A 72,089-nucleotide genomic window follows, 5' to 3' on the forward strand; every position below is an offset into this window, starting at 1 on the left:
GTTTTCCTTAGTCATGGAAGGAGTTTTCATAACTACTTTCTTGTATTCTTGACTCTAAAGCCAGAATTATGTGGCCATAGGTTGTTCATGCCTTTAATACCAACACTCAGGAGGCAGAGGCAGGTAGATCTCTGGGTTTGAGGCCAGCCTGGTCTGCAGATTGAGCTCTAGGGTAGTCAAGCTTAGACAGTGGGAGGAAACCCACCAAAACCACAAATGAAATGTGTGGTAAAATGCATTGAATAAGGAGGGCCATGTACCCTGGCCCAGCAAGCTGGGGTTTGTTGTTGTTGTTGTTGTTGTTGTTTTTATTTGTTTGTTTGCCTTCTGAGTTCTGGGATTAAAGAAATACACCACCATGCCCAGCCCTACACTTTTCTTTAATTCCTTTTCATAAGTTGGAAGCTTAGCTGGGGGGTGGGAGGGGGAACTTGGTCTGAGGTCACCACTCCCTGTTTACACGATCTGTCCCCCTTTTTCTCTCACAAAATATAGGTTGTGTATTTTCCTTGCTCAGCTTGCTCCCTTTCATTAGAGGTCTGCATAGGACTAACCACTAAAAGCACACAGCACAGTCAATACTAGGCTGCTTTGATTTCCTCTGCCAAAGATGTTAAATTTAGCTTCAGGCAGAATTTTTGGACAAGGGCACAAAACAGCCACATTCTTCACCAAAATATCACCAGAGCCATCTCTAGGGCACATACTAAAATTCTTCTGCTCTGGCCCCTCTTGAGCACAGGGGGCTCCCCAGTCTAAATCTCCCTCAGCAGCACTGTTTCCCACACCCCTTAGAGTACTCAACTGCTTTTCCAACCCACAGTCTCAGTGTGTTCCCATATTCCTCCAAACAAACACATGATCAGGCCTTTACTGAAATACCCCAGTCTTTGGTATCAACCTCTGTCTTAGGGTTTCTATTGCTGTGAAAGGATGCATGACCATGCAGACCAAGCATTCAAACCTATGAGCCACTGAAGGCCATTCCTATTCAAACCACTACAGCTGTTGCCAAGGCTGCTGGTGGCTGTCCACAAACTGATAAGGTTCTATTTCTGAAGACAATTGCACATGTCACTGAACACAGAGAAGTCAAATGGGGAGTGCCTAAAACAGAGCCTTCATCCCTACTGGCTAGTGTTCATGGTAAACACCAACCCAGTCCCCAAACCTCTAATAATCAGTGATGGGCTGCCTGTATGAAATGCTGGTGCAATAGTGGCACCAATGTTGCAGGATTTGAGGCCCATTACACAAGATTGAGCCCAGGTCTAACAATCTTCGGGTGAATAAAGCCTGAAACAAGATAGGCCATGAGCCTAGAAGAAAACCAAACACTATTGTTCTGCTGAAGGAACATTGGAAAAACTAGCTGCTAATTACATTCTGCAATAGCTGTAGATCTCTCTCAGCCACCATCTAGAGAAGCTTCCTCCTGTGGCAGATGGGTCTATTATAGAAACCCACAACAGGGGTTCAGAGAGTAAGAGACTTTGGAACACTGGGTCCTAAATGGGATGTCTTCATCAGTCCCCTCTCCCTCAGGGCTTCAAGGGAACTATGTGGAAGAGGAGACAGGAAGATGGATAAGGAGCCAGAGGAGATGGATAAGGAAAATGGCTTTCAGACCCAAAGTGGAGAATGCACATCTGAGCTGACAAAGACTGACAGCATGCACAGGGCCTGCATGGTCCAAGCCAGATGTCACCCTAGTACTAAGAGAGGGATGGGTAGACAGAAATCCCTATCCTTAACCCAGAAGCTATTCCCAGTTGATAATCACTTGCAGAAGAAACATTAGTTTTCTCTAGTGGAGTTTCATTGGGCATATAAACACACTTAAAGGCAAGCCCATGCCCAGCAGTAGATGTCCAACATAAAACAAATTCAGTGGTTTTATTAGAGTTCTCTAGAGTAACAGAACTTATAGAATGAATTACCCCCTCCGTGTGTGTGTGTGTGTGTGTGAGTGTGTGTGTGTGTGTTTTGTGGGTTTTTTTGTGCCTTTTAAATTTCTGGTTCATTTGTTTTTATTTGTCTTTTTAATTTTTAAATAAACAGAAAAAGAAAGCATGGAGGAAGATGGTGGGAAGGTGGAACATTTCTGTGAGGAAATAAGAGATGGGAACTGTGATCAGAATATGTTTTGAAAAAAAATCAGTAAAGAAAATGGAAGTGCCTTAATCGTTTTCTAGAAAAAATACAAATAAATTTAAAAGTGAGTGGAGATATTCTGTACATCACAAGGTCATAAAGTTTAAGGCCATGGCTCAGGCTGGCTGGAGGCTCAACAGGTCCTAGGACAGGCTGCTGGTCAGCCTGCTTCAAATCCTGATGGCCCTCTGGTTGAGCTGCCTTGTCCACTGTGGGCCAGGCTTGGGACAGTGCCTGACATGTCAGGACTTTAGGGTGGCCATCCCTGAGCAGTGTACATTCCCCAACAGAGTGACAGGAGGAGGTAGCCAGGCTGGCAGTGATCCACAAGTATTGTAAGGAACCTTCATCAGTGGAACACTGAGCTAGCAGGTTAGTCACAAAAAGAGGGGGAACTCAGCAACACAGGTGCACATTATCTGGGTTCAGTGAAGAAGACATTTGCAAGTTCCCAGTACTTGCCAACCTGGATTCAGAACAAGTTAAACCAGACCACTCAATGATAAGTGAAATCCCAAGCGCTATCACTAGAGCCCCCTCCTGGTCTCTGTGCCAGGCAGGACCTACTGTTTCTCCTGAGGACAATTAGCTGTGCATAGACTGAAGCCTCAACTGTGCTGTGTGGGTCCTCCAGACTCCCCCAGCAAGTTCAGTAAAGGTGAAGTGGCTGGATTCAGCTGCCTGAGTGACCTCTGAAGCTTCTATAATAAGCCCTAGGATCTTGGCAAAAGCTCTCTCTCTCTCTCTCTCCCTCTCTCTCTCGCCCTGTCCCCCCTCCCTCCCCTTTTAGATCCTCTCCTTGGCCTCCCCTCCCCTCTCCCTCTCGTTCCCCTCTTTCCCCCTCTCTTTCCCCATCTCTCCCTTTTCTCCCTCCCTCTCTCCTCCTCCCTTCCCCCTTTTCCTCTTCTCAGCCTCTCTCCTCTCTTGCCTATCCCATACTTCCCTGCTCTCTGCTTTCCCTTCCGGTTTTAATCCCCCTCCACCTCTCCCTTACCAGGCCCTTTCTGAAAGAAGAGGGGAGGAAAGGAGAATGACACATAATTCCCAACCCCTCATAATTACTCAGAATTAGACTCCATGAATCCTTAGAGACAGTTTATCTATAAAACATGGATGTACCTGGAAGCCTTTGACATTTTATGTGCCCCTCCTACCCTTTGTGCCTGGGGGTCTTTTAACCCAAGGCCTGCTAAGCACCTATGGTGGTTTGAATAAGAATAGCCCCCATTGGTCATAGATTTGAATGCTTGGTCTGTAGCAGTTCACACTCTTAGGAGGACTTGTGTCCCTGGGGATCCACTTTGGAGTTTCAAATACTTGAACCAAGGCGAGGCCCAGAGCCTGTCTGCCTGCTACCTGCAGATCTGGATGTAGCACTCTCAGCTAGCCACCAGCACCACATCTGCCTGGTGCTGCCATGCTCTCTGCCATGCCGATAATAGACTGGACCTCTGAACTGTGAGCCAGCCCCAGTTAAATGTTTTCTTTTTAAGAATTGCCGTGGTCATGGTGTCTCTTCCCAACAGTAAGATGACATCTTATCAGGAGAGTTGCACTTTTCCTCTTATTTATTTCCTTAGGGTCATGCATGAAGAAAGCATTCCAGGGACTCTGAAATTCTGACTTAAACACTAAAAATGCAGCTCACAGTGAATGGCATGAAAGTGGACACAAAGACAAGCATATCGATCTATCCTTACTGTGCCCCCTTAGTGGCGCCTCAGATCTCAGAAACATCATCAGGCCAGGAGCGAAGAGGAAGTATAGACACTGTGAGGCACAGCATCCAGGATGGGGAGCTCACCTGGGCCCTCCAGAGCAGCTGTCATTTCTGCAACTCCGTTTCCTTAATTCTGCCATGAGTTCTCCCTGTTCCCACTTCATACATGCTGCATTTGCGACTGAATTTCTCCATTTCTGCATTTCAGCCTGTCACTTGGGTACTTCTTGGGGCTTTTTCTAGGTGTAAGGTTCTATGGGCTGTGCAGATGCCTTGGACTCCATGTGTAATGCCCCCACAGCAGTGGCATGAATACAGCAGGGACTCTCAATGCCACATGCTTGTGGGTCTCTTCGTATTTAGGAAGTGGGCTTGCTCTTTCCCATCGTTTTTCTCATGCGTGAGGATTGCTACCTCTTTGGGGTCTAATGATCCTTTCACAAGGGTTGCCTAAGATCATGGAAGAACACAGATATTTACATTATAATATATAATAGTAGCAAAAATTACAGTTATGAAGTAGCAATGAAAATAATTTTATGGTGGGTTGCTGCAGTATGAGGAACTGTATTGAAGAGTCACAGCATTAGGAGGGTTGAGAACCACCATCTACACTATCTCTAGCAGCTGTGTAACGTTGTGTCCTCACCCTGCTTTCCTTTTCTCATTAACTCCTCCTGACATCACAAGCAGGTGGAGTGCACAGTGTTAATTTACCTAACCCACGATTCAATGCCCCAATTTAGAGGGAAGGACTCATGCTTATCCCTGTCACCCCTAAATTGGTGCTTCACATAGTTGACTCTTAGTAAATACTTGTTGAGTAAATTCACATAGAGAGGCTCTGAAGAACAGATGTGGAATTGAATTGGTCATTTCAAAATCCATTTATTAAAGCTTTAATACATTATTGCAGGAAGTCGGAAGCCAACAATCTGAGAAGAAGGGTGCTGCTTGCCCCACACATTTCCAACTCTCTATCCAAATAATCATTTCCATTCTGAGTCCTGCAGGCCGGAGTGGGAGGGAGGATGTGCTGAGCGCTTAGATGCTGAGCCTCTGTATGCCTTGTTGAGCTGCTGAAGGAATACAAAACGCCTCTTCCATGCTGGGACACTTGGCACATTGATTACCACCTCCCCCACTCCTTAGGTTCTGATGATTCTGCAAGGCCAGATAAATACCTGTGTGAAGCCCTTGTTCAAAACTGGTCCACATAGATAGCATGGGAGGGCCAGATGCATACCGAAGCAGCTGAAATTGCTTTTGTGCTATCTGATCTCACAGGTGACCACAGAGACATGAACCTCTCAGGCAGCCGAAATGAGCAGCAAGTGTCCCACTGTAAGGAGCAGACAGGTACCTGCTTCACTCTCTTGCTTTCAGCAGACACCTACTTTTTGACAGTTCTAAGACAGTTATTCTCTCTTCTGCCTATTTCATGTGAATAAATGGGTAAAAGGCTTAGAGCCCTCTCACGTGATCCCCCTTCATTTTCTAGGAACTCCCCTGGCGTAAAGAACAGACCAAGGACCTGCAGCAAGTACTAAGAGGCTGTTGACCAAGACATTCCACTGGTGCTGGTCAGTGGCAACCATGATATAGGCAATGTCCCCCCAGCCCAGACTATAGAGGACTTCTGCCAGACGTGGGGGAGATGACTACTTCAGCTTCTGGGTAGGGGGCGTCCTGTTCATGGTGCTCAATTCCCAATTCTTCTATGATGCCTCCAAGTGCCCTGCACTGAAGCAGGCCCAGGACCAGTGGCTGGACCAACAGCTGAGCATCGCAGGGCAGCAGAGGTGCCAGCATGTCATTGTCTTCCAGCACATCCCGCTGTTCCTGAAGAGCATAGATGAAGATGATGACTACTTCAACCTCACCAAGGCCGTGCGGAAGGAGCTGGCAGACAGGTTCACTAGAGCAGGTAATGTCTGGGGTCTGGGTGTGCCCATTGCTTTCTGTCACCTGGCAAAGTGAAGAAGGTCAGAGCTTTGGATAGGACTGGTTCTCATCCCACTCATTACTCACTAGTAGCATGGCTGTGGATAAGCTGCAAAATCTTCCTGTCCCCAGTTTCCACTGGTATGCGTAGGATGGTTATGAATAGTTGTTATCCTAGGAAATATTAGGATGGACCTGCCAAGCACTAACCCTGACATAAATGCCCACATTTGAGGATGAATGTCTTGGAGGTCAGGGATCTTAGCAGAAGAGCCCAAAATGCAATCACATGTACCTTGGGAGGTGTGAAGAGCTGTGGAGGCGCTCCTTCATCTCTGTGGGAAGTATGAACTGTCTCAAGGACAGATAAGCCTTACCAGAAGTGGGCATCCTACCAACTGTCCTCATGTGTCATTCAAGAAGCCTTGGCTTCAGTATATCGGCCCTGGGACTTTCATGGGTTCTCCTGTACTGGAGTACATTATGGTTCCTTCCTGATATAGACTTGTAACTTATTTGTGTGATCTACAAGTATGCAATCAAAAATGAAGATGCCCTGTTTTTAAAGGTAAGTCTTAGCTGCTGACTCTCTCGTGCTAGAATGCCACCTCCCCCACTCCCTTAGATCTACTCCCAGGAGTCTCTAAAGAAATGGAGTGCTCCTGGGTGGTTCGCCCTAAGTAATCAACGGTTGTCAGGACTGTGATAGCTGCATGTGTCCTGTTCCCCCTCTCAGACTGTCCACAGCTTATTTGTATAAAACATTTGTAATATGTGAATTCTTTCATTTAGTTGTTATGGGAAGAAGCAAGGAAGGAGGTATCTCACCCAAAAAGCCAAAATTTATTAGATTAAAAAGAAGAAAAACAACAACAACAAAAACCCACTACTCTTTTATTCATCCTCCAGTGTTCAGTGTGTCTTGATTTACTTGTGAAAGTCCAATAGGCCCCTTCTGTGCTTCTGAGAATTTTTACAAAAAGCTTTCATAATGAGAGACATTTTCCAACTGTTCCATGGAGCTGAGGTTGGGAAACTTCTACTAAAGGGCTTTGAAATTTTATTCCATGCTTGAGTTGGTGTGGAAAATATTTTTGATGCCAAGAGCTATAGTGCCGGGATGGCATCCACTCCACCATGGAGACTGTTTTTGCAACAGTGAATCAAGCCAGTGGAATATTCAGTGGCACTGAAACCAGTCCTTTCACAACAAATAACAACTGATGCAAACACAGTCCCCTTCCTGCTCTCTGTTCTTCATTCTGTCAACATTCTCAAGTGGCATGTGGGTCTGGGCTGCCCATCCCAGGACAGGGCACATGCTATGTGTGAGAATGCCCCGATGCTGAGTACCCACAGTGTTAACAGGGCACCCTTGGAGAAAATGTGGTAACTGGCCACCCAGGGCACACAGGGCCTTGCATGTGGGATATAGCAGCTCTAATAGGCTCTGGAACCAGGTTTCTTGTTAGCACATCCACCCAGGGATGTGTATGCCTCTAAGGTGGATCTCACAGCTCCATCTTGCAAAGGTTGGTATCTACAGCCAGGAGACTGGTCGGTGCCGCTCAGCAGGACAGTCCCTGGCCATGGAGCCCTTGCCATAGGCAGAGCTAAATGGGAAGCCAAATTATAATCTGAAAGTTGCTTTGTAAGCATATGGCAGAGCAAGAGTTCACCTTCCTTTTCTATTCTTGGTGGGTATCAGACCCTGGCATCCTGAGGGCTCTGAGTCCAAGACTGTAGCAAGACTGTGTTCATTTGTGGGGCCTCCTTCATATTGAAGCAGCTACATAGCCAGGCCCTCAGTACCCCTCTCCTACCCCAGCACAAGGTCCAGCTCCTCAGCTTGCTCTTCCCAGAAGTCCCTGCCCTTTTGCCCGCCTGCCTCCATGTCACATGGCAAAGCCCACTCAGTGTTCACCTTTTACATATAATGCTTCTTTCCCACAAGTTCTTTGTTAGTGTTTCCTTGATCCCAGAGCTTCATAAAGTGGTTTTGCAAGTGTTGGCATGCCTGTGTCTTCAGTAGACTGTTGGCTCCTTGGAGGTAAAGGTGGTGTCCATGTGTTTCTTGCCTTCAGGAGGTCTGGCTCAGGTGCCATCTCACAGTGAGGTATTAGTGGTGTGGACAGAGTGCAGGAAGTAAAGTCTTCCAACTCAATCCAACCCTCAGTGGCCAACTCACAGAGCACAGTGGGTGTCCAGGACATACCCTGGGACAAGCACATACACAAAAGACTCCCGCTCAGATTGTCTGCCCACATCATGTGTCCTCCACATCACAGGGCCATTGCCTTTGTCACTCTGCCCTGATTCACTGGCCTGTCTTTGAAGGTCACTCAGCAATCTGTTCTCCTGAAACCCTGCTTTGGCCCATGACACCTTCTGGGGTAAGGAGATACCTCTCCTTGGCCACTAGTCTTAGGATCTTCTAAGCAGACCTACTTCACCAGGGAAGACTAGAGAGATGGGAGCCCTTCCTGCTCATCAGTGGAATTCCATGGCATGCTAAGCCAGGCCCTGTCAGACAGATAACAAACACAGGCAACAACCCATGGCTGCTGGGTTGGGAGGCTTGGTAATAGATTGTGGCAGGGTCAGTGGGGGTTGGGGGGGATGCCACTGACTGATCCTGGTTGTCAACAGTGGCTGAAGCCACAGCAATAGAACTTGGGCTCATTTTTGCAAAGCCAAAAGTTCAGTGATATTTCGTAAAATTCATTAACTTAAAGACCTTGATAAAGCTGAGGTGATGGTGGCAGGTAGTATTTAATGTTGCCTCTAGCTTTTGTCCCCCACAGCAATATTATTTCCTAATACTATTTCAGTCTCATTTTTCTGCTTGTGCTAAAATGCCAGTGCTCAAAAATATGTCAGAAGCTCATCAGATGATCAGGGTAGCTTTTAATTACGATAATTGTGTTGTTATAAAATATCCTTTTAAAGAACACATCCCTCCCCAAGCCACTGTGGAGATAAAACCCTGCTTCCTTCCAGCAAGTTTAATGAATAATTCTGAATCATTGTGTGGGATGAATAAATGATTTAATAATGAGCATCAACAATCATCTCCCATTGTTGCATTAATTTTTGTAAATGGGATGAGGTAAAGTGAGGAGGAAGGGCTGTCACCATACAATAGACCACCATTTGTGTAGGAATGTGCTCTGTGATCCCAAAACCAAGAGCTTCCAACCTCAGGTTTCCCTAGAAACGGATGCTTCCTATTTCTACTTTTGAAGTCAATAAGGTTGGGGGGCAATTCTTTGTGTGAGTACAAAAACATTGTCAATAACTAGCAGAAATAAACAGATATCAGGGCAGGACAGATGCACAAATGAGAAGCAACACCGGTTATTTTCTGTCTTCCTTTGCTCTGCCTGAGGATAATCAATTTCATCATATCCAACGGATGTAGAAATTGCTTTTCCCCTTAATTCACCTGCTACCTCGTTGGAGTTGCAAAGACAGATCTTAGATAATGAAATCGGGCAGAAGCTGGACATCATCTTGTTCCTCAGGCTTTTCTCCACAGAAGGTTAACATGTGACCCAGTTAACATGGATGCAGTTTAAGAATTCAATCTTCAAACAAACAAACAAACAAAAACAGAACACTGGCTTTTTAGCTGCCCATGTTTCCCTTTAAATGTCTTGATAGCTTTTCTTTCCCCTCATTCTCAGCACAGAGCTTAAGGACTGTGTAATGAAGAATTTGGAGCACATTTGGCAATTATGATAAATTCCAACAAGTTGATCTTTCCTGCAAAAAGTTAAGGGGGTAATTTCACAGGCTAGTTTCATCTCTAGCATTTGTGTGCTTTTTAACAAAGAAACAGAAAGCAATGGTGGGCTCTTAGCCTTTGGTTTTGGTTTTAGGATTTCAAGTTTTTAAAGAATGAAGAGGTCAAATTTCCAGGGCCATACTATAGGAAGATGAGAGAATGTCAGGTCTCCTCTGTCTCACCGTTGTACTGAAGCTGTTGATATCCCGATGCCACCAGGAAGTAAGGTCCCTGCTGTGTTCACAGGTGGAAATCCAGCCCTGAGCCGAGGTTGTTCCTTGGTAAATGATGGTATATTGGTGAGCAGGGACAGAGCCTAGCTGATTCATGTCGCTCTCTCAGCTGCATCACTGGTGATGTTCATAGAGCCTATAATGGTCAGCTGAGTTCTAGATGGAAAACCCACTGCCAAGAACACTGCTGCTTAAACTGGGCCATGCCAACATACCCATGGGCTATGCAGTATGGGCAACTAAATGTGGACTTGAGCAAACAGGAAAACATTTCTGAACTCACATTAATCAAGATTTAACTCAAAATCAAGCTCCCATCACAACTCAATTGGTGTTGTGTTGCACTGGAGTACACTGCATCATTGCAGCTTTAGTTCTGAACACTTAGCCAGGCAGTGGTGGAGCATGTCTTTAATCTACAGAGTGAGTTCCAGGACATCCAGGGCTATGCAGAGAAGCCCTGACTCAAAAAAATCAAAGACAAAAAAGAGTAGCTGAATATTTAATGTGTGCATTTAGTGCATTTAGTACTATACAGGCTAATTTCATCTCTAGCATTCAACACTGGCAAATGCTACTACCTGCTAGATTATTATATGTTATGAACTGCAGGGCATTTTTAAATGTACACACAAAGTGTTCTGCTCTTGTAGAAACATAATAGCTTAATTGCAGAAAACAAGATGATCGTTTCCTACATTCATTCCTTAGCATGTAAGAACCAAATGAGTGTATCTTTGGATGATGTTATGCAAGCATGTTTTATTTTAAAAGCCGTTGTTTGAGTTGCCTTTAAAATATGTTAATGGTTTTGGGTTGCTATTAGAACAGAATTTATAATAATTTCTAAAACATCCATAAAAGTGTGCTTCTGCCTTTTCATACTTCATATTTCTGTGTGTTGACATTCTTAGCATTGTAGTTACAAAATCAAAATATCCACTCTGCAAAGTGCTCTGTAGTATCAAATATATAGCCAATATTTAATTCTCTTTTTAAATTGTTGCTTTTTACTTTATGTGTACAGGTGTTTTGCCTGCATGTGTGTCTATATATCATGTGCATGCCTGGTGCCCATCAAGGCCAGAATGGTGTCAGACCCTCTGGAACTAGGGTTATAGATGGTTGTGAGCCATTCTGTAGGTGCTAGGAATGGAACCCAGGTCCTTTGGGAAGAGCAGCCAGTGCTCTTAACTGTTGAGCCATCTCTTCAGTCCCCTCCCCAAGATTTAACCCTTCAAGTAAAGATAAGGAAATACACCCATTTCATTATTATGTAGCTTTGCCCTCATATTTAATAAATGATAAATTACACACACACACACACATACACACACACACATATATATATATATATATATATATATATATATATATATGGATCGTGGTAAAATAACTGTGATTTTTTTCTCAGTGATTTTTTTATTTGCATGCCTATTTTATATTTCAGGGTATAAAAAGTTCTCGAGTGAAATGGTGTCATAAATAGAAAAAACATTAAGAAGCCCTAGCCTAGAGTACATGCCCATAGGCTTTTTCTTGAAAAATATTAATCTGTAAATATTCCATGTTTTACTGACCTGAGATCGTTATAGAACTATTCAGCAATGCTTTTGTAATATGGAATTGGCAAAACATAACATGTATACAACTGGTAATAGTCATGATCCAACTATTTTTAAACAATAGGTGGTAGGACTGCTTCTGTCTGCAAGACATGTTCCCTTGTAGCAGGCACTTTTGCTGCCTACGTTCTTGGGTAAACAGTATGCATGTCTAATCCCAGTGTGCTTCCTGAAACCTGCTATGGTAATGTAACTGACTCACTGTGGGGTTTGTCAACAGAGAACCTCCCTCTGGTTCTCAGTAGATTACATGCCTGGGGTGAGCCCAATATTGTGCCTGGGGCCTGTGCACAGGTTAGAGATGGGATAGGGAAGGCCCATAGTAACACTTAAATGCCTGATGGTTGATGTTTATTTTAACGTGTTCTAGAAAAATATAAGCAATTTTTAATAACTTCAACACAGATACTAAGTAAGAAAAATAGTACAGCTAGGATGCCAATAAGGGAAAAGTTACAAAAATGGTCCGGGGTGGCTTATGTGGGGCAGATGGGACAGGAGTGTAACAGGGCAGGTAAGCCCTAGGCCATGAGTTGGGACAGACCTTCAGCCTCATCCTCTGGTGACCCCTTAGCCAAGTGGCATCTCTTTATGCCTTACATTGTCTCTGTGAAACAAAGGTTCTAATCCTGACCTCACAGTTGGTGCATCAGATAAAATGAGGTGTGTCCTAGAAGTACTGGACACCATGCCTGTACCTAGTGAGTGCCCTGTAAAGAGCTGTTGGCCATGTGCCACCCTGAACTGAGGCTCCCCATTAACAAGAAGGGTGTTTCCTAACCCAAGTAAATGGCTTCCTTCTTTAGGGATCACCTGAAAGTGTCCAGGTAGAGAGCCAGGTGTGCTGCAAACATTGGCGAAGTCGGCTAGGGACAGAGCTGCCAACCCTGTGCATCATGCAAAAGCTACATCAAAGTCTTTCGGCTCCTGGGGTGTGGGGGGAAATTAGACTACTTTGAGCCTGAGGCTCTTTAGAACAGATAAGGAACGAGTGGTATCTTTAATTTTATAAAAAAGGATCACTAGTTTAGTAGGAGGAGAGCAACAAAACTAGATGACAAATTCCTTTGGAAGCTAAAAAATAGCTAATTAATTTAACAATTAACTATTTCTTAAAGCACACACTTCACCGTTGTCCTGGAAAACAACCTTTGGGTGCATAATTCTATAGTCAGAATTTCCAAATAAAGAAATCACCCCATAGAGCCGTCTGGAGTACATTTTAAAGAAGCTTACCTTGGTGGCTTTTCTTTTCAGCCAACTTTGTAAAAGACCAGACAAGTGTCCCTTCTAAACCCTCCACATGACCCCAAGCTTCTGGGGCCAGATCGACTTGGTGAATTTCACTCTCTTTAATTTGTCTTCTAGCATATAGTCATCCATTCATTTTTCTGGTCAGCTTTATGTTTTGGTCCATCCATTGTAAAACATCATACTTTATAGTCACTTCATGCCTGCATCTCCTACACCATAAACGATAAAAGACAAACTGCTGAAGCTACATCTGGTGTGAAGTGGTGGATTTCATTTCTCACTTTGGAGGTATCCTTAACAGTTGGGCTAATTAAAGTTAAAATCAAGTCCTGATGGTAAATATTTATAAATTGAGAATCTGGCGTGTGAATGTGTTCTACTGATTTCTAAAGTCAAGTCAGTCTGTATTCACTCAGCAAACAATGCAGGCTCCTCAATAGCCCAGAGGAATGAACAAAACAGGTAGAGGTTGCAGATCGTGTGTGTGTGTGTGTGTGTGTGTGTGTGTGTGTGTGTGTGTGTGTGTATGTGTGTGTGTGTGTGTAGGCCAGTGGTCAACTCTGAGGATTGTTACTTAGACGCCATCCCCCTTGGTCTGGATGCCAGCTATCCAGCAAGCCCTAGGGATCTCCCTGTCTCTACCTCCCAGTTCTGGGATTACAGAGGTGTACCACCACATCTGGATTTCTTTTAAAATGTGTATTCTGATGGTTGAACTCAGCTTCTCATTCTTGTACAGTAAGCACTTGACTGACTGAGCCATCCCTCCAGCCTTCAGATCATTCTTAAAGAGCAAGGTAAAAGTGTTGGTGCAAATTGCATTGCAACATTTCAGAGTGGAGCTTCTAAGCGCAGAAAGAAGCAGACTGGGTTTGTGAAGGAAGGGTACTCTATCTGCTCTTGAAGGGCGTGTTTTTAAATAGCCATTAGCATGCTTCTGAAATGTTCTGAATGTTCTGTAAAATCTGGCTATCCTAGTGTCTTAGTCCATTTTCTGTGCTATAACTGAACACCAAATACTGTCGTTTATAAGTAATAAAGGTTCTTTTGGCTCATAGTTCTGAAAGCTAGAAAGTTCAAGACCAGGAGGCCATATTTTCCAGTCCTTTTTACTGGTGAGGATTTCCTGTAGTCCTAAGGCTCTCACACAATGAGACCAGAGGAGACCAGCTTCCTGTCCCAGGTCTCTTATAAACCCACAAACCCACTGCATAGGGTGTCCACCCTTATGTGCCCATTCTCTTGATACATTACAATGAATATGAAAGCATACATAGCACGACTATTTTGTGGGGACATTTGACCCATAGTCCCTGTTTGAACAGAACACCCTAACTTCCTCTCCAATTAAAATTCCCCTGCATTACTGGATTCGCCTCCACTTCCCAGTAGCACAATCCAGGTCTGGGACTTTACTGTGCAGAATCACTTAGAATTGCTTGAATATTGCTGCAGAATTTTGTTTTACTTAAGTATTTATGGGGTCCATGAGATGGCTCAGTGGGTAGTGGCATTCATTACCAAGCCTGATGGCGTGTTCAGTCCTGGGAACCCACGTGATAAAAGGAGTGCATTGAATCCTCCAAGTTGTTGTCTGACTCCACACATATGCCATTGTGTCTGAACACATGGTGATAAACGTATAAAAAAAAATGTTTGCATATTGATGATGACCTTGGAGGTAAGATAACAGTTGGGCAGTATTCTCTTGGCTTAACACAGTCCTGGTTTGTGTGGTGGTTTGAATGAGAATATTGGCCTCCATAAGCTCATATATTTGAATGCTTGGACCCCAGTTGGTGGAACTGTTTAGGAAAGATTGGGAACTGTATCTTTGTTAGAGGAGGTGTGTCCCTAGAGGCAGGTTTTGAATTTCAAAGCCCACACCTTTCCCAGTTAGCTATCTCTGCCTCTTGCTTGTTAAGCACTTAGCTATTGCTCTAGCACTATGACTGCCTGCCTGTTGCCATGTTCCCTGCCATGGACTAACTGTCTGGAACCACAAACCTCAAATTAAACCATTTCTTTTGAGAGTTGCCTTGGCCATAATATCTTATCACAGCAACTGAAAAGTAAGACCGTCCTCCATGCAGATCCACATTCAAGGCTATGGTACAGGTGAAGAAACCAACCAAGACCTCAATAATTAGGAAAGGGGGGGTGCCCAAGCCTCATCTCCCTGTTGTACTGGCCTGCAAACTCAGGTCCTACAGGTTGAGTTCCATTGGGGTTGCAAAGCTGTGCAGCAGAGTGCTGGCCTCTAGTCTCTAGACCTGTGACTGTCTCTGACTGGTACACATCAGTGCAAATTGTGCTGTTAAATGTTGTCTTTCTCATTTTCATCAATCTCATTATTATTACTGAGAAACAGCTGAAATAGCTTAACATTAGAAAAAGTGAGCCTTACGGAACACATTTTCTTCTTGGTACCTTTAGCATAATGATATTAATATTGGGTAGGGCCTTGTCATTGATACTATCTCTCTCTGCTGACTGCTGGAGGATCCTCCTGTCCCTGCAATGGCCTCACCCTCTCTCCAGTGAAGAGTTAAATTCACGGGGTAACCAGGCTCCTTGAGGATCATTTTTAATGTGCATGTTTAAAACAATGATTAAAATATTACTAGTGCATGTTTAAAACAATGATTAAAATATTACTAGTGCCATTTTGAATTTATACATGTAAGAACACCCTAAAGTAAACTTTCCAGGAGGGAAGTAGCAAGGTTGATCCTGTGTGGATCTGTTTAAATACCCAGAGGGTGTTAATGAGTTACCTTAGTGTCCATGGCCAGCAGGAGTGGGGAAGGAGGCACAGCTATGTAGGACAGCCCCCATAAGCTCTGCTACCAGGGCCTCTGTGGGGGAAGGAGCTGGTCGCCGAGCCAGGAAGCTTAACACATGAGTGTTGTAAAGACTCTGTGCTGAAAGAGGCTCTAGAATATCACACAGGGCCTGAATTGTGAGTACTCCCTTGTGGGCTCAGCAAGCAGCCCCCACCCCACACATACACATTGAGCCTCCCTCTTTCTCCCCTCACCTTGAACATATGAGCAAGCTGTGCTGTTGATGGTCTTTGTTGAAATGGAGGGATCCAGGATCCTAGCCCCCACAACGCCTTGGGGACATAAATCCTGGTGGGCACATTTGCTGATAACTATGAACCCCAGGAAAAGGTCCCTTGAAATGGGAACTATGGCTCCAGAAAAGAGGAATAAAATTAAAAGAATTTAAAATGAGACATCTTGAGAGACAAGTGTATCTGTGTCAGTTTCCTTATATCAGTTATGGCAGACACTGGCAAAAGCAATTTAAAGGAGAAAAGGCTCTTGGGTTAAGGGGGAGGGTGTGGGGCAGCTGGCCATATCCTATCCAGTCAGGAAGCAGAGTGATGAGTGAATGCTACTTGGTTTCCTTTCTCCCCTCCACACAGTCTAGCATCTCAGGTGGAGACTGGTGCTACCCACAGTGCACAGGTCTTGCCAGCTCAACTGGTACAATTAAGATAATCCCCTACAGCAGATAATCCCACCACAGAGTTCTCCCAGGTGACTCAGGCATGTGTTAGGTTGAGAACACTAACCATCAAATTGTCTTTGGTAAGATGTCCCTGCAAATGTACCATCTCAGAGTGAGCAGAGGAGTGGGGAAAGTGTTGCTTGATTACCCTGGCCTAAATTGTCTGAAAAAGATTCATTGATAGCATCTTACACTTGATCTCTGAATCTTGACATTAGCATAGTTGAAGGTTGTTTTTATGAGTTTGTCAATAATCCAGTCATTGGCATCTCTGGAAGGTATGTGTTTGTATACACATGAATGCATGTCTTCATTCTACCAGAGCCACTCTGGTTATGTCATCTCCAGTTTCAATAATGTGTGAAGCCCTGCATCTTTCGTGTCCTGTCATAATTGATGGTTGTACAGGCTTGAGGGGAAGGTGATGAACATCTTGGTTGGTAAACAGTTTAGCGGTTAACATTTTCTTGTTAATAAAAAGTAACACAAAGCATTATTTCATGTCCTCAAAAAATGTTCTTCAAGGGTCCTCTGTGTTACACATGTTCATGTTCCTTTAACTGTTTTGCCATTGTTGTACATTTAGGATGCTTCCACCTATTCTGGGTGATGAGTGCTGCTGCTATGAACTTCTCTGAGCACATACAGGCCTAAATCTTGGGATGTTTGCGTATGTCCTGTTTACGGAGCCAATGCCTGAAGGTGGCCTTGGTGTGACTGTAGCCTTTGTTGTAGACACTCTGCATCAGTCTGGAACTCCTGGCACTGCTATGTCATTGCTGTTTTGTCTTTATGCTTCTCAGCATGTGTCATGTGGTCTCTGGAAACTAGGGGGACTAAGGTAAATAAGCCCTCGGTCATTTTGAGAGGCTCCACAACCTAGTGTGAACTCAGGGAAGAGGCTGAATTGTCACCAAAATGGCACTTCATTGTGCTTTATATGAATGAGGTGCCATGTAACATTTTCAAAGATGCATACATTCCAGAACATTAAATCACATGAAATCTCTCTCAAACATTTATTTTTTTTTTTTTTAAGAGTAAAACTTTTCAGATCTGGTTTTCTGTCCCTTTGGTGGATGGCAAATTCCTTTTATCTGTAGTCATCAGCCTTGAAGAACTTCTGATTGCTCCTGGATGTAGCCCCTTCCCAGAGCCCTCTCCATGAGAATGCTTCTCCCCTGTGAGTCACACTTGAAGGATGAAGGATGTGTGGGCTTCTTGCAGTGTGAACCATGTGGTTCTCTTACCATGTGAGGTGCCTGGCTCCTGTAGCTTCTGGGTGACTAACGTGTTGGTAAACGTTCTTGCTGCTTGTTTTCTTTTCCACTCCCTGGCCTCACAGCTGAAGACCCTGTGCCTTTAATTCAGAGGGTCATTAGTGTGGAGGCGGTGTGGCCTGTGCTGTCTATCCTTGAAGAGAAGAGTACTTTCATGTGATGATTCCACCGTTGGCAGGGGTGCTTTGAGGTCCAGTTCCTGGTTCTTCAGTCAGGTAATGGACTGGTCATTATTTTTCTTCCCAGAAGTTTTTCACTTGAACTTTATTGAAAAGATATTTAATTTTTATTTGTATATATTAGCTGTGCAAAGAATGGGCTTTGTTCTGACCTTTCCATATGTGCAGTGCACTTTTAATGTTTAACGCCCTCTTATCACCCTCTTTTAGCTTCATGCCCCCTCTTCTGCTTCCAAGTCCCCATAATAGTCCCTGTTTTTTGCTTTTGTCTCCTCCCCCAGATTTCATGTATAAGAGTGTAGGCAAAATACTCTGTCCCACCAACCAGCTCCCAAATAACCACATTGAGACTTCTTATTAATTATAAATGATCAGCCAATAGCTCAGACTTGTTTCTAACTAGCTCTTACAGCTTAAATTTACCCATATTTCTTATCTGTATACAACCACATGGCTCAGCACCTTTTTACAACATGGCAGATTCATCTCCTGGTGACTCCACCCTTCTTCATCCCTGTGCTCCCTTTTTTCCCTGTCCACAGGTCTCGTCCAACCACTTCCTGCCTGGCTATTGGCCATGAGTTCGTTATTAAACCAATGAGAACAAAACATCTTCACAGGGTATAAAAATGCTAGTCCATGGTATAAAAGAAAACATACTTGTCTTTTTGTATGTCTGGCTTATTTCACTTAACATGATGATCACTACTTCCATCCATTTTGCTACAAGGAACATGGTTTGTTCTTTGAGACCAAATAGATATACACGGTGTATATGTACCATATTTTCTTTATCCAGTCATCCTTTAATGGATATATGGGCATCAAAGTCTAGACATTGTGAAGAGTGACATGATAACATGTGTGCTGATATCACTATTGTGTGCCGAGTTGGATCCCTTCATATGTAGTTCAGGAATGTTTTAGCCAGGTCATGTTGTACTCCTGTTTTTAGTGTTTTTAGAGACCTCTATGACAACTTCAATAGCGACTAACAAGTTTGTGCTTCCACAAGCAAAATACAGGTTCCTTTTCCCTGAAAATCCTCACCAGTCTTGTGCAGGCCACTGGACAACCCCCACCAGCCTAAGTTCTAGACAGGCCTGGGGCTAAAGCTGGGAGATTCAGGAATGAAGGATACTTTGCTCTAAGTATAGTATTCCTATTTCACAAACAGTGAGAGAGCTTGTAGCATGCTGTCTGTGAGTGGCAGCCATATGAATGATTTGATACTTTACTTTTTGTGTTCCTCTCTTTTAAAACAAAAACAAACGTTTTAAGGGAAGATGGCTATGTTCAGTCCACCAGGATGTCCTTTATTGTAACGAGTACGGTTTTTCCACCCCGCCGCCACTCTTGTCCTGCCGCCGCGCCTGCCCCAATTAACACACTGAGACTCTGTATTAAATATAATTTTGTTGGCCCAGTATTAGTTTCTTATCGGCTAGCTCTGTCTTAAGTATTAACCCATTTCTGCTGATCTATGTATTTCTCTTACCGGGGAGCTGGCCAGCATACTGCTTTCTCCAGACTCTCCATCTTGACTCTCTCTTCCTACTTCCTCTTTCCTCCTTGTCTCCTAGTCCCTCCTATCTCCTTTCCTATTGGCCAACAGTGCTTTATTCATTAACCAGCATGAGAAACATTTACAGAATGACATCTCCCCATCACTTTATCTTAAGTTCTTCCTCATACAGTCCTGGTTTTGTCCAGGGCGCGCACACACACACACACACACACACACACACACACACACACACACACACAATCTTATGATGAAGTTGGCAAACTATGTTTATAAAGAGCCAGACAGTGCTGATTTGGGCTCTGTAGAGTTACAAGCAAAACTGGAGCAAACACATGGGTTCTTACAGAAGGCTACACACAACCAGAAGGAAACATAAGAATTCTTCACTCATAGGCCATAAGAGAAACAGTGGGTGATAATAGGTGACCACTGATGCTTTATCTGAGAGCAGTACTTACCCACTCATCAGTTTTCTTCCAGAAACTGCAAGGGTCACCTTTCTCACACCTCATGTCCTCTACCACAGGGAAATCAGAAATCTTTGTTTTTTGTTTGAGTTTTGACAACTCACACTCTGCCTCCATAATGTATTGTCTATTCCTCACTTCCTGAATGTGGCTGGAGATGACAGCCACTGCATCTGTGTCTTTCCTACTCCAATAAGGAACCAGCATGGAGCTTGGACTGGAGTCTGGGTTCTGCTGAACATTAGGCACCTGGGAAGGCAGCTCCAGTAACCTCAGAGCCATTGGCAGACTCTGAATCATAAAACTCCAACCCAACCAGGCAATTTCTGGAACTCATAAGCACCTCCAAAGATAATCCTAAATTATGTTTACAACTTGTAATCCCAGAATGAGAGTTGCTGTTCTAACAAGTACAGAGCCCTGGGTTTCTTGGAGTTCTATGAAACAGGAAACTACACATTGCCTGGTTCAGAGGGAGAAGATTCATCCCCACATACAGAGGCTGTCTGTAGTTCATGGTAGCAAGGATCTAAGCAGACGCCTGTCCCACTCTCCCAGCACAGCTCTTCTCCAGAGCTGGACCCTCCTGAGCCAACTGAGCTGTTGTGAATATCCCAGGAAGACATCACCCAGAGGCAGGAAGGAACATTTTTTTTGGGGGGGAGGGTTTATTTCAGCTTATACTTCCAGGTCATAGTCCCATCACCAAGGGAAGTAATGTCAGGAACTCAAGGGAGGAACTTGGAGGCAGGAACTGAAGTAGAGGCATGGAGATAGCCGCTTCTCTGGGTTGATCCTTTTAAGGAACATTTTTTAAAAATTAAGTATTCCTAGAACCCTAACACTTCTCCCATCTTTCCCCATCCAGCTTTGAGTTTTTAGCCCTTTGGAGGCCATAGGAGGAGGGTTGCCACTGCAGCCTCCACCCTGGTTAAGTCCAACTGTCTTGGGCAGGCCTTTCTGAGAACAAAAGAAAGAGGAAAGGGAAGGCCATGGATATCTGGAGGCAGCTAACAGTGTCTTCAGGACAAAGAAGGAAAATCCCCCAAAGAATGAGCAGGGTCCTGAGGGTCTTAAGAGTACTTGCTGCTCTTGCAAAAGATTGCCAGCACCAACCATAGTTCACAACCATTTGTAACTCCAGTCCCAGGGGAATCCAAAACCCTCTTCTGGCTTCTGTGGGCACTGGACACCCACATGATGAACAGATATACATGCAGGGAAAACACCCATACACGTAAAAAAATTTTAATTATAATATTTTTAAGTTTGCCAAGCATTTGGAAAGGAAAGAAGCATCGGAGAGAGAGAGAGAGAGAGAGAGAGAGAGAGAGAGAGAGAGAGAGAGAGAGAGAGAGAGAGAGAGAGAGAGAGCACAGAGCAGGCAAAGGCCAGAGCTGCAGCATAGTCCTATTGGGTGAGGGCCAGCACTGAAGTACCAGTGACTGTAGCACAAGGAGATACTTGGGATGTCACAGAACAGGAGACATAAGGATCCTGGAAGTGGGGTGCCCTGAAAGCTTTCCTAGAATTGATATGGTTGGGTATTTGCATTTGGGGAGGTGACCTTGTTCAGACTTGTCCTTATTCACAGAGCCCCATTTTGTGCCTGGTTTGTTGAGGCTGCCACTTAGGCTGAAACACTCTCTGTAAACTCAACTGTGTCCTCAGGACCCAGTTCTAGAATTTAGCAAGCAAAGCTTCCATGAAGGTTTTGTTTGTTGGTCATTTCATCTTCATGCCCCCATAGCTCTTTTATGTTGTTGAAGACAAAAGCTACACTCCCAGAATAATAAAGCAGAAAAATAAACGGACCCTGGACCTTAATGAAACCTTCAAGCATTGCACCCACCTACCTGGATGACCCATTCACCTCTCTTAGGGCATTGACAGATCACAGCTACACATAAGACACAAGCTTTGGTTAAGACACTCTGGCCACTAACAGGTGACTGTCATCCTAGCACATGTAGAATCAAATGGGACATTAGACAGGCATTCACTATTGAAAACCTTAAGGTCCAGCCTCAAGGTTTTCACTCAGGGTCCAAAAAGAGATGCCACAATAAGCATAGGATCTAAATCTGAGGACTGTAGAAAAAGTCTTCTCACACCACGTTCATTCTATTCATGTGCTCTTGATTATTCTGTTTCCCCTCTAATAATCCTGTCCTGCTTCTAAATCCTCCATGTTTCTTTTTTTTCCTTCTTTTCTTTTTACATTTATGCTACTTTCTACCAGCTTCTCCCTCCAACCATTACTTTCCAGTGTTCTTCTTCTTACCCCCCCCAAAAAAAAACTCTCTTTCCCCAGAGGTTGGAAGCAAAGGACAAGAATTATAAAGTTAGCTTTTCATTTGTCAGGAGCACATTCCTAGGCTAAGTGATAAAAACAGAGCCATAGCCATGGCAAATGGCAACATAAGGTCCCAAGGCCATAGGAGCAAAACTGAGACCAGACAGAGAGGGGCACAGTGTCCAATGACAACTTTAAGACAGATCTATTGTTAGTATACTGGAAAGTGAAGAATAGGCATGCGTGAAGGTTAATGTGAGGTTAGCTTGGGACACTTTCCTATCTGCTGGCAGAGAGAATCCAGGACACTCTTGTTACCTATCTCTCTGAGAGGTATGGCTCAACAACTTTAGACATGCTGCAATTGTTGTCCTTGGCCATCTGTGAATGTCTCAGATGAGTTCTCTTTGCTTAGACACTAACACTGTCCAACTAACTGTCTGCCAAAGACGATAACTGCAGGGGGCATACTTCTAAGTTTATACAAAGATTTGGTTGAGGGGGTAAGGGTATTGTGATTACTTTCTTACCAGAATCACGTTGCTAGGCGGAGTCATCCATTATACCAATGCACAGGGGAAGTTGTGCCCAGTAAATGATTAATACACTGTGGAGTTTTGGGGTTGAATCTCACCATAGAAAGGGTGTGTCATGACTTCATAAGGAATGTATAGTAAGGAAATAAAGTAAATACTCCCACCACCCTATGTGTGGGCATCCTCCATTGAAAATGATCCCGGTGGGTTAGCACCATGATTCAGCTGTGTTCTCAATGCATAAGTCTGCATAACAGTTTATAGAGAGCATTCTGGGACTGAAGAGGAATCGATGAACTAGGAAGGGGACATTAGGATGACTCCCTCATTCCTCTTTCAAGCCACACTATGTGATGGGCATTTCAGTGTATAGGCCATCAGTGTGTTCAAGGAACTCCTAGTAGGAATTTGTCTTTCCACAAGTTTTTAAAACAGAAGTGGACTTAGCCAAGGTGCTCATATTTGATGGCTATAGTCTTTCCTGGCTCCAGGGAGAGACACTTGCTCCTGGCACATGGACCTTCCACATTCTACAGCACTGTTCCCTTAATGGCTCACAGCCACCTCTGTCTACCTCCCTCTAATGTTTTTGGATGGATTTCCAATTTGATACATGAACATTCCATCAGTCAAAACAATCTTTTTAATGAGCCTCTTGTCCTGACAGCTGTGTTTAAGACGGGGCATGGGAAGCGTAATAGAAGTATAGAAAATTGTTCATGGATTGAAGCTTTCATGCCTACCCCACACTCCATCTCTTTCCCAAGCCTGCTCTCTTCTTTTAAAAATACAGAGGACATTATGAATAGTGAGAAAGATGTAATTTATGCAAACGAAGAAAAAAGATCTCCTGATCAGATAGTTGGAGGAAGATGAAAATTATAATTATCAAGCAAGGATTAAATATTTGACTGGCAGCTTCCTGCTATACAACACATCCCTCTGACCCCCAGCCCATGTCATTCACTTCTCACTTGATTTCCTCAATGACTCCTGGTGGTTCATGCTGAGCCTGCTTTCCGAATGAGGAAAACAAGACCTTGAGATATTGAAGCATGTGCCCTATCGCTCAGCTTCATACCACAGACGTAAGCATAGGGCATGCCTTCCTGGCTGTGCTTCTCTGGCAACTAAATACTGATGAGATAAAAAAGAAACCTCACATAATTCTCCACAGCTTTTGAATGCCCAGCTCACCCAGAAGGAAATCAACTTAAAAGTTGAATATCACGTGCTATGAAGAAGAGGATTCTAGGGCAAGGCAGCAAGGCTGCAGGACTGCAGTAAACCATGATGTCTAGGTCAAGGAGTGGTGCTGGGTGCTAATCACACCTCCTGGGCAGAGGGTTCCTGGTAGCCACCAGGTACCTCTGGGCTCTAAGAGTAATTATTTCCCAGCACCACTGTTTAGCCTGCAGCTGAAAACGTCGCGGGTACAGAGTAGAACAGAGTGTTCTGCATCATAAAGTGTGTATGCCAAGGCCTGGCATGGGAAATGCCATACTACAAAAAGAAACATTGGTCCCTTGCACCCACCCTAGGGATTACTGTGATGGTACTTACCTGAGCCCACTCTTTTCTGGAAACTTTTACAGAAGAGCATACTTTATCCTAGGTAAGCTGTATATACACTGGTCTCACCTTTCTCTTAGCTGCTTCTCCGTCACCAAGAAACATGTACCATCCTCTGCTGGTTGCCATTAAAATATAACTTCATTAATATTTAGATGAAGTAGGATAAGTATAATTTCCATAGCTAAGTCTTGAACCAAAAAAAAAAAAAAGTTGATGGGAAATCCTTGAAAAAAAAAAAAAAAAAAAAAAGAAGAAGAAGAAGAAGGATCCCTGTAGGATATAAAGAATAAGGTGGCCTTGGGTGAAGGTCATTACAACAGTATAGTTGATCCAGAGAGTGAAGAGAAGAATGATGAAGGGAGAGGAGGCTGTGAGTCCCAGAAAAGCCAAGTACTCTACATCACAGAGGCTGCCTGATGTGACCAGTATAAACAACTGGGTACACAGGGCTCCCATCATAAAACCAGACTTCTAGCCTCTAAAGTACGTAGTGCCCCCCCACTACTTTGCTGTGCCCTCAGTCATGCAAAAGTAGAACAGCTGAGTGCTGTGTATGTCCCAAAACCAAGAGCCCTGTGCTAATGTGTGAATTGCATCAAGAGCTACTCCAAATACCCCCCACCCCCCACCCTCCACCACCCCCCTCCGCCCCTGACACACACACCTGAAGAGCAACCTCTACCTAAGGGTCCTGGGTTCTCTGAGAGTTGGCATCAGCTGCATAAGTCTCTATTTCTGAGCATTTCCATGGGGGTCTAAAAGACCCTTAAACCACCTACCTCCCATGATGACAGAGTTTTTATTAAAATACAAAAAGGGCATGCATCCGAACTCCTTAGGTTTTACATACCAAAAATACAGTTTTTAGTATTTTAGAGGGTAGCTCTCATATGCAGCTGTGTGTTCACACATACCCCACTTTGTGAAATCTGTATGCATTCATATATGGTCCTGTCATTCCAAATACATTCAAATGATCTAAAAAGAACATACTGAACCCTTAAAGTGGGAAGACAGGGTTAAGAGATATCTTCCTTCTGTCTCCTTTTGTTGTTATTTTCACCTTGACAATCTACACTTTTACAATGTTTGCTTTCATTTCTAGTGGTCTTCTATTGTTCTTTTTACCTTTCTGTCCAGAAATACTATTAGGCTTACATTTTACTAGAACATGGTAGTGAATGCAATGCCTTTACCCTTTATTGGGATTTGACCTCAACATTTAACCCCATTGATTTATTTTGATTGTTTTTGAGAGCTATTGCATGTGATTATGAAATAAATACATATATTGCTGATCTATTTGAGGGCAAGTTGCATGAATCACACAAAAGATAGTCTATCTTCTATGTTCATTTTCTTCTTTTTGTTAACACAGTCATTTTTCTTAGCAGTCACTCCACTGTCAACTTACGGAGATTCTCCTCTTTCTGTTCTACAGTGTGTGTGTGTGTGTGTGTGTGTGTGTGTGCGCGTGCGTGCGGCGTGCGTGCGTGCGGTGGTGTGTGTGTGTGTGTGTGTGTGTGTGTGTGTGTGTGTGCAAAGCCACAGTTTATTTATCTCTCTTGAGGCCTGATTACTTTTGTGGGTAGTAAAAACAGTAGTGAAGAGAACAAGCCGAAATGACAGCATGTTTTTGTTGTGTTTAACTTGGGCCTACCTGGGGAGATGCTGGGTGGCCACAGAGCCCTTGGGCTTGTCACTTTCTTCCTATGGATTGCATGTATATCCCACAGGCACAGCAATGCCATCTCATGAAGTCTAGCCAGTAACTGTTAGGTGCAGTCTGTGGGAGGACATTTTGGAGTGAGGATTAGAGCTGGCTCTTGGGGACAGGGGATTAGGAAGTGGGACTGCAGCAAAGCCAAGAAAGATATGGTCTCACCCATATCCTGATTTGGCCAGATCCTTGGGAGTCCCATCCTGAGGCAGGGGCAGGCACCCAACTTACATGTGGCCATGTTAACACTGTTAGCAGAAGAAAAAGAAAAAAGGAATGTTAAGGAATTTTAAATAACACATCCTAAAGCTTACTATTATTGTAAATCCAGTTACTATCAATCCCCTTTTTCTGATAACACTTTGAGATATTTGCATCCTACCATACAGTTAATTCAGTTCACCATGTGTTCACGCACACCACAATCTGCTCTGTACTCTTTTCCCTGTAAAGCAACCTTACAACCTTATTGCAGTTACCCCTGTATTTCCTCCCACCTCATCCCAGCTCTAGAAATCTCAGCCATGGGATTCTTCTAAACAGTTCTGAACAGTTCATTTAAATGGCTCCAGGATGCTTGAGTGGGATGCTGCTTGAGTGGCTGAAACTCCTTCAGGCCATTCAAGCGAAGGGAACCTCCTGAGAAAGAAGTTGCTTTGCATTCTGAGCAGCCCACCCTCCCAGCAGCAGAGAAGGACACATCAGCTTGTCCAGGGGCCACTGGATATTGTGGTGTCAACCATAGTGAGTAGTAGGACTCTTGTCAAGAGTTAAACACCAACTGACAGCATGATGATTCAAGAGTGGCAGTCAGGCAGCAGCCCCTGGATGTCCACCTACTGTGTGTCGTGCTTCAAATCCCTTCCTTGTGAGATAGCCACTGGAGAAATCTCTGTGGCCAAACTCACAACCTTGGTGGGAAATTTAGTAAGTTAAATTTTTCTGAAGAATAACTTGAATCTTTTAATTGTGTCAATTCTGAAAAAAATAGCAATAAAAAAACTAAATTCCCATCAAGGACAGATGCTATAGTTCTTACCCATACACACCACTTTAAATTTTATTGGCCACCTTTACCCTTGTAAAAGGGTAAGAAAGAGGAAAGACACAGAGATTAAAGTGTAGTACAAATACTAAAAACCCAGAGACAGATATTGGGGTTCAAGCTGAAGATCAGAAATGCAAAGCAGCCAGCCAGTAGCTCTTACCTAGGCTAAAATGGAGATCCTGTCTTCCCTGTGACAGAAAACTGAATCTCACATGAGACTCTTTGCTTCTTCCCTGTATTCCTCTCTAGGGCTAGGATTAAAGGTGTGAGCTCTATTTCTCTTTCAGACTGATTCACCCTCATGCAGCCCCGGGTGGCCTTGAACTCAAAGAGATACAGCTGCGTCTGTCTCCTGAGTCCTCAGATTAAAGGTTTGTGCCACCACTTCCCAGCTTCTATGGCTGACCAGTGTGGCTGGCTTTGCATTCTGATCTCCAGTGGCTTTATTAGATCATAAACACTTTATCACCACATTGAAATCAAAGCAGAACCTATTGGCAGGTGGTTATTGTTTTTACTTGGGCAAACCCCAAAAATCCACAAAAAGTTACTAACTAGTAAGTTATTTAGTAAGGTCCCAAGACCATAAGGGTAATTAATAATAGGGAAAAATCAATTGTGCTCTTACATACTCTTAGCAAACAATTGTGAGGACAACTTCATCTCCAGCACCACCAAGAGGAAAACAAAAACCCCCGAGAGTAGCACAGTGTCCTAGAGGAGAGCAGAAACCCTGTGAAAGCATAGAAAGCTTAGGAAGTGGGAAGGTAGGGCATGTCCATGACTCTGCAGGCAGGCAACATGACACTTTCCCAATACTGATACACAGATTCAGTCAAAATCCTAGCAATGTTCCTAAGACAGGATCTCACCATGTAGCTCTGGCTGGCCTGGAACTTGTTATGTTTACCAGACTAGCCTCAAACTCACAGAGATCTGCCTGCCTTCTGAGTGCTGGGATTAGAGGTATGTGCCACCAAGCTCAGCCACTTTTATGTTTTATAAAAATGTTGAGCCTGAGTCTGTATAATATTGCTGTATTTCTCTAACATCCAAGAGATGAATTCATGGAGAGACAGATGATATTTTGTTATTTTTAATTTCTGGGGTCAAACCCAGAGCCTCCAGCTTGCTGAGCCTCCACACTGAGCCTCCCAGATGTCTGTCCTTGTACAGGTGTCCCTGTTCACTAAAGGAGTGTTCTCTGTGAGCTTCATACACTGGCACCCCTGATGACACATGTTTTCGTAAGCTATATTCAGTATCACATGTATCATTTCTGTTCATCTTGAGAAGCAAAGAAACTTTCAGGTTTTGCAGAATCTTGAGAGCTTGGCTGAACGTCAGTACTGCATATTTTTTTATAGTGTCTCTTCCTGCCTTGCCATGGTTGCCCTGCTTGCCCTCCTCCCAGTTTGTTTAATTGGCTCACAGCCATGTGCCTGAACTCACATCCTTCCCCTCTCTGCTTTCACACTACAAAAAAGAATTGCATGGTTCACAAAAGCTGAAGTCCCTGACCTGTTCTGGAAGGTGTAAGTCAGTGGACTTAGGAGACATCCTCAGAAGTTTGTGGAAATCCCACGTGAATAGACACCAGCTTGAGAGTATCCAGGTGGTGTGACCAGTGAAAGGCTGAGTGTTCATATGCCTCTTCTAAGTTTCTGGTAAGAAGATGGTGTGGGATTGGTACTTTGCTTAAGTCATTTCCACCTTTCCCAAGCCCAGATCCAGCTTGCCCTTGCTCTGCTCTTCAGTGCCTGTCCTTCAGCACAGCTGACCCCTGTTGAGCCTGCTGCTGTAACCCACATACAGACACCACTCCCAGCCCTCCTGGAAAATCCTGAGAAGAGCTTCTTTCCCAAGTGCAGGGTCAGCAGGGTTAAAGTGTTGGGAGTACATTCAGAAGCCTCCCAGGAGACCAGTGAGCCTTTGTCGTGGTCCTGTGGCTCCTGAAGCCCACCTTGACCCTCTTTCTTTGACTTTCAGACCAGTTATTGCCAGTTAAGAGCCTGGCTCTGGGCCACACCCTGCCAATCAGGATTAACCAAATTCTGGATGTTTTAAGATAGTCTTTTTCTTGTCTGTAAAACTCCATGTCCTTCCCTCCTTCTTAGGGACAGGTGGGATATATAATTTAAAAGCACAGGTGGTGGTGCTTAACTGGAACCTGAGCTGGAAAGGTCAGCTTGTGAAGATGGCTATAGGAATGCGGGTCTTCCCGCCATCTTGGTGGCAACCAGTGCTCGACACTAGCCTGAGGTGGAGGCAGAAAGACACCGCCTGCCACCCCTCATCCCTCTCCACCACCCCCACCCCCACACTCTGCTGCAAAGTCATGGAGGGAGGCTGGGGAAGCAGCAACAAAACCACTGGTGGGGTGGCTGGCTTCTTCTGAGCAGGAGGATCAGCTTACTTGCATGCTGATTTGGCCCGCATTCCACTGACTGGTATGAACCCGGTCTCCATATTTAAATGTGGATCCAGGCTATCTTGTTCAGGATAGTGATAAATTCATTTTGCCTACTGGAGCTAACAAAACCTGAGGCCGATTTGAGCTAGCTTTCTTTACCATTGGAGGATATTGCATAAAGGGGCTGCGTCTGGGGCAATGAATGGTCTTGGATTGGAGGAAACCCAGAGCATGGCCTGGTCCAAACCAAGAAATGTACAGATTTTGAATATGGTGACTAGGCAAGGGGCACTTTGGGCTAATACTCTAGGTTCCCTGGCTTTGCTCTATAGTGCATTTGGTGTTATCATTGAGAAAACACAGGGTGCAGAAGATGATCTCAACACAGTAGCAGCTGGAACCATGACGGGAATGTTGAATAAATGTACAGGTGGTCTTCAAGAAATAGCACGTGATGGTCTGGCAGGACTGACACTCACCAGTCTCTGTGCGCTGTATAACAACTGAGAGCACATGAAAGGTTCCCTGCTCCAGTAGTCACTCTGAAGACTTTAGCACCTCTGGAATGGGTTATCCAGGCCGATTAATAAGTCAGTCTGGGGTTGCTTTCTCTCTTATACCTACAATTACTTTGAACAATTACTCCTGATTTACTGTGATGAAGATCATGGATAGTTAGCCTGAACTGCACTACTTGCCCTTCGGTGATTCACTGAGTATGATATATTCTCTTCTCCTTTGGAGATGGTCTTGAACCTATTTTTTCTCCTGCCCCAAAACTGGAAAACCACTTACTCTCCAAATTCAGTCCATACTTATTTTCAACGCTTTTATCACCATGTTTATCAAAACTAATTGCCCTGTATTCCAAGTAAAGGGTGAAAATAGAACCTAAATAAATAAATAAATAAATAAATAAATAAATAAATAAATAAAGCGCACTGCATGCCTACAGCAGTGTCTGGCAGCTGGTAAACTTGCCATCAGTGTTGTTACTACAGTATCTTCCTGCAGATGCCAGCTCAGGGTCAGAGAGCTAGAAGTGGACATGTGTTCTGGCCAAACTCCAGGAAGCTGCATGGGGATTGCAGCTCTGTGGCCTTTAGCGTCTTGAACATACCCTAAGCCAGCCTGAACCAGATCCAGGTCTGAGCTATGTGTCCCCAAGCAAGCCTGATCTTTGCATGACATTCTTCCTTTGCATGCTGGGTGATTTCTTCCCTGTGGGATACTAATGGTGTGAGAGATAGGTGTGTGCAAAGTGCCCCACTCAGAAGTCAGTATATGGAGGCTGCTCAGCTGCTGTCACTCCACCACTCTCCTATGAGTAGTGCCATTCGTTACTACCTGGCACCATATGTGAACATTGAATAATTGTTGGGAAGGTCATCCAGTGTCCTTTGTGTATTACCAACATGTGGCTTCAAGAGAGGGATTGGCACATGTAACTGCCTCAGACGGAAGAAACTCCCTCCTACCTTCCCTGAGAGCCTAGAGTTAGTTAGCCACCACCACCCATCCTCACATGTAGACTTCCCATGGGGCCCTCACTTTAAGAACCCAGAGTGGGTTCACCAATCTTGACTCTCCACTGGCATCCTGGCTGCCTGCTGAGGAAACCCCACTCCTTAAGAGGTTTTGTGTGTGTGTGTGTGTGTGTGTGTTTGCTGCACTCACCTTCCTTCCTCAGCCCCTCCCCCTTTGTGAGTTACAGTTTTCCTCACCACTAAAGAAGACTAAATCAGGTATGCTTGAAGAGTTATGCAGTTTTCATTGTTACAACTAGCAATATAAAGGGCATAGCATTTTCATAAATATATACTCAACATAGAATAAAAATGAAAGCTGTCCAATCAGAACTCAGCACATTTCAGACCTAAGTCAGAAGTGCCCCAGTTTTTAGGACACCCACCTTTCACACCAAAATTGTGCTGACTGCATCTCACTTCTGTGATTTATGGCAGGTTTCCAATATTAGGATATTAAATTATATGGAGATTGTGTCCCAATCCCCTGATTGATTCCAAGTGAATTTGAGTCACAGCAGCTTGAAAAGTAACTTTTTTTTTTTTTTTTGGTCTCTTTATGACTTAATACCATGGAGAAATAAATGTGCAGCCACAGCCACACACAAGGTCCCCACAGATGCAGGGGCTGCCTTCACTGGGAATCCTTTCTCTGGTAGTAATTTTAAGAGAGCAGTTCATAACTCAAAATCAGTTTGTCCATAATTCTCAATTAAGGGACCACAGAAGCATGTCAACCACAGATGCCTGAAGAACAAGCAGAATGGCGATTTTGCCTCACTCCTGGAAACTCCACGACCATCAATGGCACACCAGTGTGTTCCTTTCCACTGTTGAGTATGGATCAGAAACTGCTCAAGCCAAGGCAGTAAAATTTCTAAGGAGGCATCACCGCCATGGGATTACCACTTCTGAGGAGGTTTCACAGGCTATAGGTGTGAATGCCATAGGATCACCACTTGGACACAGCTTGCACATTGCAGAGTTCAGATGCCAGCACAGAACTGGGCCCCAGGCCAGCAACGAGCAGCTGGGCCTGTTCTGGAGAAAGGCTGTTGGGAGGTAGCCCAGGCTGCAAGCTTGTTAACATTCTTCTGCTTCTCTCCAGATGTCTGTGCTACCCATGGGGGGCGCTATTGTTAGCATTCACCTTAGGTAAGGAGTCAGCTGTAAGTCAGAAATGTGCCCAAGCCCCAAAAAAAGTTGAACCTGAGTCTGCAAGTATCTGAGATCTGGCTCTGTGTTGATTTCTAAACCTGCTTGGGCCTCTCTTTCCTCATTTGGACCATGGAAATGGTGCAAGGCCCGGGGCTGTTGGAGGAAGTACCAGGATGAAGAACAAAACGGACCTCTCCTTTCTGTCCCTCCAATCCTTAACAAGGCTTGCACAGAAAACATGTTCAGATTCAAAATGCCCCGGCTTGGCTTAGAGTCAGAAAGACACAGAATTTCCTACTGCCCACCTCACCAGGCTTCCCGCAAGCCCAGTTTTTGGTCTGCAGAAGCTCTCCCATTGTCCACGGCCTCTCCCTCCTGTTTCTGTGCCAAGAGACCCTGGGGAAGCATGGTGTTCATGGCACATGTATACACAGGGGAAGCTTGGTGTTCATGGCACATGTATACTCAGGGGAAGCACCGTGTTCATGGCACATGTATACTCAGGGGAAGCACGGTGTTCATGGCACATGTATACTCAGGGGAAGCACCGTGTTCATGGCACATGTATACTCAGGGGAAGCACCGTGTTCATGGCACATGTATACTCAGGGGAAGCACCGTGTTCATGGCACATGTACACATGGTGGCAGTTGGTACAGTCAGTTTCAGGTGTTCGCTGGGTTTATGGCTGTCTTGTTCATGGGTAAGAGGGGTATCTGAATACAATGTAAACTTCACCTGTAATGAGCATTACAGACAGCTTCAGTTAGCATTGTCCCATATCCATGCACACACAGTATAATGCTTTGGTCCCATAAGTTGCTTTTAAAAAAAAAAAACAAAACTGTAATCCACATTATGAAATTCTCTCTTTCAAAGTAAAATTCAGTAATTTAAATATTTTCTCTATTATTATTATTTCTTATTTTACATATAGATCCCAGTTCCCTCTCCCTCCCATCCTTCTGTGCTCCCCTGAAGATCCCTCCTACCCCATTCCCCACCCACTCCACAGGGAGGGTGAGGCCTTCCAGGAGGGATCACTAAAATCTGTCAAGTCATTTGGAGTAGGGTCTAGCCCCCCCCCCATACACACACACCTCTAGGCTAAGGGAGTATCCCTCCATGGAGATGTGCTCCCAAAGTCCTTTTATGCACCAGGTTCCACTGTCTGAGATTCCTTAGACTGCCCAGGCCTTCTAACTGAGACCCACGTTCAGGGGGTCTGAGTCGGTCCAATGCTGGTTTCCCAGCTGTCAGTCTGGGGGCCCATTAGCTCTCCCTTGTTCGGGTCAGCTGTCTTTGTGGGTTTCTGTAGCCTGGTCTTGACCCCTTTGCTCATCACTCCTCCCTCCCTGCAACTAGATTCCAGGAGTTCAGCTTAGTGTTAGCTGTGGGTGTCTGTTTCTGTTTCCATCAGCTACTAAATGAGGGATCTAGAATGGCATATAAGGTAGTCAGTCATTAATCTCATTATAAGGGAAGGGCATTTAAGGTAGCCTCTCCAATTCTGCTCAGATTGTTAGTTGGGGACATTTCTTTAGTGTCAGTCTCCTCTTCAAACCTATAATGGATCCCTCTATTATGGTATCTCTTTGCTTGCTCTGGTCTATTCATCCCCAGACTCAATCTTCCTGGTCCCTCATGTTCTCCTCTCCCCTCCTCTTCTCCCCTTCTCTTTATTCTAACTCCCTCTCCATTGCCCCCCTCAGGTTATGCACCACCACCATTATCTAGGAGCTGGCCATTTTTATTTAGCATTTCACAGAGAATCCCTGTACTCATAGCACCAGTCCTACTCCTGCCATCCTCTGTCAGGAATCTAGTGTTGGGCTCTAACTCTGCTTGCTCTGGACATTTTGTACACATGGGGTCTTATGTTTTATGGCCTGTTGTCTGTCTTCTCTCACCTAGATTTCATTAATACTGTAGTCAGAACTCATACCTTGTTCCTCTTTATGTCTGAACACTGTAGTATGAATAGACATTTAGTTCATCCCTACATGTAAATGTGTGTTTTCCTTCCTCTTGGGTCTTTATCTGAAGTGAAGTCTCCGGCTCGTGTTAGCTGTACTCTAACATTTCTGAGGGACTGCCAGTGTCCACAGCAACACTGCATGAGAGTTCTCATATCTGGAGAGACATATGAATGCTTGTTGTTTTCTGACTGTTTTGTAAAGACATCCTACTGCATGTGAAATTCATCCCCCACGCCCCATTCTAGATATGTCTTTTATTTTACCTTCAAGTATCAGATGAGCTTAGGTATAGAGTTTGAGGCCCCTGGCTCCTGCTCCCAGTGTTTTGAAGATGCTAGTCCTTTGGCCTGATTGTCGATTGTTGTCTACTGTAATAGTGTCACCATGTTTTCTCTCTGTGGGTGTTTATTCCCCTCCTCTTTGATGTCCCACAGTTTTACTGTGCTATATATCAGTGTGGAAATTGGTGTTTCCTCCTCAACAGTCTTTCTCTGAGGACCCATGTCTTCATCCTTTCTAGAAAAGTTTCAGATAATATTCTCATTCTTTTCTGTATTATTTCCTCCTTTCTCTTTTTCCAGTTTCTGTTCCTAATCTCCCAAACACCTCTTAATTCTCAGGGTTCCATGTTCACTACTTTGTATCTGGTGTGTTCCCTGACTTGTTTCCTTGATCCTTTTCTGCTGTCCGCTCAATTCTGTTTTGATTGTTATCTAGTAAATTTACTCCATGTGTTTTATTGTGAGTTTTTAGTGTCGCTTTCAATGTGTATCTTAATACACTGTTTCTGAGTTTTCATTGTTTCCTGTTATTCAATTTTTGTCTGTTTTGCATCAATGGGTCTTGTTTTTATGGGCCTAAATCTTTCTTAAGAACTCTGATATCCTTGCCAGGCCCTTTTTGGTAATTACTTACCCCTGGAGTGAACTCCTGCCCTGATTGAGCTATCTAGACTGCCTGCCTTTGCAAGAAATGTCTTCAAGGGCTGGAAGATGTTTCCTTCTTCTTTCTTCTGGTGAGTAATCAGGACTTTCTGTTTTTCTTCTGGCCTCATGCTCCCTGTCTGGTGGTTTTGGTTACCTCCCCCACCCCCAGCACAAACATACCACACCTGACTTTTTCATCACCATTTAGAGAGACACTATGAAATCTGGAACCTGAGCCTGAATCTGCTGTCCTTGCTGTCCTTTCCAGAACCTCAGGTTGTGATATCCAAGCTCAGAGGTATTCTGGATAATTCCTAGGTATATGTATATGTGCTTGTGTGCAAGCCTGCAATGAGAATTGCACTTGGGCCTCCCACGTGCTAATGAATTGACTTACACACTCTACTGCTGAGCTACACTCCCAGCCCCATGACTGCTACACTTTAAGGAACTTGGTGAACTCATTGTTAATGAGCTACTTTGAAAAGTTCAATTAATGCATTCTCCATCAGTTAGCATTAATGTTAATATTCACAGAATCTAACTTTGGCACCCACAGGTAACCTACATGAATGTCCTAGGCCTCTCTAATATCTCTCCCTTCTCTGCAGGTGTCAGAGCTGTGTTCTCGGGCCACTACCACAGGAATGCTGGGGGAACCTACCAGGATCTTGACATGGTAGTTTCATCTGCTATCGGGTGCCAGCTAGGCAAAGATACCCATGGGCTCCGTGTGGTGGTCATCACTGCTGAGAAAATTGTTCACCGTTACTACAGCTTAGATGAGCTCAGCAAGAGAGGAATTGATGATGACCTAAAGGAGCTGATGGAGTGATTCCCCACATAATCCACCCAGTCTTCGTGCCAAAATGTTTACAGCCCCTCATAGCAATGTCTGAGTAGACAGGCAGGTTTGTGAATTGATGTCCTTTTATATAATCCAAAGTGCTGGGTCCTATCCCTTAATGATATGCAGAAGGGACTGTCTTTTTTAAAAATCCAGGAAAGAAGGCTATGAATGTTTCTCATTGTGATGCGAGCCTCTCCACATGAGTCTCTCCACATGCATATGGCTCTCACCCTGCCCTTCAATCCCACTGTCTGATGTTGACAGTCAGTACCTACCTCCTGCCCTCCATCCAGTTCCGTGCTCACGTGTGATCACTGTGCATCTGCTTTTGTTAAACTGTGACCATGACTCCCAGAATGCTGGGAAAACAAAGGTTTCTCCTCCCATCCAGGCAGACCAAATTATCACTCCATCCCAGGGCCACAGATTCCCCATAACAGGGAGCTTCATAGCCACCACTGGCTGTGAACTTCAAGACCTCTGTTACTACTGTTTGTATGAGCACAGGTGGTCCACATGAGAGTGTGTTTGCCCTTCTGATGATAGATGTCACCTTCATGTGTAGATGACCAGAACAGAGGCTGCAACAGAAGGCCCTGGACAGCCCATGTACCTGCCCTGTCTGTATTCTTCTGCTGCAGGCAGCCCACAGATCACAGTGAACCTGATGGGAAACTGGACTTGCTGCAGACTTCTCCTGAAAACAATACAGAACTGTCCCTAGGAAAACTGCACTGTGTTAATTGCCACTGACATACAATGCTCCTGGACAAAAAAAAAAAAAAAAAAACAGTGTGAGTTACTTAAAATCCTCTTCACTGTGGAATCTGCTCTGCTGCCTTCTCTGGGAGCCCTGACCTCTGAGACTCTTCCTCCATCAATCTTCTGGTGTGATACTCAAGTAACCAGGGCTCTATATCCTGCTGCAGAAGTTTTCAGTGTTCTGCAGTGACATGAGGGAGTCCTAAACCAATTTTAAAAAACTCATAAATGAACCACAAATCCCATTTTTAAAAAGTCTTGTTAAAAAGTTTTAGTCAATGCAGAAAAACCATGAGAAATTAAATAAAAAGATAATTGGATATATAAATTCATATGGAACAAAAGATACAAGAAGTTAATTATGCTACAGATTGGTGACACACCAGAGCTTATTGTTAGGTAGCACAAGAAAATTAAACTTTTCAAATAAGAATGATCTTGTAGAGCTTGGGTTATGTTCCTGTTTGTTTCCATTTTTCTTTATATCAGGATGTAAGAGGTCAGGAGAGGAGGGGGATGAGGGGCATAACTAATAGTCCAATTGTTCCAGACTGAGTACTACAACCCCTGGGCTCAAAACGTGTGGGCTTGACTCCATGATGGGAGAAAGTTTAATTACAGTGGGCTGAAGGCATGTCCTTTGTCCAAGATCCATATAAAAAAATACATCAGCCCCAGAATGGGGACAAGGATATGGTATGAAGCAATGGAAATGAAATAAATCCTTGTCCTCAAACACAGAAATTAAAGAGCTGATTCAGAAACCTGAGAATATACTAAAGAAAGGAATGGCATGGCATTTCCATTCTTCAGTGGAGCAGCAATATCAAGGTGGGGCTCGCTGCTATGGGGAACAAATGCATATCCATCTAACTAAAATGGCATGTCACTATTCTGTTCACTCATATGCCTTTTAAAAAAAGAATCTCATTAAAGGAAATATAATAAAAGATTTTCTACATGAACGTGCTGTGTTTTTTTTTTTTTAATTTTTTTGGGGGCTATCTCTGATGTTTTAGCTCTGGAAGGCCCAGGCTCATTCCAAGTGTTAGAAACTAGCAGCCAGCTGACCCCCGCCCCTAACAGGATGCTCATGGCCCTGTCATCGCTACATCAAGCTTTACCTGGCTGCCAGAGGACTCAGTTACACATGCGCAAGCCCCCCTTTTAAAGCAAGCACTCCTCTCTCTCTGTCTGGATTCTCTCTCTCTCTCTCTCTCTCTCTCTCTCTCTCTCTCTCTCTCTCTCTCCCTCCCTCCCTCCCTCCCTCCCTCCCTCCCTCCCTCCCTCCCTCCTGCTTTCCCTTGGCCACCAGCTACCCCCTTTCTCTCCCCTCTCTCAATAAACTCCACGTGGGCGCTGAATCTCGTGTTTGTGTTTCTTAGGCATTAGGTGCATCAAAAGAACAACACCAAGGACATGGAAGGACAGGAATTCAGGCAGCTCCATCCTCAAGCAGAACACATGCATCAGTTGGGACATGATTCCTTGCTGCTGTGGTGGTTTTGATTTGGGAGTGGCTTGTCCTCAGATGACAAGGTCTTAGTGGATGGCTCTTAGGTCATTCTTGGGCCAGTTGCTCTCTGGCTTCCTACCTTACAGAGTGGTCTCTGGCCATCGTAGTGTCATCTACCAAGAAGCCTTTAACAGAGCCACCATACCTGCCCTTGAAGGCACAGAACAATGATGTAAACCTCTTTGCTTTATGCAGTACCCAACCTCATGTATCTCATTATAGAAATACACTAATACTTACATTATAGAAATACACTGTACTTACAGTTACAATCCCCACAGATTCAGAAATGCTAGTTCTTTATTATTTTTCTTATTTTACATATCCCAGTTCCCTCTCTCTCTCTCCTTCCCTCCCTCCCTCTCTCCTACCCTCCCAAGCTTGCTGACCACCCTCCCCTCCCATCCCCTCGATCCACTTGTAGGGTGATACCTTCCAGGAGGGGTCATCTAAATCTGTCAAATCATTTGGAGAAGGGACTAGGCCCTCCCTCCTGCCTCTAGGTTAAGGGACTATCCCTCCATGGGGAATGTGCTCCAAAGTCCTTTTATGCACCAGGGATACAGAGGTCCCTCAGACTGCCCAGGAATTCTAACTGAGATCCGTGTTCAGGGGGGTCTGAGTCAGCCCCATGGTGGATTCTCAGCTATCAGTGGGGGGGGGGCATTAGCTCCTCCTTGTTCAGGTCAGCTGTCTCTGTGGGTTTCTGTAGTCTGGCCTTGTCCTCCCTCTCTGCATCTGGATTCCAGTTCGGCTCAATGTTTAGTTGTGGGTGTCTGCTTCTATTTCTGTCAGTTACTAGATGAGGGCTCTATGATGGTAGATAAATTAGTTATCAATCTCATTATCAGGGAAGGGCATTTATGATAGCCTTTCTACTGTTGCTCAAATTGTTAGTTGGGGTCAGTCTTGTAAGTTTCTGGACATTTCTCTAGAGTCAGTTTTCTGTTCAAACCTATAATTGCTCCATTTTTATTCTCTCTCTCTCTCTCTCTCTGTCTGTCTGTCTCTCTCTCTCTCTCTCTCTGCCTCTCCTCTCCTCTCATCTCATCTATTCATCCCCTGATTCAATCTTCCTAGTCCCATATGCTTTCCTTTCCTCCCCTTCTCTTTCTCCTAGCTCCCTCTCCACTCACTGACCCCCACCAATATGCTCAAGAGATCTTGTTCCTTTCCTCATCTGTGAAGGACCTTGTATGAATCTCTTACAAGAGATTCCTCCTTGTATCCTAGTTTCTCTGTCGGTGTGAATTATAGTCTGGTGCTCCTTTGCTCTATGTCTAAAATCCATATATGGGTGAGTTCATACCATATTCCTCTTTTTGTGACTGGATTACCTCAATCAACCTTCTTCAAGTCCCATCCATTTGCCTGTGAATTTCAAGATTCCAATGCCCCCCCACTGAGTAGTATTCCATTGTGTAGATGTGCCACATCTTCTTTATCCATTGTTCAATTGAGGGGCATCTAGGTTGCTTCCAGGTTCTTGCTATTACAAATAATGCTGCTATGAACATAATTGAGCACAAGTCTCTGTTGCATGGATGTGGATCATTTGGGTATATGCTTAAGAGGAGGATTGCCGGGTCCTGTGGTAGACTGATTCCCATTTTCCTGAGGAACTGCCATACTGATCTCCAAAATGGCTGTACAAGTTTGCACTCCCACCAGCAGTGGAAGATTGGTCCCCTTTCTCCACATCCTCTCCAGCATAATTTGTCATTGGTGTTTCTAATTTGATTCATTCTGGCAGGAGTTGTTTTGATGTACATTTCCCTGATAACTAAGGATGTTGAGCACTTTCTTAAGTGTCTTTCAGCCTTCTTGATTTCCTCTATTGAGAATTCTCTATTCAGTTCTATACCCCATTTTTAATAGGGTTACTTAGTGTTTTGTTGGCTAGTTTCATGAGTTCTTTGTATATTTTGGAAATCAGTCCTTCTTTTGTCAAATGTAGGGTTGGTGAAGATCTTTTCCCAGGCTGTGGGCTGCCATTTGGTCTTGTCCACTGTGTCCTTTGCCTTACAGAAGCTTCTCACTTTGAGGAGGCCCCATTAATTAATTGTCAATCTCAGTGTCTGTGCTACTGGAGTTATGTTCAGGAAGCAGTCTCCTGTACCAATTTGTTCAAGAGTACCTCCCACTTTCCCTTTAAGAGGTTCAGTGTGGCTGGATTTATGTCGAGGTCTTTGATCCATTTGGACTTGAGTTTTGTGCATGGCGACAGACATGGGTCTATCTGCAGTCTTCTACACACCATCATCCAATTGTACCAGCACCATTTGTTGAAGATGATTTTCTCCTTCCATTATATACTTTTAGCTGTTTTGTCAAAAATCACTCATTTGTAGATGTGTGGGTTAATGACAGTATTTTCGATTCGATTCCATTGGCCTACCTGTGTATTTTTGTGCCAATACCAGGCTGTTTGAAGGACTATAGCTCTATAGTAGAGCTTTAAGTCAGTTCTTGCTCCCTTCCTATTAGTCTCATTAATTAGAAAGTCAAGGGGCCACTAAAACTGAAAAGTTATTTAAAGTGGTCTCAAATTGTTTGTGGAGGAGGTTAGCTAAGTGATGATCATCTTAACTGCAGTATACAGGTTGGAAGGGTATGCGGGTGAGGAGGGAATGAACTGTGTGTCTACCAAACAGAACACACTGCATATCTTAAACATCCGTCTTAGGGGAGTGTCAGCTGCAGATAGATAACTACAAGGCAAAAGACTGGTTCTAAGCCCAAACAAATGCCTAGGACCATTTGTCTCACAATTCTAGATGGTACATACATGGTATGGTTCTAGAGCAAAATCTTTGAAGAAGAGGCAGCAGAAACATGTTTTGCCTGGACTTGAACTCTCCATTATTACCCTCTAAGCAGAGTCTGTGGCAGCTCTGCAGTTGCAGAGTAGGCATGGTAGTGCTTTGAGCCAGGAGCAGGCTCTGTGAATGCTTCCCAGAGTAGACACTGAGGGAAGACATGTTCTTCTCACATAACCATAGCATCTGGCTGCACAGGCCAAAAACCATTTTGGCTGGTGGTTTTTTATACATAACTACACAAAATTCTGTTTCTGTCATTAAGAGGTGTGTGTGTATGTGTGTTCGTGCAAGATTTTTTTTAAAAAAATAGACAGCATTTTCAAAAAAAAAAAAAAACTCTATTGACTGGGTTCTCTTTCCTTCTGTCAGTTTCTATTTCGTTATTTTAAAACTTGGCAGCCTCGCAGCACTTACCAAGTCTTCCCTGTATGTTTTCAGTTTGTAAATAAACTTGATCGAATAATGATGTGACCTCTCATTCCATTGGATATCTCTAACAGTAATCTTCCTCATTTTGAGGGCTTCAGCATAAAGTCCTTATTGAGCTATCAGGCCACACTCACTATGTCCTATATCTGCCTCCCAAGCCTGTCTCTGGACAGCTTTGCTGGCCATCTCTAAGATCCAGGCCTTCATACTGGCCCTTTCTTGTGACAGCCATTGGTATCTTGTTATTGTTTTCTCTCAGTTCAGCAGTTATTGGTGAGAGTGGTCTTCCTTGGCACACAGCCAAATCCCCTTATTTGGTGTGTGTGTGTGTGTGTGTGTGTGTGTGTGTGTGTGTGTGTGTTTGAGTTTTGTGGTATACTAACAAATGTGCTTGATAGACAACCAAAAGATTATCAAAAGTCACCCCACTGGGATGCAAGCCACAGGATACCAGGATCATTCCTGTTATCTGTGCCTAGTACTGTGCCTAAGGATGTACCATGGCCTGGCTGCTCACAGAATAAAGTGAAAGAGTAAAGCTGTTGTGGTGGTTTGAATGTAATTGGCCCCCATAATCTCATAGGGAGTGGCACTATTAGTAGGTATGGCTTTGTTAGAGTGGGTATAGCCTTGTTAGAGAAAATGTATCACTGTGGGGGTAGGCTTTGAGGTTTCCTAGGCTCAGGATGCTTCCCAGTGTCTCAGTTTACTTCCTGTAGGCAACAGGATGTACCTCTCAGCATGCTCCCTTTCATGATGATAATGGACTGAACCTCTAAAACTGTAAGTGAGCCACCCAATTACTGTTTTCATTATAATAGTTGCCATGCTTGTGGTGTCTCTTCATAGCAGTAAAAACCCTAGCTAAGACAGCTCTGTAGCAGCCACAATAATAAGCAGCCCTTAGTACTGGAGAGGAACTTCCAGGAGAGAGCCATATTTTCTTAGCCTTGTGCAACAGGTTGAGCAGTAAAAACCCTAGCTAAGACAGCTCTGTAGCAGCCACAATAATAAGCAGCCCTTACTTAGTACTGGAGAGGAACTTCCAGGAAAGAGCCATATTTTCTTAGCCTTGTGCTACAGGTTGGGTAGTCCTTATCTACAACAAATGTTTCATATTTCAGTTTTTTTATGTTTCATTTGTTTTGTTGAGACAGGGCCTCATGTGGCCCAGGTTACCCTGGGACTCAGCTATGTAGCCAGAGATAACTTTGAACTCTTGACTCTGGGATTCTAGGCAGGTGCTACCACACCAGGCTGTCAACATTTTTGATATCTGCATATGCACATGGTTGCACATTTCTAATTCAAAATTCCAAATTTGGCTATTTTTCTGTGCTAGAACATTTTTTATTTCACATATCCAGTACAAGAATGTAAGACCCACGGAGGGTGTGGACCTTCATGCCCCAACTCAAGAAAGGCACCCCCCACAAATCATGAGAAGCGGTCTTGATGCAAAAGCACCCCACTTTCATCCTTGGTCCTGGAGCACAGTAAAGACTTCGGAGGGAATAACAAAGGTGTCTCAGGCCCCAGCTTTTCTGAGCCTGGTTTCCTGAGTGGGTGTGGAGTAGTAACCAAAGCAGAAGAGCCAGAGGAGGGGCTGACCCCAGCCTAGTAGCCATGGGCAGCAACTGAAGAGAAGGATGGTCTATGTTAGGTGCAGGTGCTACTCAGAGAGCCTCCTGTAATGAGCAGCTCCATAGAGACCCAGGAAAAGCTCGGAAAGCTGGTGGACCAACATCAGCTCCCTTGTTTGAGTGAAAATGAGAGACAGAATGTCACACTGCACCTGAGCAGAAAGGAGAGCAACTCACATGCTACTTGAAGATTCGTGGGCTGAGTCTCCACAGACCAAAAGACTAACTGCCTTTAAGAAAGAAAGCCCTAAAGCATACCTGAGATTTGAGCAGAGCACTCAATTCAGAGCACTCAAAACCTAGAGAACGATGCTGTTATGAATATGCACGTGTAGATATCATCAAGAGGCTGTGACCATCCAGATGTGCATGAAGAGGTGGAAAGATGAGTCAGCAGTTAAGTGCAGTACACATATGTATGTAGTATGTACTGTGTATATTTCAGTCTTTAAAGGGATGAGTTCCCTGTATAATAGACCTGGAGTACATTATACAATGGGATGTTGCATGATACCATATATGTGTGAAATTAAATATTTAAAAAGTAAAATGGCTGGAGAGATGGCTTTAGCACTTGAAGTGTTTGCCACACAAGCAGCAAGGATGAGGACTGGAGCTTGGGTCCCCAAAAACAGTTCAAATTCCAGTGAGCATGGTAGCCTGCCTGTAATCCAGTGCTCAGACTGTGGAGACTGAGTGGATGGGGCAGGCTGGGTAGAATGGTAGCTGTTTATGTGAGCTCTGGGTTCAATTGAGAGAGCCCACCTCAATGTAAAATTGAAGAACAATTGAAAAAAAAAGTCCCATGATCAGCCATGGCCCTCTACATGCCTGCACATATGCATAGGCACACACGTGCATGCATACCACACACAGAAATACAAAGGTGAAATACATGAATATGGTACAAAGCAGTGGTTCCAAGGGTGAAGAGGATGGGGGGAGGTGTGGGTCAGGGAGTACAGAGTCACTAATGAGTAAAATAAACAAATTGGAACCTCAAGTAGAACACAAGAGCATCTGAGTAGACCACATTTATGCTCACCAACCAGAAGGAAAAGGGCCCCTGAAATGATGGATTAGTTCCTGTCCTCCACCTTAGTAAGAATGCACGTAAGAGAGGCAGAGTACCAACTTTTCAAAAGAAGGCAACATTTTTTAAGCAGACAGCATCGTGGTATCCATAGTTTTGCACTGTTGAGTCATTGCCCACAGTGAATCAGAACAGGTGAGAGCATGTAGTAGAGGCTGCTCACCTCATGCAGACAGAAGGCAGAGAAGAAAAAGGACAAGACAACCCTCAAAAGCTGGCAGTCACTATACCTGGGACCCACCTCCTCGGGGCTATGTAACCTCCCCAAACTGTGTTGCTCTCTGGGGAGTACTTCATCTTCCAGCCACAGCAAGATGTATACCTTACAGTGTCCTGGTGTGTACCTTACTTACTACAATGGATTCTATTTTGAAACAAAATATTTTTAAATCAGACTTAGAGAAGAACTGGCATGGGAATGAATTGTATCCCTTCTCTCTCACCAAGATGTTGCCCTGAGGACAAACCACTGTTGTTAAGCAGTTGAGTTAGGAATAAATAATAGTTTTGCAAATACCTGCTATTGCTGAGACCAAAGAAACCAGACAAAGGAGCCCAGATTACTGGAGAGTAAGTGAAAAACCCTAGAGGGAAGAGGACCAGGATGGAAAGCCTGATTCTGTATGAGGACTTCACACAAATCTCTGCCTTGCCCCAAAGCATGCAAAATAGCAAAAGCTGCAACGATCAGGTCAAGATTTGACCACTGTCCAGAACAAGCAACAGGGAATCTAACCTGTTCTCCTGCTAAGGCAAAAGCGCAGCTGTCTTCAGAGGAACATTACAGAACCCAGAGAGAATAGTGTCACAGTACACAGGACACAACTCCAGAGTGCTTGACATGGGGGTGTGAAGAGGGGAGGGGAGGGAAGAAGGGAATGGGGGAATGAGAGGAAAGAAAGGTAGGGAAAGGGGAGAGAATGGGGAGGGAAAAGGAGAAGAGAGGAGAGGAGAGACTTAAGTCAAAAGACTCAAAGGGAAAGTCGATCAGACCCAGATGCCTGGAATGTTGGGACTCTTACTCTAGGTGCTAGAATACCTACTGTAAAGCGTATATGCTCAAAATGGGGAAGTCCAAGGAACAGAAATGAAAATTTTGTAGCCAAAAGATAAAACACCTGAATTTTTTTATATATAAATTTTTATTTAAATTAGAAACTATCTTATTTTACATATCAATCCCAGTTCCCTCTCCTTCCCTTCCTCTCATGTCCCCCACCAACCCCCCATCCCACCCCCATCCACTCCCCAGCAAGAGTGAGGTCTTCCATGGGAGATCATCAAAGTCTATCACATCATTTGGAGCAGGGCCTAGGCCCTCACCTGTGTATGTAGAGTAACCCTCTATGTGGAATGGGCTCCCAAAGTCCATTCGTGTACTAGGGATAAATATTGGTTCCACTGCCTGAGGCCCCATAGACTGCCCAGGTCCCCTAACTAAGACCCACCTTCAGAGGGTCTGATTTGGTCCTATGATGGCTCCCTAGCTGTCAGACTGGGGTCCACAAGGTCAACTGTTTCTAGGAATTTTCCCAGCCTGGCCTTGCCCCCTTTGCTCATCACTCCTCCCTCTCTGCAACTGGATTCTAGGAATTTGGCACAGTATTTAGCTGTGGGTCTCTGCTTCTGCTTTCATCAGCTACTGGATGAGGGCTCTAGGATGGCATATAAGGTAGCCATCAATCTCCCTAGTGGCAGATTTCTCTTTAAACCTATAATGACTCTCTCTATTGTGATATCTCCTTTCTTGCTCTCCTCTGTTTTGCCCCCCACTCAATCTTCCTGCTCCTTCATGTCCTTCCCCCCTCCTCTTCTCCCCTTCTCTTTCTCCTACCTCCCTCCCCTCCACCTGTGCTCCCAATTTGCTCAGGGTCTCTTGTCCCTTTCCCCTTCTCCAGGCGGTAGAGGGCGGGACCATATATGTCTCCCTTAGGGCCCTCCTATTTCCTAGATTCTCTGGAGGTAAACACCTGAATTTTTAAGACTCGCAGTGGTTCTAGGATGTTCTGGGACATGTTCATTTGCAGATTAGGGTCACTTGGAGAAGAGTAGATGAACTTAGGAGAGGATACAGGTCCTTTGAAAGATAGGCAAAGAGGATGAAGGGAGACAAAGAAAGTGAAGGGAGAGGGTGGGCTAGGTGATTCAGCAATTTGGCAACAGCCCATGCAGGTGCATCCCCCACTCTGCTCTCTGAGGAAACAGGAATGCTGTGTACAGTTCCCTCTGTCACCAGGCAAAGGCCACCACATGCACAGAACTGACCATGTGTGGCTTTCTCTACATCCTCACCTCCCAGAGCCCCTGACTGCTCAGCACTGGAGAAGGGAACAGCATGGCCTTTGTCATCATCTAAAGTCCTTAGTCCTCTAGGATATCCTTCAAGCCCTTCAAGACAGTAGATATTCCATCTCAGCATACTCTTAAAGGATGTATTTACTCTTTAAAATACACCAGCGTATTTATGCTTGTGAAATCATTTAGTGGTTAAAGGTACTTGCTGCCTAATTGAGCCACCTAAGTTCAATTCCTGAACTCCATATGGAAGGAAAGAACCAACCTCTGCAAGTTGTCCTCCACCCTATACCCCCCCCACACACACACACACAGAGAGAGAGAGAGAGAGAGAGAGAGAGAGAGAGAGAGAGACAGTGAGACAGAGAGACAGAGAGACAGAGAGAGAAACAGAGAGAGAGAGGAAACTGGAACATCAAACACCTAAGCCTCGTGAACCACCTGTTTGCTGAAATGCCCCAATGGTGGGATTACTCCTGTGTTCTTCTGTTGGTGGGAGAAGAGTGTGAACCCTTGAGGTGAGAACAGCAGTAGCCACTGTGTTCCCAACCTGAAGATCTGTTGATTTCCTGTGTGCAGACACCATGAACTATCTCCAAAGATGTCTGTCAAGCAGGTGCTGGGCCCTATGTCAAGCATATCTCTGACTTCAGGGAACTACTCAAATATTGATGTCTCAGTGTCCTATGCAGCCCCATTTCCCTCTTCTGTCCCTGGGAAACTTCTCCATACTGGGAGCCCTCATAGCTTACAATGGTGACTGACATATCAACTGTCTCTTTTAGGACAAGATGAGCCTCTTGAGAACACACAACGTGACAGTGTCCTAAGACAGCTCACACTTTCCAAACTGCCATTTGCCTCCCTCCCCAAAGAACATCCCCTTTTGTTTTTCTCCCTCTTGACAAGTGGCTTCATCTGCTATGTGCCTCAATTCAGAAACTTGGACCTGTCTCCTGAGTGTCTCACCTCCCTCACTCCCAGCTCCCACCCCTCTGCACTGCAGTAAGCAGCCAGAGCCCCTGAGCTGGGCTCTCAACTCCATTCCTGCCAATTAACCTCTGCAAATCTTGACTTCCTTTCTGTAAAATGGAGATATGGTGGTACCTGTGGGAGTGACATGAAATAGTCGGTTAAAGCCATAACTCGGTACATCAACAAATGTCATCCAAATAGCCAGAGGCCAAACCACACAGAGTCTCTGTTGCAGCTTTCTAAATGACATGCCTGCCTCTGGATCTTGCCCATTCCACGACCTTGTCAACCAGATGTTCTGCTCGTCCTGTCACCAGATGTGGTTCAGGGAGGATGCTGGTAGCTTGTTTGATGACAGGAGTCAGAAGGGCATGGAGGGAGGGTGTTATGGGGAGTTTTGAAAGATGGTAGGTTGAGCTGAGAATGTCAAGATGGCAGGCAGGGTTAGCCAGGAGAATGAGGAAGAGGCCCCCAAAGGGGCCACAACACAGAAGATACAGCAGCAGGACTACGCACTAAGAGAGGAAAGTTGACACTTGAATCTCCTGTAGCAGGGGATTCAAGCTATGCCTTACTAACCCCCTTTTAAACAGTCTGTTGTGAAATTTATCAGTAGTGACTCACACTCTATCCTCCTTAAGCCATCATATATTGAACCTTTCTTGGGATGGGTTTGATTCCACAAAAATGGACAGTGACCAGGAGCTCCAAGGACAAGACAGTTAGGAAATGAAGATGAACTCTAATTCTAGTTCCCCAGGACCTAGTGCTCTTGCCTTTGGAAACCCACCCCTGGCTGAAAGTGTGTTAACAATTATCTGCCCTGTTGGGGAGATGTTGACAACATCACAAAGCTTGTTTTCCTAACTGGTAATTAGAGCGCCTCTGCAGGAGAGCTAGTTCAGAGACTGTCCCTACCCACAGACAGCCAGTTTTCACTGGGACCAGGCGGCCAGGGGCCTCTGCTAATTAGAGATGACATCAGTATTCATCCTGGACTATGTTGGGAGAAATAAATAAACTACTGGCACTTGCTTTTCATCTGTGTGGGGTCGCTGCAGGTGAGAGGCTGGCCCAGAAACCACTCTGCTGGAGATCTTTCAGCGAGATTGGGACTTTATACTTAAAATTCCTTGGAGAGGAAAAATATACTTAATTGAATTGAATCATTAAATAGACTTCCCGGGGATGTTAGCCATGTAACTTTAGAAGGCGTATTTGCTGTTGTGGAGAAGCTGGGTCCTGTTGGGGGACTTGTTCAACCTGTTCTGTTTTAATCCGTTTCATCTGCTATTGAAAGCTAAAGACCTCACTATGCTCCCTTTCCTTCCTTTCGGAACGGTAATGTGCATTCTCAGCCACAGTGTGTTGGAAGGATGTGAACTGCTTTTTTATTTTAATTTTACAAGAGTTACAGTTAAGAGATTGCATGACTCTCAGAAGGGAGTTGAAACTTTAAACTTTTAAATGAGTTTGAGACTGTTGTAGACTGTGGGGACTTTTGAAGTTGGACTGAATGCATTTCTGCATTATCCTTTGGCTACAGGCATGAGGGACTGGGTGGAACACTCCCCCATAAGCTTGTAGGGAGTGGCACTGTTGGCAGGTGTGGCCTTGTTGGAGGAAGGACTGGGGTGGACTTTGAGGACCCAAAGCTCAAGCCAGGTCAAGCAGTTCACACTTTCTTCCTGCTGCCTTCAGATCCCAATGCAGAACTCTCAGCCCCTTCTCCGGCTCCATGTCTGTCTGTGTGGTGCCGTGCTTCCTGCCCTGACAACAATGGACTGAACTATAAACCAATCCCAACCAGATGTTTTCCTTTATAAGAGTTGCTGTGGCTCTCTCCACCTCCCCCTACACACACACACACACACACACACACACACACACACTGGAAGGAGCCATGGAGGCTGTGCTGGAGAAGAAAAAGAAGGTTCCTGCTGTGCCAGAGACCCTTAAGAAAAAGCTAAGGAATTTCGCGGAGCTGAAGGTGAAGTGCTTCCCAGAAAAAGTTTGCATTGAAGACACCCCAGGGGAAGGCATGGAGGAAGCTCATCTATGAAAGGGCAAAGCATTATCACAAGGAATACAGGCAGATGTACCGACGAAGATTCGCATGGCAAGGATGGCAAGGAAAGCTGGAAACTTCTACGTGCTGGCAGAACCCAAGCTGGCATTCGTCATCCGAATTCGAGGTGTCAATGGTGTGAGCCCAAAGGTCTGTAAGGTGTTGCAGCTGCTCGGTCTTCGTCAGATCTTCAATGACACCTTTGTTAAGCTCAACAAGGCTTCGATTAACATGCTGAGCATCGTGGAACCATACATTGCATGGGTGTACCCCAACCTGAAGTCAGTAAACGAGCTCATCTACAAGCATGGCTATGGCAAAATCAATAAGAAGAGAATTGCCTTGACGGAGAATTCCTTGATTGCTTGATCTCTTGGTAAATACAGCATTATCTGCATGGAGGATCTGATCCATGAGATCTACACAGTGGGGAAACGCTTCAAGGAAGCCAACAACTTCCTGTGGCCCTTCAAACTGTCTTCTCCACGGGGCGGGATGAAGAAAAAGACCACTCACTTTGTGGAAGGTGGCGATGCTGGCAACAGGGAAGACCAGATAAACAGGCTTATTAGACGGTTGAACTAAGGTGCCTGTGGTATTTTTGTAATCTTGTCATTAATAAACAGTCACAGCTTGGAAAAAAAAAAAAAGAGTTGTTGTGGTCATGGTGCCTCTTCACAGCAACAGAACCCTAACTAAAACACCTGCTCTGCCATGCTGCTCTTCACCATGGCCCTATGTGACTACTTGACCTCTGTCCCTACTTTCTTTGGGACAGATTGTCACTAAGTTGCCAAGGCTGACCCTCACTATAGTCCAGGTTGACCTCCAAATCGTATTCTCCTGCCTAAACTTCCTGAGTGCTGGGGTCACTGGCATGTGCCACTGCCCCCAGCTTGGGCCTCTGGCTTCCTACCAGCATATTTCTGCTATACAACCCTTCCCACACTTTCAGCCTCTTCCCTGACCCTGACTAAATGCACCCATCCCCTCATCTGCCATCTGCTGCCTGCTGAAAAGCTGTTATCCATCTCCCATGGTGGTACCCATGTGGGAGCTAGGGTTTCCTGGCTCCACCGTTTCTCTTCTCAGTTGTCACCTTTATACCACTTGCACTCACGGACACCACCATTCAGCAAATAATTCCCTGCCCAACCATGTGCACACAGGCACACACACACACACACACACACACACACACACACACACACACACACACAAGTTACCTGCCAGTCTCCAAGCAGCTCCTTTCATGGAAGTCTCTGGAAGCTGGCTAGCAGCCTGCCTCTCTGTCTACCCCGTTCCACCTTCATTCAAAGTGATTTAGTTTTAAGGAAACTAACCATCTGAGGAGAAAGGATGACTACACCTTTCTTTGCTGTAGTCTGGTCTGTTTGGATGGGTTAGTTCTGTTTCAAGCTTTTTTGTGGTGGAGAAGCAAATGGGGTGCATCATAGTGCCATCATTCTGACCACATGCCAGCAGTGCCATAGACAGCAGCATGACCAGGTCCAACCACAGAGGCACAATCCTAGGCTGGAAGTGTAAAGAAGGTAGGCTCTCTTCCAGCTGGAGTTGCTGGATGACAATGCATGTTTGGAGCTGGGAGTGCACCTGAGACAGTCTACCAATGAAGCCATCGCAGAGGAAACTAGAGCAGAGCACAGGAAAAAAGAAAGAAAAGAGGTAGGACTCCAGCATGTGCACCTGGGTCCAGCCTTCCTGAGCTGTGGTTCCACTAGCTGAGCAGTTTCCCTTCTTTGCTTAAGCTTCTCATCAATTGTTTGCAAACCAAAAAGAGACCAGCTGATACCCAGTCTCCCAGCTGGAGGCTGGTTGAGGAGAGTGTAAACATGGGATGGAAACAATGCCACCAATCAAGACAGCACAGACTCCCAGGAGAGATGCCCGAATCCGAGGCCAGGACTGCCCTGCTTCATAGATGTGGTACTTCACAGAGGCACACTTACAATGTTGTGACCATCTCCCAGATCTCAGGATATGGCAACAAGCAATAAAGATGGGCTTCCTGAACATCCGTTAAAGCCTATAGTGTATATGCCTGATCAGACCATGGAGTCTGCCATTCCTACCTGAATGTTTAAGATACGGGGCCCATCCCATGTTTATCGTGTCAGGGGAGATTGCTTGTTAAGTGGCTTTTATTCTGTCAAACAATCTTCCCTGTTTTGTTTATCAAAGTCAGGACCAATTGTAGCTTGTGAGTTAATGCCTGGGTTTATGAGCTGGCCACACAATGTTATTGTTTTATTGATCTAGCAATGTGTTCTGCAGAGATGTCTATATATGGATATGAAAAATCCACAGTGTGCTACTCAATTACTAGGACTCTCAAATTTACATGTAGAGCTCTGTTGGGGGACACTATTCCTAGTGAGGTAAGCAAGCTCTACTCACTCCAGATGGAAAACTAACAACACACTGAAGTACAAATATCACCAACATCCAATTTGGCTAGTCAGTGAGTTTTATTTCTGTCATTTACAGGATTATGGGTGAGGTTACTCACAGGGGCAGAAATTGCTCAAAGAGTGCATTTTGAAAACAGACCCCAGCATGAGCAACAGAATGAAGGATGAAGGAAGGTATGACTGAATAGACTTGGGTCTTCAGTATGAGTGGAGGTGGAGGGAGACATTGTCCTGTGTAATCACTGGAAAAGCTTTTCTGCATGTCAGCATGCTTGAAGTTTCATTTAAAAGTAATAAGGAAAAGAGCACCTGAACTCTGAAGTCTGTTTCCCTGGTGAAGAAGCATGACACCATCAGTGGCATTTGCCAAGTGGCAGGCATTGGGCTCTGAACTTTACATCCACAGCCTTTTTAATTTGCACAAGAATCCTGTGCACCTGTTTCTTCTGCTCTGTATTTGCAGGCGTGGAGCCCGAGGTTGATGGTGACAGCTCATCCAGCTACTGGAGCAGTAGCAAGTATTCAGAAGCCACAGTCACTTCCTTCCTACTCCATCACATTGCCCATGATAAAGGTGGGAAGGCCTACTCTGGAGAGCCCCCAGTAAAGACAGATTCTCCTAACTTCCCCCACAGCCAGAGTCAGGCGATGTCTGCCATCATGCCAACTCAGAGGGTTCCTATGCATACCACCTGGCACAAAAAATCTGGTGGGGTCAGAGTCTTTCTCAGGTTCAGCCATGGGCCTCAGAAACTCAGGCCCCTTTGTCATGAATGATCTGCCTCTACCCACCTCTACCTGTTCTGGTCCTTTACTCCAGCTAGATCCCACTCCTACAGTACTCTCCCTCTTGTTCATCAAATCCCTCTTGAATAGTCTTAGAGAATAGGACTCTGTCACACCACTGCCCTGACTTCATTGATACTCAATAATTATTCATTGGGCTGAAAAGGTTACTCAGTCAAGTGACTGCCATACAAGTGTTAAGACTCAAAACCCATGTAAAGAAGTTGATTGCCTGAGCTTGTAATCCTGGCCCTGATCAGGCAGAGAGGTTGTCTGTGAGAACCACTGACCTATCAGGAAAGTGAAAGAGCCTGTACACACACACACACACACACACACACACACACACACACACACACGCAGTGCTAAAGAACAATAGCCTCTACATAGCATACACACACATGCACCTGTATAACCTAGCCATATTCACATATACAAATACACATACAAAGAAGTGTTTGTTGGTGACAAAGTCAAAAGATGTTTAGGTATATATGGGCATATCTACACGTATATTTATGTATAAATACATTGTGTATGGGGGAGGCGGGTTGTGTGTTGAGTGATCCCTTACCCTAGATGGGAGGTATGATTTAAAGAATAGCAGTAGTCATGGTTTCTACTCTAATAGAGCATCCTGTGTGAAAGATGCATTATTATACACCTCTGTGTAACATTATACCAACTTTTATAAGGATCTTGTACACTTCTGAAGGTGAGAGAGCAATAACTGAGTGGTTCTGGCTCAGGCTCTCTCATGAAGTGTTAGTCATCTGAAGGCTTAAAGAATCTACTACCAAGATCACCCACATGGCTCTTGGCAGGTGTCCTTGCCATGTGGATCTCCCTCCAGGGTGCTTGAATAGCTTGGATGTGATGGCTGGGTATCCTCCAAATAAGTAAACCAAGAGAGAAGCTCCATGATGGAAGCCATAGTCTTTCACACCTGACCATCACCTCAATCACAGAAACCGACTCTGAAATGATATGGGAGACCACACAGGGTGTGAATATCAGGAGGGAGAGAGCATCCAGAGCCATCTTAAAGGCTGGCTACCCAGGGAGGTGAAAGACATTAGCTAGTCAACTGCCTCATGCATGAGCACACAATGGTAACCTGAGGTCTATGCCCTCCAAGTGCAGATCATGGCTGTGGGAGAGAGTAGGTCAGGTGGGGACAGCACTTGGAGGCACCTAGGTGATGAATTAGCCAGACAGATGAGGAAAGGAAAGAGAGAACCCTGAGCCCTTGGCTCACAACTTTGCCCACAGTGAGGAGTCTTAGATACAGTGATGCCAAGACTGCCCCTCAAAGGCTTTAGGTGGCCAGCAGTGAAGTCTGGACACTAGGGATTTTCAAGGAAGTTGAAAGAGACAACAAGTTGCCCCAATGGCCCAGAGCTGTAGTCTAACTCTAAACAGGGCCAGAGAAAGGGAAAGGGAAGTGCTGATTAGAGCACTGAAATAAGATAAAAGCCACATGTGAAAGTCTCATGCTCCCAGATGAGAAGACCAAAAGGTCACTGGCAGTTTTAGTCAATGTAATTATAAAGCCGTCTTAAATGCCAGCCAGGGTCAGCATAGTGACCTATCCCTCCATGTCTACCAGGAGCGCTAGGACAGGAGGGGACATCTGCAGAAACTCTGTCAGCCTCCTGACATTCATATTCTGTATGTGTAGGAAAGGGAGCTACTTCGTGCCATGGCTGGATATTTATCCCCAGCAGAACCTGTGAATTCCTCTGCATGCCATTGACACCTTGCTCCACCTCTACAGTGACATAGAGAAAGGTTATTTCCAGCTTCCCACTTGTGGTCCCACACTAAGCAGAGGGGATCCTTCCTTTTCAGTAGATCCCCTGCCTCCCAATTAGGTGACTTTTCTGTGGGTGAGCCACAGCTTAGCAGGCTGCAGTTGTTAGTATTGGGACAAATGCATGCAGATATGTGCTAATAGCCTATTGTTAGTCTCACTGATGATACCCTATGCTTATTAAGAAATGAACAGATGGCACAGGATTTAACCAGGAGCACAGAAAACAGAAACTGGTATTTCCACATTAGAAGATTGTTAACTGGGCATTACATTCCACTGAAGCCTTGGGAGAGAACATAAAAGTTAGAACTAAATAGACCTAGGAAAATCTACTTTAGTCATGGCCAATAAAATGCACTCTCAGCATCTCTTCTACCTTATACCCATACCAGACATTAAAAACCTACCTCAAGGGGCCCAAGATCAATCTTCCAGAGGATCAGAGTTCAATTCCTAGCACCTACATAATATCTCACAGTATCTGTAACATCAGTCCCAGGGATCCAATACCCTCTTCTGGTCTGCATGCATATGATACACAGACATACTTTCAGGTTAACATCTATACACACAAAATAAAAGCATGTAAAATCTAAAAAAAAAAAAAAAAAAAAAAAATCCATCTCAGCATTGCTAACCTCCGAGTCTTCCTTGGGATCGAACTCTAGGCAACCGTTATCAATTGTAGTTATCTTCCAATATTTGCATTTTGTTGTATAGTAAAACTATATTAGAATTCAGCCTCTCATATATAGGAGCACAGAATTCCTGTGTGGCTAGATATATTCACACAGACTAGAACATTCCAATCATTCAGATAGATTAATCAACATCATTACCCTAGAAACATTTTCCCCAAATGTCACTCTTTCATCTGTCATTGTCATTTTGTTTTTGTTTTGTTTTGCTACATTGGTCACCTTTATTTTTAAGGTACAAGATATTATATAGCCCAGGACAGTTCCACACACTATGTAGCTGAGGATGACCTTGAACTGCTGATCCTCCTATATTTCCCCCTAAGTACTAGGATTACAAGTATGCACCAACACACCCAGGGCTTCCTGTATGCTAGACAGCACTCTATTCTCTGCCCTACATCCACAGCCCACAGCCAGCTTTAAAAGAGATTTACTGAATAAGAACATTTCATGTTTCTTCAGTCCCCTTTATTTGAAACATATACAACCCATCTCCCATCCCCCACAGATGTCCCAAACTGTAGGTGACAGTGAACAATGGTGTGTAGTGCTTTCCCTTCTTACAAAGCTGTGATCAAGTTTAGCTTATAAATAAGGCACAGTGAGATTATTAATCACTAATAATAAAATAGAACACTATAGGATGGTTCTTTAATTCTTTCTGGAATTTTCTCTTTAACATGCCATGCTGCAGTTGGCCATGAAAAGAAAAACCACAGATGAGGAGTGGAAGGCCAGTATTAGCTATTCTAATGTGATGGGAATTCAGGCAAAGCCACTCTACAGATGGACAACCCTGAAAAGATACCATTGCTTCCTATATGTTCTAAATGTAAACACTGACAACCCCCCACCCTGCAATGCTGATGTCTGTGCTGTCTTGAAGTCACTATAGACCTCACTTATAGCCTCCTTTCTTCTCCAAACATCCCATGGCATATTCAGTCAGCAGAGTCTGGAGGCAAGTGACAGACTGTTTCAGGACCTGCCGTGTTCCTCCTCAAGCAATCTTCCATGGAAATCCCCCTTCCTTTGCCTATCAGCAATGCTACAAGAGTCTGTGAGTTGGGTGTTTTGTAGTTACTAGATAGATGGACCTTGGATGCCTGAGTACAGGAAGCCATACATGAGTTCTTGCTGAGTTGAGCCACTGAGATTTTTGGACTTACTTGTTTTAGCAGCTAACCTCACTTATCTTGACTATTCCACCAAGTGCTGAGGTGGTGCACATACCAAAAGCCAACTAAGGCTTGTCCTTGATAGAATCAAAAAGATTAAAAAAGAATTTGAAATGAGGTAACTTTTCATGATTCAGTGTGATTTAAAGCCTTACAGGTGTACTTTTTCACCTGTGATGGCATGATATCACCAATGTCATGAGAATTACTTTATTTCCTTTTGTCCTGCTGTGTAAGCACTATGCTAAGGGAGATTTTGCCCAAGAGGAAACCATGTTCTTTTTTTTCAGACATGTCTTACAGTGTAGACCTGGCTGATGTACATTGGATGGAAATTTCCTGGCTCTGCCTTCCCAGTACTGAGATGAAAGGCATGCACCACCATGCCCTGAAGAGAAAACATTTGTATCTCTTATCTAGTCCTGCCTGGGAATTTTCCAGATGAGAAGGTTCCCACCAGAAGGGATTTGTCCAAAGGTTTGCTACTTGTTGCCAAGTCAGGATCATGGTGTCAGTATCTTGATCCTAGAGCTAAAGAGATAGCACAGCAGTCAAGAGCACACACTGATCTCACAGAGAACAATAGTTTGGTTCCCAGTGTGTGCAAGTGCCTGCCCCCCCAATTCCAGGGGCCCTGATGCCCTCTTCTAGCCTGCAAACACCCACACTCATGTGCACAGACACCCACCCTGCCCTTGATTCAGAAATATATACACATAAAAATAAAAAAATCAATAAATGTACTGGCTCACATTAAATTGCTCCTACCTTGGCATTACTGACTCGAGATTCAAAAAGTAATGATTAAAAGAAAACTCCATTCCTTATTGATGACCCTTGGAATGAAAAGCACATATGATTCTTTCACCTCTCAACACAAAACTAGCTTTTCAAGAATAGATCATTGTCTGGCAGAAGAAGAATGTGGACTTGGCACTTATCAGCTGGGCATGTCTTATGCCAGTGAATCCAAGGGCTTATAATTTATCTGTTTTGGAAGCTACTGGTTCACTTTAAGATGATACAACTAGCCTTCATGGCTTCCTCCCCAAGAACCACTGCTCTCAGTACTCACACGCTGAACAGCTCCCACTCTGGAGTTTCATCTCAGTCACACAGATGCAGTGGTAGCAGCATGCTGGATTCTGTCTGAAGAAGAGCTGGCATCTCCCATGTCTGAGCCATAGAGAAAGCCCAAAGATGGAGGGAGACAGGTCCTGCCTTTCAGAAGCTCCTTCTGAAGGCCCCAGAAGCAAAGCCATATTAGTCACAACCATCACAACTGCAGTCTGACAGCAGTGGTGTCACTGGGCAGACATCTGTAGCTGAGCACAGTGCACCCACAGACAGGAGCTGAAGTTAACACATCCTACTGGAAGGCAAGTGGGGCACCAGGACAGGTAAACAACTATAAATGAAGACAGCTTAGGACAAAGAAGTCCTTTGAAAGGTCCTGAGGTGAAGGGTGGGGGTGGGGACAGACTTCAGAGGCCACTGTTGGGGCAGTGGCAAATGGTAGGGCTGGCAGGGCAGCAATACTAATACCACGCAGAGCTCTCTGGATCACATGTGTGGTGGCCCATACATAGGTGTGTAACCCAGCTTCGGGGTAAATGAGACCTAAGGGCTTCAGGCTACACCTTCCCTTCCTGGGTTAAAGAATAAAGTGTCCTTAGGACCCTGATTTCCTGTTTTGAGTATGGTCCAGTTATTTATGCAACATCCAATCCATTCATCCAACCACAGGGCGTATGTCCTTGTTCAGACAATTTTAGCCAGGCATTCTGTTATTTGTAGCCCAGCACTGTAGTGCCTTTTGACAGGAGGGCATTGATGGTATGGAGGGAAAAGAATACCCTTGGGATCCCTGCTACACAAACTACAGCTCCAGAAACACAGCTGCTCAGGAGAACTACTGCCCAGAACTTTCTCCAGGGATGGAGAAGGATCACTCTCCTGCTCTGCAAATCTGTGCATCCCAGCATCTGCCAGACAGGTAACCAGGATTCCAGTTCCCTAGGTCATCACCTTCTGTCTGTTGACCACAGGATGGACTGTTGGAACAGTACCCCTTATCAAGTTGGCCCCTTAAAGTCTGCTTTGCCCATAGCACAACCAAACCCATGTGTGTTTGTTACTACCAGGGACGTCCCTTACTTAGGGTTTCTATTGCTGTGAAGAGACACCATGACCATGGCAAATCTTATAAAGGAAAACATTTAGTTTGGTCTGGCTTGCAGTCCAGAGGTTTAGTCCATTATCATCATGGTGAGAAATATGGTGGCATGCAGGCAGACCTGGTGCTGGAAAGGTAACTGAGAGTCCTAGATCTTGATCTACAAGCAATAAGAAGTGAACTGTATCCCACATTGGGCATAGCATGAGACCTCAATGTCTACCTCTGCAGTGACACACTTCCTCTAACAAGGCCACACCTACTCCAATAAGGTCACACCTCCTAATAGTGCCCCTCCCTATAGACCAAGCATTCAAACACATGAGTCTATGGGTGCCATACCTATTCAAACTACAACATTCCACACCCTGGTCCCCATAGGCTTGTAACAATAATATAATGTAAAATACATTTAGTCCAACTTCAAAAGTCCCCATACCTTATCACAGTCTCAAAAATGCTTAAAAATCTAAAGTTTGAAATCTCTTCTGAGACTCATGAAATCTCTTAACTGTAATCCCCTATGAAATCAAAATGCAGATCACACACTTCCAACATATAATGCACAGGATATACATTACCATTTCAAATCTTAGAGAAGGGTGCATAGTGAGGAAATACTGGCCATCAGTCATGGAGATGCAGAGTTTGGATTTGCTCAGATGGTTTTTGGTCTTGCTTTGATCCAGTATTTCCATTTCCTAACTATCCTCCCTTCCCATGTCTGATGTCAAAATGCCCTTCAGATCTCCACCTCTGTTCAGCTTTGTTGACTACAACATGCTTCTTTCTCTCTGGCAGGTTCTGCTCCCTGTTAGCGGTTCTATTTCACTTCCTGGTACCCCTTTCCTCCTTAAATTGTATGTTTTATATTTTTACTTGTACAGCTTGCTCCCAATTATAAATCTTCATAAAAGTCAACACTAATGGCTACACAACACAATCTATACTGAGCTGCTCTGAGATTTCATCTTCCAATTCACTTAATCCAAAACTCTTCACTTTAGCCTCAGGCAGACTTTTCATACAAGGGCAAAAAGCAGCTACATCTTCACCAAAATATCACAAGAATGATATCTAGGCCACATACTAAAATTCTTCTCCTCTGAAACTTCTTGAGTTAGGCCTCCACAAATCAAATAACTCTTAGTACTACTGCTTTCCATGCACCTACTAAGCCAGACCATTAAGCTTCACTTCAAGCATTTAACTACTTTTTAAATCCATGGTTCCAAAGTCCATATTTCTCCAAACAAAAACATGATCTGGTCTATCACAATAATAACTCGGTCACTGGTATCAACTTTGTCTTAGGGTTTGTATTGCTGTGAAGAGACACCATGACAGCAACTCCTATAATGGAAAACATTTAATTAGGGCTGACTTACAGTTTCAGATATTTAGTCCATTATTGTCACAGCAGGAAATAAGGCATCATGTAAGCAGACATGTGCTGGAGAAGTAGCTGAGAGTTCTATATCTTGGTCTTAAAGCAACAAGAAGTAAACTGTGCCCCACACTGAGCATAGCTTGAGCATATGAGATCTCAAAGCCTGCCCCCACAGTGACACACCTAACTCCCACAAGGTCACACCCCCGTAAAAGTGCCATTCCCTATGGGCTAAATATTCAAACACATGAGTCTGTGGGAGCCATACCTATTCAAACTACCATAGCTGACATGGTAGCAAAGAAGCAAATGAATATTAAATTGAATGTGGTTCTTAAACTATATCTTGAATGCTTTGCCTGAGGAAAAATGGATTTAATTAGAAGAAATAAAAGTTGATGGGAGTCTTTCAAATATTTGGAGATACTCCCAAGGGCATCACAAATAGAAAGGGATCAACATGTGTGTTCTATCTCGACAGAATTGTGCGTAGCTGGTCCTGTTACTCAACTTAAATGTCAAAGTGGCTTCTTCTTGCTTCTAGAGTAGTAGCTGGGATTAACAGTGAACACTTGGTACCAGCTCAGCCCTAGCTTTCAGTCCCACCTCAGTTCCTCTATGATGTTAGTCAAATTACTTTTACTCTGCCTTTGTTTCATTTCAGGAGAGTCCTGGCTTGTAGAGTGGTTATGAATGTGTATCAATCAGGTCCCTGTGAATGTAATAAACACATGAGATGATTAACTAATGAATAGACAAGGGTTACTTTAGTTCATAGCTTTGGAGATTTCTAATGGCCCCATTGCATTTTGTTGTGTGGTGAGGTGAATCACCATGGGAGCCTGGGGTAGAACAGAGCCCTTCACCTGGAAACAGTGAAGAAATGGAAGAAGAGAAGACATTATGGTCTTGATATCTCTTTAAAGATCAGATTTTTAACATCTGGAAGACTTTCCACTAGGCTTTACCATTGAAGGTCCTGCCATCTTCCAAGAGCACCACCCTGGGGAACAAGCGTTTAACATATGTCATATCAATAAGGACAACAGTCATGATGCAATAGGGCAGTGGCAGTCATTGCTGTTATTGGCATTTACTGTTAGAGTGTAGAATGAGGTCCTGGACACTAAATGGGGCCTGGGGGAATGATTGTTCTTATTGCTCCACCCAGCTTTCCTTCCATTTACTATGGTTAGAATGAGCAGCTCTATTTGTTGATTCAGAAGTATAGATATAGTCCATGTGGGGTAGGCCTATAGTCCCTGTTCCTCAGGAAGCTGAGCCAGGAAGATCTTAAGTTCAAGACTGTCTTGGGCAACTTAGGAACCCCCTGAGTCAAAAGTACTTTTGCAGTGTTTGGTTGATATCACTGGGAGGCCTGCTCTTTTCTGAAGGGAAATGGAGAAGCAGTCCATCTGGAGGAGAAGGCAGATGTGTGTGTGGGGGGGGGGGCTGGAAGGAGTGGAGTGAGGGGAAACTACTGTTAGGATGTAATATATGAGAGAGGACTAACTAAAAAGAAAAAAAAATGTTTTAAAAGACAAAGGGACTGAGGAGTTATTTCAGTGATAGAGTACTTGCCTAGTATTCCCAGGTCGAAAGAAAAAGGAGGAGCAAGACAAGGGACAAGGAAGTGGGGGAGGAAGAATTGCACGCAGTCACAGTAAAAATTTGTTAGGAAATTGTCAAACACATTTTACAGAGATCTGTGGAACAGAAGGGCTGTTCAGCTGTTCTTGGTACTCTTCACACATGTTCCTGTTCATCTGGGCTCTTCATCCTCAGCCCTGTTGGCACTTTGAGCTGGCTCACTCCATGTCATGAGGTCTGGACTACACATTGTGGAGTCCGGTGACACCCAAACATATCTGTGGTCACACAGGGTCAGGGTAGAGAATTGACCTTAGTTACGATGCACTGGTGTGAGGATTGGTGACCCATGAAAATTGAGTAGCTTTGGGGACACAGGAAGTGTTCGGCATCAGCACCGCTGTTCCTCCATCTGTGTGTGTGCTTGTGGTGGGGTCTATCCCTGCAAGCTAGATCTGAATGGGGAAGGTCCTCCACAGGCTTACATGTTTCAACATGGCTAGTGGACATAGGCCAGTAGAGGCCCAGAATTGCTTCCAGTTTGAGCACTCTGCTCTTAGTCCACCAGGACTAAGCAAGTCATGCTTCAAGCTCCCAGGCCATGGGCTGACCTACACTCACTGTCACACTTCCTCTGCCATACTGGACTGTGTGGTCACCTGAAACTGAGCCAGGGCAAACCCTTCTTCCTCCAAAGTGTTTCTGTCAAGTACATGGTTACAGCACTGAGAAAAGCAATCCATAAGTGAGGAAACAAGGCCATGCCAGTTCTGGGCAGACTTCTGGGTGTATCCAGAGCCCATGTCCTGGTGAGTCAGCTGGGCAACCTGCCTGTCACAACTCCAGCAGCAGTTCTAGCTCAGCTTGCAGAATCAGTTGACTAGGCCAACCTCTGAAGGGGCCACCATCAGAAAAGGGCTTTTCTGCATTGGAATACACACTGCTAATCTCCCAATACGTGAAGCCAGACTAATGGCACAAGTGAGAACCAAGGACTCTGTTCAACAATTCCACTACCCCTCCTACATCCAGAGGATGACCATGGAGTCTGGAGAGGCCCAGCTTCTGAACCACAGCAGGTTGTTATGTAATTTCTTTTGGAATTGTTCTCATATGCCTCCACCTGCGGTGCACTGACCTGACCATTGCCATGAGCCCCACCACTCCCTTCATAGCTCATTGAGAGACCAGAGTGGGCGAGGCACTGCTGCTATGCACTGAGGCTGCCTCTCCAGTGCACAGCCTGAGCTTACCGCACAGAATTCACACTTCCATAGCTGTCTACCTCCCTCCACTCTCCTACCCCCTCTGACCTAGTTTTCTGCACTGTTGCCCTCATCCCCAGAAGCTCTTGGAAGACAATGAGGTTTGATAAAGTGAGAAACTCTGCTGTCTCAGCCACTTACAATACCAAGACTTCATTAAAGACCCAGAGATGTTCTGCAGGGAGAAATCCTGTCTAACCCCTTTAAACACAGCATCCCTAATCTGTTTCATTGCAAAGCCTTGCCCCACTAGGCAGCCCCAACCAGCCAGCAGTCAGGTGCTTGGAGACTTTCTCATCCCACACAGTCCAGTTCAGCCCTGTGATAACAGTTTCAACAGAAATGCATAGCGCTAGATGCTACCAGACCTGCCTGGCAAACACTTCCCCCACAATGCTTCAGTCACATTCCCACCCACTAGATAAGCAGGGCAGGCTCTGATAGGATAAAGGAAGAGTTGTACAGAGCCACAGACAGGAGGAGTCTAGAACCTTTCCTGACATTTTTGTGGAACCATAATGTGAGCCACTGATGTGTTGTGTGTGAATGTGAAAGTCTCTGGTAGCCACGGTTGGAACTCTGTGCCCCTGGCTACAGTACCGTGGTTTGAACTCTTCATTCCCAGCTGGTTTTGGAAAGCCATTGAGCCATTGGGCCTTTGAGAGGTAGAGCCTCCCTGAAGCAAGTGGGTCCTGGCAGGAAGGGATTGAGCCTTGAGCTTTTGCAGCCTGGCTCCACTTCCTTTTAGCTCAGTTTCCTGACTGTGGATTCAATGAGACCAGCTACCTTAAGCTCCAGCCTCCATACCTTCCTTGTCATGGTGGACTTTATTCATTCAGAGTGTAAGTCCTTCTTGCCTTATTGCTCTGTATCTGGTATTTAGCCACAGCAGCAGTAACAATCACAAATACAGGGAAAAGTGATTTTATCACAGCCACAGCCACTCATCTCACATGTTGAAAACCTAACCCTCAGTGTGACTGTACTTACAGATGGAACTATTGGCAAAACTTGGGTTTACATCTCATAATTTCTGTTGACTAAAATGAAAAGATTCCTGAATAGAAATCTCTGGTTTGCTTGGAAATCTCTGTGCCACTTCAGACCAACCGGCAAGACAGGACAGGTAGCAGTAGAGCCTAAGGTCTGTGGGGCAAGGTGCCAAGAACCTACCCCAGTGAAGTGTCTCATTTGGGCTGGCAATTACAAGAAAGAATTTTTTTGGCAAATATCTACTGAGCATAGTTAGTGTGTGGTACTATACAAGTGCAGTGCTGCCTACAGTTGCCATGGGAAGTTACACATACTGGTGACTTAAGACAGCTATGAGCATGAGGTCAAGCTGGGCTCCTGGTGGCTCTGAGGATAATCTGTTTTGTGCCTCTCTCGAAGCTTCTGCTGGCTTTAGTGACTCCTGACTCTTGGTGGCCTTAGTCCTAAGAAGCCATCACCTCTCACCTCTGTCTCCACCTGTGTGTTCACAGCACTTTCTCTCCAACACCTGTATCTCAGATGCCCCCCGGCTTTCTTATCAGCTACCAGTCATTGGTTTAGGACCCACATGAGACACAAAAGATAATTGCATAAAACCACCCTGAATTTCCCTCACCCACCATTCACACTTAGTGATTTCAGATGTCTTTCACAACTGGAGGAGGGGCATTGTTACTATACTCCAGGAGTAGAGGCCAGAGATATGGCCACACATCCCAGTGTGCACAGGACAGACCTCCATGACATGGAATGATCCAGCTCAAACTGTCAAGATGGCTGAGAATGAGGAGCACTGGCTAGGGATTGTGGATTCCTGTCTAACAGAGAGTTAGTGGATATAATTTGCCTCAGCCTCCCCCCCCCCATTTCACTTCATCTAATCTCATCTACAAACTTGTTATTTCCCTGTAAGGACACATTTACAGGCACTTGAATACAGGACTTATACATACTAAGAAACACTAGGGGCCAGTGATCTGGCCCAGAATGGGAAAAGCCACCTGAAACCAAGCCTGGGGACATGTGTTTATCCCTGGGACCCACAAAGAGAGAAGGCGACCCCTGAAAGTTGTTCTCTGATCTCCATATGGGAACCATAACATGCATATGCCCTCCCCCATGTAAGCATATACACGGAATAAAATGTGTTCTTTCTGGGAGCCCTGAGCACCCACACATTCTAGCCCCAGCTCTCTTCCTCAGGTTAAGGCTGGCTACTGTGCTCTCACATGAAAAGGCATTGAAAGAGCCCAAGGTCGATTTGTATTTTTCTGGTTTTTAATAGTTTTCATGGTAACATGTGTTGATCTTTCTAAAAACATTTTGCACCACACAAGTATTTTGGCAATTGCAAATGTAATGCAGAAAGGGCAGGGTTAGGAAAAGAAAAGCCTTCGGCTGCCCTAGGAAATTATTCTCTGGACACCACTTCAGCACTTTCTCTTGAATTTCTCATTTCTTTCTGAGTCCCCAGAGAGGATATGGCCAGCTAATTCCTTTGGATCTGCACAACCCAGCTCCTTAGCCAAAGCTGATTGGTCCACCACTAGATACATGGCCCAAGTGGGACCATTCAGGTTCTCCTTTAGGCTGTCCTGTCCCTAACTGGGCTGGTCTTCTCCTGGAGATGGCATTTATCAGGGACTGAGGATAGCCACTGCCCCATGCTGTGGAGAAGGAGAAGAACATGCAGAGGGAAGCCAAGACAAAATGCCAGAAGGCAAGACTCCTGGTTCTACTTCCTGTGTCCTGAGAGGATCACGTGGTAGGCATACTGCTCACATTCTATCACATGGTGCCCCTTCATAATTTGTCAAATTCCCTTCATCTTAAAACTGTCAGGTGGCAATGGAGAAGCTAGCTGGTTAACTTCCTTGTCAGTCTTGAACATCCTCCATAGCCCTGTGGTCAGCCCGTATCCTTCTGGGATTTCTATTTCCTCATCTAGAAAACATGAACAGTAATAACTGCTGCACAGCTTTAAATAAGATATAATCCTGGAAGCGGAGAAAAACTATTAAGTATTGCCCCTCTTTTGGTAGACTATAAATTACTTAAGAGCAAATACCATTTCACGATATGTTTTTTTAATTTTTAAATTCCTAATGCTTAGTCCGGGACTTGGCACATAGCAGATACTTGATGAGTTCCTGCCATGGGTGACATTAATACCTCAGGCTCCTAGCGATAGATGTCACATTTTTATTAGTGTGTGTATGTCTCTCTGTGTGCTATGTGTGTGAACACAGATGCACACATGCTGCAGCATGCTCATGGAGGCCAGAGGACAACTTCAGGCATGACTTCTCACCATCAACCTCATTGCAGGCAGTGCCTTTTTGTTGTTAACTGTGCCTATACCAGACCAGACCAGATGACCTCCAGGGACCTTCCTGTCTCTGCTTCCCATCTCACTTTAGGAACACCAAAATTGCAGGTATACCTTGTTATGTCTGGCTTTCAAATGGGTTCTGCTGACTCAAACTCAGATCCCTAAGGTTATCCACTCAGCCTAGACATCACTAACAACTCCATCCATTTCCTCCAACGTGTGAGGAAACCAAGGCTTAGAGGAGTTTGTCACCCCTCACAGCCACACAGTTTGTGGTAGCAGCAGGTTTGCAGTCTGCTCTCTACCCTGTGAGCTTCCAGAGCAGTTACCACATCAGACTGGCCACATGTAGGCTTCAGGGCTCAGTAGCTGCTCTGTGAATCTGGAGGGCAATGGCAAAGCTGAAACTCTTGGCAGGGCATTTGGGCTGCTGGGGAGCAGCAGGCTGAGCCTCCTGCCTGCCCTACATCTGTTCTGTGAAAGCCCCTGGAGCTAGAGCTGATGTGGAAACCAGGGACAGGACAGGAGCTCAACATGCCACCTGCTTAGCATGCAAGCCCTCCTTTGTAGCAAGTCCTGGTGACAGGAACCTCCCATGGACATGCTCACATCTGCTCACCCATTTTAATCAGGGGGAGGTGCCAAGGCCATCACAATCACCAACAAATGCCACAAGGGGCAGACTCCACCTGCAGATGCTCCAACCTCTGCCCCCACTCCCCCAGAAATTCCAGGGGCATCTCTACACTTGCTACTGCTTTTGTTTTCATTAAAGCAGATGATTCATCCATGTGGCAAAACTCTCAAACAGCAGCAGAAGATATAAACAAATATTGATGGAGATCTAGCCCCCAAATCTCCTTTTGCACCCCAGCTCTCCAAGGCCACCTCCCTGGAAGCTGTCACCATTTTCAGTCTCTTGTTAGCCTTCCAGAAATACTTCATGCATACCCAAGTCTAAGAATCTATTTTAAAAACACAGGCACACATTTTTCCCCCTCCACTTAATAAGACATGTTGGGACCCTCCCATTGTTACTCGGTGGAGAGCTGTTAGGTGCTTCTGGTGGCATCCCAGGACTGTGTCACAATGTTTTATTACTGCATGTAAGGATGATGGGCCCCACCACTTACCCTGATGCACTGTGCCTTCCTGAGTACTTCAGATCATCTGACTCTGCTTTAGGGGCAGGGAATTGCATAGAAAACCAGGTCCTGGCAGCAGAATTGCTGGGTCAAATTTTAATTTTAATTTCAATAAATGTCACCATTCAAAATTATGTGGATTACTGGGACAGTCCCCTCTTACTCAGTTTCTGGGCATGGGGTATCCAACTGTGTCTTTGAGAGTCTGAACATTCCTTTAGCTCCTGCAGTGTGCCCTCCTCCAGGCAGATCCCCACCCATGAGTTATAAATCAGAATTATAAGGCTGGCTGCCAAAAGCGTTTTTAGAAAAAAAAATCATGTGAATAATATGAATAATGCATGCTCATATAAGTGATTGAAGCAAGTTGCCTAAAAATGAAAAGAAATTTTTATGGCATTAGATTAAGTGACAAATGTGGAATGCACAAGCAAAACTATGTTTCTGTGTTTTGTTTCATTGTTGTTTTTTGCTGTGTACAGGTTGTGTTGGTGCATGTGTGTGCGTGTGTATGCCAGTGTGTGTGCAGGGGCATGCACAAGTATTTGGAGACCAGAAATCAAATTAAGTGCTTCCTGGGCACCTTGCTTTTTTACTTAGTGGGGTGGGGGCTGTCACATGCATATCTGTCCGGTACACATGCCCATGTAGAGTTCAGAGGAGGATGTCAGATACCTTTTGTCATTCTCCATCTTATTCTCTTGAGACAAAGTCTCTCACTAAACCTGGAATTTGTGGATTTGGGGCTAGACTTAGTGGTGTTCAGTGAGTGCTAGTGATATTCTTAGTTCTGTGTTCCTCTCCCTGCCCCAGTGCCAGGTCGCAAGCCACGCCCAGCTTTTACAGGGGTGCTAGAGATTCAAACTGAAGTCCTTATGCTTTCATGGCAAGCACTTCTACCCACTGAGCCATCTTCCCAGCCCCGACTTTATTTGTTGAGGCAGAATCTCTCATTTGCCTGGTACTTACCAACTAAGCCAGTCTGGCTGGCCAGCAGCCACAATGCCCTGTCTGTCTCCTTCTCCTCCTCTTTTCTCCTCTTCTTTCCTCCTCTACCTCCTCCTCCCATCCTCATCCCCTCCTCTTTTCCAAGCTTAGGTCCTCACTCTTGCAAGGCAAGCACTCTGCGGCCTAAGCCCATCTCTCCAGCCCCAAGTTCTGTCTTTTTAGTAAGCTCACCAGGTCTTATGGTTTTAATAAAAAATATCCCCACAAGCTCATGCTTTTCATGCTTTTTCTCAGTGGCATTAATATCTAAGGGCCCTTTAGGAAGCAGGGGTCTACCTGGTAGAAGTGGGGTGGGCCTGGGAAGATTATAGCCCACTCTAGTTCCTTCCTTGCTCCCTGCTTCCTGGTCTACTACTCTGTAACCTAGCTTCTATCACATGGCCCCCCACCATGGCCCCCACCATGACTTCCTTCTATTAGAATGGACAACCACCACCACACCCACCTTCTACCCTGGAACCATAAGCCAAAATGCCTTTTCTTCCCTTGTTTCCGCCAGGTCTCTACAACAGAAACAAAACTAAGACACTGGAAGGCATCAGGCAGCCATGAGATTGGCGAACTCCTAGACTTCCAGTGTGATGGAAGAGCAAGGGATAACCCAGCATTGGGAACTGAGTACTCCTGAAGGAGAATTTTCCTTCTTTTTCATATTTCTCTGCCCAGAAACTTTAATGGTTAAAAAATAAACAGATACTCTTAAAAGGTTTTAGAGCTTCCCTCCCTCTCCTTCTCCCTCCCTTCCTCCTGTCTTTCCCATCCTTTGTCTCACTCCCTCCCCTTATTCCTTCCTCCCCTCTCCTTCTTCCTTTCATCTCTTTCCCCTCCTTCCCCCTCCCTTCCTCTACCTTCATTTTATCCTCCTCCCCTTTTTTAATTTGGTTCAGGCTGGGAAGGACCAGAGATGTGGACCTTGTCCAGCACTTGGTCGACTCTTTTGCTCTGGGGCATGCTGAGCAGCTGTCAGTACTTGACATAGGGTGAGAAGCTTCTAGAAAGTCTTTGCAGTGCTTGCTGGCTGTGTGCAGATCTGAGACAACACTTAAGACGGATGGGCCCCACACAGCACAACTTCACTGACTCCTAAAGCTCCTTGACAAGTCTCTGCCTTTTGCTTTCAGATTCAGCCCCATAAAATCATGATGTAATGCACATTCAAGGGGCTCATTTTTAGTCTAATTTTGAGCCTCTCTGCATGTCTTGTAGTTGGAGCCCCTGTGCCCTTTCTCCATAAAAATAAAATACTTTATGATCTCATTGATATACTATTAGTATAAAATTGGTCTAACAAAATCGTTATTGTATATTTAATCATTTTCCTGGTGCTAAAAGTTCATGTTTGTTTTATTCCATCCTTGTAGACCTTGGCCTGGTGCTTGCTGTGTATAATGGAGAAGCTGGCCTCAAGTGAACAGGGCCTGCTACAATGTGATCATCATTGTTCTTTATTTTTACAAAAATGAGATCATGCTGAATGTCCTCGCTGTGAACTTCCTTTACCTTTGATATGTCGCAGCTGCTTCTACAGACAAAGAAAGTCAAGTAGAAGTTCATTCTCGGTAAGAGGGGTCCATGGCTTGAATTTGATGTTGTCCATTCATTCACTCCCATTTCCTCCCTTACTAGCACACAGCTTGTGGTTTCTACACCTTCTCTATCTGATTCCATTGTCTGAAAATGGTACTATGGTCACTTGCCCAAGCATGGTGTCATCTAGAGAGCTGGAGGACTGGTGTCTAAAGAAATGCCTCTGGTGATGGGCAGCACTTGGTGGGGTGCTTGCTATGATTGCTCACATCCCATTCCTGATTAGTGTCAGAGGTAGAAAGTGACTCGTTCCTCTCTCATGTGCCTCCTAATTCTTTATCCTGTTCTAGCTTAACTCTCATCCTACCTTGCAGTATCCATTGGGCTCTCCTCCCAAACAGACAATTGTACCCACATCTTTTTCTGGAAAGATACCACTGTTAGTGGGCATTTACATTACTTTTTACATTATATAAATAATCCACATTAATACACACACACACATATTTATGGCATCCAGTATTATTGGATAGATATATATTATGAGTCTGATGATCAAATCAGGTGAGTGACCTTTCCCCTTACCTTAAGCACTGAGCTTAGTTCAAAATTGGCAGCAAATCTCTGTCCACCATAGTCATCTGCTGTCCTGGCACAGGTAAGACTGAATCCTCCTCTCCCTTCCCCCAGCTGGCTTGCTCTCCATCTTCTCTGTCCTCCCATCACCCTTGCCTTCCCGCCCTCTGATGACCACATCCTACCCTCTTCCTCCATGACATTAACTGCTTTATTTCTGTGGATTGATGTCTTTGTTTTTAATGTAAATTCTCAGTACTGGAGTGACTATGTCAAGGGTTATGTGCTTGTTTTTGTTATTATTCAACAGCTACTGTCAGATTTCATCTTTACAAAAGCCTAGCTGTTCCTAGCCTGCCAACATGGGGGTTTCCTTCCCTGGCTGTACTTCCATCTCCCTCTCAGTGTGTAGTGTATGTATGGGGTGTAAACTCAGGTCTTCAGCCCTGTACAGCAGTTACCCCACCCACTGAGCCTGCCTCCCTCATAGTCTCTCTATTTTTTGAGATTGAGCATTACCATGTAACCCAAACTTGCCTGGAAGTTGTGATCCAGTTACCTTAGCCTCCCAAATGCTGGGGCCATAGGCACACCCCCATAAACAGTCCTGCTCTTCTGGAGTTAAATTTCTGTCCCCTCCTGCAGCCACCCTCACTCCCAGAAAAACTGTTCCATGTGGGAAAACATATGCTGGAAACCACCAATGCAGCCAACTTGACTTTCCGCTTGAATGGCTACCAGAGGCTCAGGTTTGCTCTCATTTCAAGAGCATAGCTTTAAGACTCCAGAAACCTCAGTTTTGTGTGATTGCTTTTGGCCTTTATTTTAAAGTAATTCTCAGCTAGTAAAAAGAGTTGAAGGGATTCTGTTAAATGCTTATTGAAACATGAAATGTTTACTAGCTTTGTTTTATCGGAAAGACACAGGCATGTAACATTATGCAAATGCACATTAGACACACTTGTGTGTGATCTATGACTTATGAATGTACCTTTTTATTTTATTAGCCATTTGAATAAGATGCCTACCAATTTCCCATTTTTTAATTGCCTAGTATCTTTTGCTAGGACAAGGTCACCCTATTGCATAATCACCCTGTGTTTATCTGCTAGGAAATTAACAGGGCTGATCACCTTTCCCAATATTATCTCTCAGTCCAGAAATTGTATATTTTTCTGGGTCAGGCTCAAATTCAGGATGATACATTCCTCTTCTTTCAGGAGCCTATGTCTTTAATTTCCTTTCATCTAGAATGTTCCTTGGCCTCACTCTGCCTTTTGTGACCTTGACATTTGTGAAGACTCCAAGCCAATTACTGTGCAGCATGCCCCTCATTGTGGGTTGGCCTGCCATTCCCTTATTACCAGATTGCTGTCTCACATCTCCCATGGGAAGATCAGAGACTGGTCCAATTTCTCTTTGCCAGGCAAGAGGATGCTCAGTCTGTCTCCTGTGTCCCTCATTTTGATCACTTAATTAAGGTTGTGCCTGCCGGATATCTCCACTTGTGATACTGGCATCTCCATGGGCCCCTCTTCTCTTGCTGTCTAATGGCAATGTGCCAGGATATTTTGGGACCATGTAAATTTCTTGCTTCTCTACAGACACCCTTTAATTTTAGATTCATTGAGGACTTTCCACTGAACTATGTGCTTTGAGGGTGGCTGCAAAAGTCTCATTGAGAAGATTTCAAGTGATCATGTGTCAGAACCTACTATCTTCATTTCAAAGCCTATACCTAAAGGAAACATGCCAGACAAAGATTCTAATCCAAAGAGTTCCATCCCAATACCATATCTAAGAGAACACAGTAGAATAACCAGAGTTGAGCCATGTATTAAATTGCTGTCAGGA

General features: G+C 44.7%; 3 pseudogenes; all 3 read left to right on the top strand.

Moving 5' to 3' along the window:
• Positions 1-5,197: 5,197 nt before the first annotated feature.
• LOC127218009 (serine/threonine-protein phosphatase CPPED1-like) lies at positions 5,198-36,079 on the top strand (annotated as a pseudogene).
• On the top strand, positions 29,204-29,824 carry LOC127216341 (mitochondrial import inner membrane translocase subunit Tim23-like; annotated as a pseudogene).
• A 4,529-nt stretch (positions 36,080-40,608) lies between the features above and the next one.
• LOC127217170 (60S ribosomal protein L7-like) lies at positions 40,609-49,905 on the top strand (annotated as a pseudogene).
• Positions 49,906-72,089: the final 22,184 nt, after the last annotated feature.

This window comes from Phodopus roborovskii, unplaced genomic scaffold (assembly GCF_943737965.1).
Source record: "Phodopus roborovskii unplaced genomic scaffold, PHOROB, whole genome shotgun sequence".
Taxonomy (NCBI): Eukaryota; Metazoa; Chordata; class Mammalia; order Rodentia; family Cricetidae; genus Phodopus; species Phodopus roborovskii.